We start from the raw sequence: 72,089 nt of genomic DNA, 5'->3' as shown, positions 1-72,089 counted from the left end.
TTTGACTATGGGTAGGCTTCCCACTGTGGTTTTTCCCTTTACCTGGTTTTCCACCTATAAATCTTGGTGTCATGTGGATGGTATTTATTCTCTAATTATTGTTTATGCTTAATTGGTTTAATTTCTATTTTGGTTTTAATATTTTGGGTTCCGATATTAAAGTTTTAATTGCTAAATGTTTTGGTAATCTCTGACAACTGATTCACCCCCCTCTCAATTATCTTCCGGTTATTTAAACTGTCTAATAATTGGCATCCGAGCTCTGGTCCTCTCCGCAAAAAGCTTAACCACTTGAGGAATATCCTATGGTGACTAAGAGTTCTAGTTCATCCAGTTCATCTGGAGCTATCTTTCGAAGAGATATTCTTAGGCTTGATGGAACAAATTACATAGTATGGAAGATTCAAATGGAAACTTATCCAAGATATCTTGGCAAGGAGATTTGGGAGATCACACAGAATGGTGTTACACCTCATAATCTGGCATATGTTAATCCTCTTCTAGCAAACTTGGATAAGGAGCTTGAGAATGATTGTAGAGAAAGAGAAGCCCTCTTGTGTGCACTTTATTTTCAGCAAATAATGGGATTAACTGACAAATCATCTAGAAAGGCTATATGGGATAATTTGGAGACTCTTAATGAAGATGACCCTATTGTGAAGATTGATAAACTTGATGATTACCAGGTGAGATATGAAAATCTGAAGATGGAAGAAGACGAAAGGATTATTGCATTCATGGAAAGGGTAAATGAGATTGTTATGGGATTTCAATATTGTGGTGGAATTCTCTATGAAGATGAAATTGTTTCTAAAGTTATAAGAGCCCTACCATCAGATTACAAGATGAAGGCTAATAATATTAATGAGTTGATAATAATGGAAAATACTTCTATCAGCAAAGATACCTTGGTTGGTAAATTATCTGCTTTTGACCTTGAAGAATTTGGACCTTCTGGAGCTGTGAAGTCTGGACTGGCTTTTTGTGCATCTGCATCATCTACTGGTAAGCAAGATTGGAAAGCTTTATATACAAAGGAATTGGACGATATGATGAGAGAAGATGATGATTTTGAGCAACTTGAAGCACTATTTTCTAGAAGAGTACCTAAATGACCGGTAGGAAGTAACTATGAATGAAAACACCTTTTAAATGTTTTGCATGTAATAAGATTGGTCATTTTGCATCTAGATGTCCTGAAAGGAATTCAAGATTTAAAGAAAGAGTTAGAAGATCTTTCAAGCCTAACCCTGGATATTAGAACAAGTACAAGTACAGGAAAAATAGAGACAAATCATGCTACATAGCGGATGAGGAAGGTATTACTGACTCTGATGATGAACCGGTTGAATACTAGTAGTTCTGCTAATGGAAAGGAATGGGTGTTTGGTGAACACATAATACCACTAAGAGGAGGGTGAATCAGTGGTTACCAACTTTTTGTCTTTACCGATCTGATTTCAGACAATCAACTATTTCCTTAACCACTAAACAGTCATACTAGTAAAGCAAGAGAGAAAAACAAAAGGCTCATTCACACACAAGAGATTCACAACACCAGATTTACAAGGAAAACCCAATATGGGAAAAACCTTGATGAGAAGAGTTGTTGGAGACTACTGCTCCAATCCAGCCTCACAAGTAAAACACCAACTTATAAAGATTTAGGGCACCAACCCAAGGAGCACCAACCCCTGTACCAACCTTCAACTTGGTGATGTATATTGAAATACTATTAAAATACAATTAAGGCTTCTTGTTGCAAATAATTTTTGCAACTCTTGAATCAAATAACCCTTTATTATCTATCTCTCCCTTTCACACATAGTCTCTCTCAACACACTGTATCACACTAGGATGCTACCTACACTTCCACACCTTGCTGGTTAGCTTCAACTTCCTGACTATGATACTGCTGGTAGAAACCTCTCACCGGTTTACCTACTCTCTCACTCTGCAACTTGCTCAGATCACCTTCTAAAGTTTTCTCCTTGCTCCCTCTCTCTTCTCTTCACCCCACAATCTTCACAACATCAACCCCTTATTTTGTTCAGAGTTCTCATTACTTATCCATGTTTTCCCACCAGAATGCCATTCAAAAACTGAGAGATTAGGGTTTTCTTTTTATGACACAATATTTTGAGATCCAATCCCACCTTTCTTGGATCAGTCATATGTCCTTGAAGACTACATATTCACATGTTTTTCATTATCCAATGCATGTTTTTCTTGGAGTGGCAATCACGTATCAGATCTTTTGTCATGAAGTCAGACGATACGTAACATGCCCCAGAAGTTTCCTTTATGAGAACATCCTGAATTAGATTTCCTTTTCCTTGATTCAAGCACTAACTACTCCCTAATCTTCCTCTGTCATTTCTTCTTCCTCGAGCTACAATCAGTCAGATGCAATCCCTTGATTTGTGGTTCCTTCATTAATGGTGAATATCTATTTCATCAACCCTGTCAATGAATCTTTACCAACCACAACACACTTGCCACCTCAGCTCCACATGACATCACACCAATCAAGACATGGCCTATCAACATGCAGTCAGTTTGGCAAACACATATTAGTAAGACCCTTGGATAGTAGAATTTTCTCCTTCTGTTAAAAGTTATAGCATCTGGTACTGGTTGCACATCTTCACTTTCGGTGGTGTGAGATAGCTTTTAACATTATGCCTCTTCATCAAAAACAAGCAACCATCCTTCATGCTCAATCTCCACCGGTTGACATCAATGGTAGCTTAGTGCCAAAATTCCAACAATCTCCCCCTTTGGAATTGATGTCAACTTCTCACAGTCCACTCCATACCAGTACATTTCTCCCCCTTTAACATAATGACAAAGGGTACTTACGCACTCCCCCTTTGACCCTTACCAAATTCCCCCTGAGTCAGATAAAATCTTCCTCAGCAAAAGACATAACTCCCAACTTGTGTCAGAGGTATTCAAATGTGCTTACCGATAGTGGTTTGGTGAAAATGTCTTCTACTTGTTCACCAGTAGGAACATAGTCCATCCTTACCTCCTTCCATTCAACCTTCTCTCGGAGAAAGTGATATTTGATAGCAATATGTTTTGTTCTTGAATGCATGATCGGATTATTTGCTATGTTGATTGCACTCGAATTGTCATATCGGATGAGAATAGGTTCAGTGATGTCCACCTGTATGTCTTTGAGAGTCTGCTTCATCCAAAGCACCTAAGAGCAGCATGTAGAAATAGCAATGTACTCAGCTTCAGTAGTAGATAAGGAGACTGAGTCTTGCTTCTTGCCATGCCAAGAGACCAACTGGTCACCTAGAAAGAATGCACCACCACTTGTGCTCTTTCTATCATCAATACATCCTACCCAATCAGCATCACTGTATGCTTCCAAGATAAAATCTCCCTGTTTAGGATACCACAAACCATAACTGAGCATTCCTTGTAGGTACCTAAAAATTCTGCTAACAACATTCATGTGTGACTGCTTTGGTGCAGCTTGGAATCTGGCTACCATGCATACTGCTTGAACTATATGTGGTCTTGAAGTAGTTAGATACAGTAGACTACCTATCATGGATCTGTACAGAATCTGATCCACTACCAGTGATTCATCATTCTTACTCAATTTGCTATTGATCACCATGGGAGTACTTACCGGTTTGCAATCTTCCAGTTGGAATTTCTTCAGCATCTCCTTTGCATACTTGACTTGTGAGATAAAGATTCCTTTATCTTTCTGTAGTATCTGCAAGCCAAGTAAGTTAATTCACCAAGCATTGACATCTCAAATTCTGACTGCATCTGATAAGCAAACTCTTTGCAAAGAGTATTTGTTGCCGCCAAAGATGATGTCATCTACATACACAACCATAATAATCATGTGATTCCCATCCTTATGTACAAATTTCTATCAGCACTTCCCTTTTTGAATCCTTGCTCCTTCAGATACTGATCTAATCTTGAGTACCATGCTCTAGGAGCTTGCTTCAAACCATACAGAGCCTTCTTTAACCGACACACAAATGTCTCATCTTCATGTAGCGGAAATCCTTCTGGTTGCTCCACATATACTTCTTCTTCTAAATTTCCATTTAGAAAAGAAGATTTTAAATCTATTTGGTATACTTTATAGCCCTTGTAGGCAGAGTAAGCTAGAAACATCCTAATTGCTTCTAATATAGCCACTAGTGCAAATGTTTCTTCAAAGTCAATCCCCTCTACTTGAGAGTATCCTTTGCACACTAGTCTATATTTATGCCTTACAATCTTACCTTCTTCATTCATTTTCTTCCAGTAGACCCACTTTGTACCAATGATATTCTTGTCTTCTGGTCTAGGGACTAGCTCCCAAGTCTTGTTCTTCTCAATCTGGTGCAGTTCTTCTTCCATGGCATCCATCCATTCTTGTCTCTTGCTAGACTCAATGAAATTTTTGGGTTCAAATTCAGTCATGAGACATAGGTTGACTTGTTCATCATTTCGGGCAAGTCTTCTTCTAGTTTGCACACCATCACTTTTATTCCCCAGAATTTTCTCTTCCGAGTGATTCAACCGTACATACTGGTTGGGAACCTTTTGCGATACTACCTCTGGTTCAGTTTCTGTCTGAGCTTCATAATATTCATCAATGGATTCATCATACCAGTTAACATGTGGTTGAGATCCTCTGTGCATATCTTCATCAACTCTTACATGCACACTTTCAACAACTCTTCTTAGTCTTTTATTGAAGTATTTGTAGGCTTTGTTGTTAGATGAGTAACCAAGGAAGATCGCTTCATCACTCTTAGAGTCAAAAATTCCCAAACCATCCATATCTTTCTTAATAAAGCACTTGCTTCCAAATACTTTGAAATATTTGACTGATGGCTTCCAGTCATACCATAGCTCATAAGGTGTCATCTTGTTGTCTGTTCTTAATTGAACCCGGTTCAAAGTGTATGCAGCAGTATGCACAACTTCTTTCCAATAAGTATCAGGTAGACTGGCCTCATTCAACATGGTTTTGGCCATCTCCTTGACTATCTTGTTCTTCCTTTCTACCACTCCATTTTGTTGTGGTGTTCTGGGAGCAGAGCATTGCCTTCTAATTCCATGTTTTTCACAATAATCTTCAAATACATTTGATGTGAACTCTCCACCCCTGTCTGATCTTAGGCATTTTAATTTGTACCCACTTTCATTTTCTACCATCTTCTAAAAGATATTGAATCTTTCAAATGCTTGTGATTTATCTTGCAGAAAGGTGACCCATTTCTTCCTTGAGTAGTCATCAATGAAGAGCATGAAGTATCTTTCACCAACAAGTTCTCTTGTTCTAGTTGGACCACATAGATCTGTATGACAATTTCAAGTGGCTTGGAGGTGTTGTGCTCCTTTGTCCTGAAAATCACTTTAGTTTTCTTACCTTTTACACATTCAGCAAAAAATGCGTTTACCGGTTTGATGATGAGTGGAATATTCCTCACACGCTCCTTTTTGCTTACTGCAACTAAGTTATCAAAATTTATGTGGCCTAAACTTCTGTGGCACAACAAACTTTCATCTACTTGATCTAACATACATTGGGACTCATAGAATTCCTTCAAATTATAAACATTTCCATCAGTTCTCTTTCATTCTGCCACAACTTTATTGGTATTGTCTTTCTTTATCTGGCAACCGGTTGAATCAAAGGTGAATTTGTAACCTTTGTCACACATCTAACTCACACTCAGTAGATTATGTTTAAGGCCTTCCATATAGTATACATCATGTGCCTTCAGTTTTCCATCAATGCTTAGTGTTCCTTTCCCCTTTATTTTGATGGAGGAATTGTCTACAAACCTTACTGATCCACCATTCTAATCTTCAAGTTTAATGAATTTCCTTTTGTCACCAATCATATGGTTTGAGAAACCACTATCTACCACCCATAGATTTTTCCTTTCAGCATGCCAAACAGTTTGCACTATGAGACTCGATTATGCCTTTTCCTTTTCTTTCTCAACCCAAACTAGTTTGATTTCCTTCTTCTTGTCAGCTGCTATATTCAGCTCAGGTTCAATTTCTAGTTCATGACATGGATTTTCCTTCATTTTCTTGATCTTCTTTTTTTTGCATAACTTTTCTATGTGTCCAAATTCTTGACAGTTATAGAATTTTATATTTTCATTAAAGGGAACATCCTTAAAATTATTGTAGGGTACCGATTTGTTTTTCCTACAATCAAAACTCTTATGTCCATATCCATTACACTGATAGCAAACAACATTCATATCTTGGAGTGCATTAAATGAATTTCTACTTTCATAATTCATAGAAGGCTTATTGTTTAACCTACAGTTGGCTATTTTGTGCCCAAATTTATTCCACTGGTAACAATAACCATGAAAGTCTAATACATACCGGTTGGGTTGTCTTGGTCCTGAATGGAACTGCCTCATTGGGCATCTTCCATTCATATTATTGAATCTGGTAAATCCTTCTCGGTCAATTCTGGCATTCCTCCTTGGGTGTGCATATCTATGCATGAAATGTGGCCTCCAGTTCATTTCTGCATACCGGTTTGGATGTTGATTTCCAATAGCATTTGCATATGTCTCTTTGCTGGTATCCTTGCCTACAGTGAATGTCTTCTTTTCTTCACCTTCAATTGAAGAGGTGAACATTATCTCTTTGTCGGATTTACCTTTGTGGGTTGAACCTTGACCAACTTCAAAGCCTAAACCTCCGGTGTCTTTGGATTGCTTTTGTTTGTTCAACATCTTATCCAAAGCCCTAGTGCCTTCATACTTACTTCTTATTTTTATTTCTTCCTTGCTTTCTTCAAGCTCCTTTCTGAGCTTTATTATTTCTGCTTCCAACTCTCGATGCTCCTTTTCTTTCTTTGTCATATCAAGGGTTGTAGCTTCACCGATCCTCTTAGTTTCTTCTAGCTGTAGTTTTAAGTTAGATATGATATGATCGAACTCTTCCATAGACTGCTTCAAGATATCTTGTTCATCTACTGCAACAAGTTTAACCCTCTTGAGTTCTCTTCTTGTTTTACTCAATTATTCAAGTGCACTGATAAGTTCACTTTCCAAATCCACTTCAGCCTCAATATCCTCTTCTTCCTCATCTTCATCAGTAGGTTTGTCGAGTGTCATGAAAAGATTTACTTTTCTATCATTCTCATGGTCATCATCCTCTTATGGATCTTCATCATTTGTTATGTCATCCTCAATGGTATATAAGTTGTTTTGGTTCTGGTAGCCACTTCTTCCTTGCCAATAGTCATTCCTATCTCTATCTTTGTCGGCAGATCTTTTGAACTCTCTTGACTCATCTCCATCGGCTTCTTTGTGAGGACAACTTACAGCAAAGTGTCCTACTTTCCTACAGTTGAAGCATTTAAGTGGTAGCTTTCCCTTGTATCGGCCAGATCCTCTTTTGAGCTTCCTGGCAAAGTTTTCTATTTTAGCATCAAAGTCTTCACTGGATTCTTTATGAGTAATAGCTTCTTTTCCCTTTTTGGTGATGTTGAATGTTGCTTCTTTCCTTGTGGAAGTCTCACCAGTTGTTCTCATCTCATAGGTTGATAGGGAGCCAAATAGTTCATCCATTGTAAAAAATTTCAAATCCTTGGCTTCTTCTATGGCTAGCACCTTAGTATCATATTTGGGAGTGAGAGATCTATGTATCTTTTTGACAAGAATCTCATTTGTGATCTCTTCTCCAAGTCCTCTAATATTATTCATGGTTTCATCAAATATGTGAAGATAGTCTGCAATCTTTTCATCATCTTTCATCTTGATGCTTTCAGGTTGGCTCCTCGGTGTTTGCATCTTGGCTTCCTTGACCTTTGCATTTCCCTCAAACAACCTCTGCAATTTGTCCCATGTCTCCTTTTCTCAAACACAGTGTGTTGTTCACCAAAAGTGATAAACCAAGAACACCTGCAAATCTATCTATGAGATAGCCAATCTCAATCAATGAAACACTTCAGGGCTTGGACAACATAACAAGGACCTAAATCCTTCTACTCTTCAAGCTTTGCAAAACCTAGGTGGGTGTACCTATGATGCATTTAATTAGACCTATTACACACAAGACTGCATCAATCAAAAGCAGATAGATGGTTGATTTCAAGATCAACACAGTGCATGACTTTGACAAATTCATTATCAAATAGTCAACTCAAGATGACATGTTTTGCCTTTGCATTATTCTCATACTCCCTTTTTGCATCCGAATCAGTGGGAGGAGTACTGGGAATGACATACCCATTCCTGACCCCGACATCCACACATGAAAACCAAGAGATTAAATATAGGTCTCCATTCTTTTGCTCCAGAACGCATAGTTGGATCCATCAAACATGGGGGCTTTTGAGGAAGAAGACACAATTCTTGCCATTCTGCTCAAAGTCCAGAATCTACCCAAGGTTTAAAGATAACTGGGAACTTTTCTCTATTACCAATTGTTGAACACAGAATACCACTTAGAGGGGGGTGAATCAGTGGTTACCAACTTTTTGTCTTTACCGATCTAATTTCAGACAATCAACTATTTCTTTAACCACTAAACAATCATACTGGTAAAGCAAGATTGAAAAAAAAAAGGATCATTCACACACAAAAGACTCACAACACCAAATTTATGAGGAAAACCCAATATGGGAAAAACCTCGGTGAGAAGAGTTGCTAGAGACTACTGCTCCAATTCAGCCTCATAGGTAAAACACCAACTTACAAAGATTTTGGGCACCAACCCCTGCACTTTTTAGGGCACCAACCCAAGGAGCACCAACCCCTACACCAAGCTTCAACTCGGCGATGTATATTGAAATACTATTTGAATACAATTAAGGCTTCTTGTTGCAAATGAATTCTGCAACTCTTGAATCAAATACCTCTTTGTTATCTTTCTCTCCCTTTCACACACAGTCTCTCTCAACACACTGCATCACACTAGGATGCTACCTGCTCTTCCACACCTTGTCAGTTAGGTTCAACTGCCTGACTATGATATTGCCGGTAGAAACCTCTCACTAGTTTACTTGCTCTCTCACTCTGCAACTTGCTCAGATCACCTTCTAAAGTTTTCTCCTTGCTCCCTCTCTCTTCTCTTCACCCATAAATCTTCATAGCATCAACCCCTTATTCTATTCAGAGTTCTCATTACTTATCCCTGTTTTCCCGCCAAAATGCCATTCAAAAACTAAACGGTTTGGGTTTTCTTTTTGTGACACAATCTTTTGAGATCCAATCCTACCTTTCTTGGATCAATCATCTATCCTTGAAGACTGCATCTGCACACGGTTTTTGTTATCCAATGCATGTTTTTGTTGGAGTGGAAATCATGTATCAGATTTTTTGTCATGAAGTCAGACAATACGTAAAGTGTTCTAGAAGTTTCCTTTATGAGAACATCCCGAATCAAATTTCCTTTGCCTTGATTCAGGCGCTAACTACTCCCTGATCTTCCTCGAGCTACAACCAGTCAGATGCAATCTCTTGATTTGTGGTTCCTTCATTAATGGAAAATATCTGTTTCATCAAACTTATTGATGAAGCTTTATCAACCACAACACACTTTCCACCTCAGCTCCACATGACATCACACTAATCAAGACATGGCCTATCAACACGCAGTCAGTCCGGCAAACACATATCGGTAAGACCCTTGGCCAGTAGATTTTTCTCCTTCTGTTAACCGGCAAAGCATTCGGTATCGGTTGCACATCTTCACTTCCGGTGGTGTGAGACAACTTTAAACATTCTGCCTCTTCATCATAAACAAGCAACCATCCTTCATGCTCAATCTCCATTGGTTGACATCAATGACAACTTAGTGCCAAAATGCCAACAGTGTTCCTGGCTATCAAGGAAGATGTTCTTACATTGGAAGAGAATATACCTGAAGAGAAGGCACTTGCTACTAAATTTGAAGACAAAGATGAATGATTAATTGATAGTGGATGTTCCACATAATATGATTGGAGATAAAAGAAAGTTTCTATCTTTGCACGAATTTGATGGTGGTCTAGTTAGATTTGGAGATAATAAAGCATGTATGATAAAAGGAAAAGGAACTATATCACTGGATGGTAAGAACAATACTGATAATGTTTATTTTGTTGAAGGTTTGAAGCATAATCTTTTGAGTGTATGACAATTGGTGGATAAGGGATTTCAATTACAGTTCAAGGATGGAAAATGCACAATCATTAACAAATCTAGTTTGGAGATTGCAACTAGTATACAGACAAAAGGTAATATATTTCATTTGAATTCCGGTGAGAAGACATGTTTCATTGTACAAATTGATGAGAGTTGGTTATGGCATAAGAGGTTGTGTCATGTGAATTTTGATTGCATTGTGAATATCAGTTCAACTAAGGTAGTTAGAGATATACCTAAGATTGTGAAGCCCTATAATCCAGTATGTAAAGAATTCCAAATGGGTAAATAGGTTAGAACCTCTTTTAGGAGTATACAAGATAAATCTAGTGATTTTCTTGATCTTATTCATACTGATTTGTGTGGCCCTTCTAGAGTTAAAAATTTTCAAGGTTATAGATATTTCATGCTAATCATTGATGATTATTCTAGAATGATGTCGGTTACTTTTCTAAGGGATAAATATAAGCCTTTTGAAAAGTTTAAAATATTTAAGGCTAAAGTGGAAAATGAGATAGTATAGAAGATTAAACATTTGAGGTCAAATCATGGTGGAGAATTCACATCTGGTGAGTTTAATAACTTTTGTGAGAAGCATGGTATAAGGAGACAATTTTCTGCTCCCCGAACACCTCAACGGAATGGAGTTGTGGAAAGGAAGAACATAACTATCTTGGATGTTGCTATAACAATGATGATGGAAGCTAGTCTACCTCATATCTATAGGAGAGAAGTAGTGAGAACAACGGTTTATACATTCAACAGGGTACATATCGAAGGAGAAACTGACAAGACACCTTATGAATTATGGTTTTGCAATACACCTATAGGTAAGTATTTCAGAATCTTTGGTAGTAAATGTTATATCAAGAGAGATGATATCATTGGAAAATTTCATCCTAGATGTGATGAAGGCATATTTCTTCATTATTCTAATGAAAGAAAAGCATATAGATGTTATAACAAGAGATTGCAGAAGCCATCAACATTTTGACTTCTCAAGGAACATGGACAGGAGCGGAGAGGAGAAGGGGAATGGTCGAGCCCAAAACTCAAATTGTTTGGGTGGGAGAACTGGTTCAATAGTAGGACAGCATGTAGTAGGAGATTCAAGGAGCCCTTTAGAGGGGGAGAGTTTAGATGGTGAGGAACCTGATGCCCATTTGTATTCGGGGACCCAGGTGGGGGTCCCAGATCACACATGGAGCAAATTGTAGCAGACAAAGTGAATGGTCAGGTTCAAAATTCAAACTTGGGGGGTGGAAAACCTGAAGCAGTATTAGGATAGCAGGCAACAAGCGGTTCAAGGGGCCCTGTGAAGGGAATATAATCTAATGGGAAGGATCTCGAGACCCCTTTGAATTTGGGGGACCTAGATGGGGGCCCCAGATCGAATGGACTCATTGGTAAATGGTCCTCACTATTTGGTATCAAACCCAAAGGTAAGTCATCCTTGCCTCCGGTTAAAAATACATCGAATATTTCTTAGGGAAAGTTTTCCATTTCCATTCCAGATCAAATTATAGATCAAAATATTGCTCGGATGGAAAATACCCTGATAGGAAAATTCTTTGGGGCGAGACCTAACGTTGAGGTTTTTCATGGATTTTTCAAGAGAAAATGGAATTTGAAAGGACAGGTTGATGTGGTCACTATGAATAAAGGATGTCTTTCCTTTTCTTTTTCATGTGAGAAGGATCGTAGACAAATCCTTTGCAATGGTACCTGGTTGATAGGTAAATATTTAATGTATATCTAGAAACGGTACCTTAATGTGGGTATGGATGATAAGTTTGTGGTCCAAGTTCTGGTCTGGATAAAGCTACCTGGGCTTCCTATGGAATATTGGGAGGAAGATGTGTTTGTTGGGATAGCCAATGCTTTTGGGGAGCTTCTCACCATTGACCCGGTCACGGTTTCCAGAAGAAGACTTATTTATGCTAGAATCTATGTAGGGGTTGGGCCTGAGATGGATATGCTAGAGGAAATAGAGATAAAATCAAAACTAGGCAAATGGATGCAGAATATTATTTATCAATCAATCCCTTTTTCTTGTTTTCACTATAAGAGACTAGAGCACTGGGCTAAAAAATTCCCAAACAATGTGGCCAAACCTCAAACCCAAACTCAAGTTTGGAAAAAGGTGGATAATTCTTTGAAAGTCTCTCCTTCTGATGGTTCAGATCAGGAGAAATAGTCCCAGGTAGGAAGGACTGAGGAGGTGTTAGTCAAGGAATAAGGAAATGAAACTAAGAAAGGAGAGCATGATAAGATCTCCCAGCATGAAAAGGAGTAGGAGAATTGTGGAAAGGATTCTAACGATAGAGAAATAAAGTCACAAGTCAGTGGTCAAAACAATCAAAAGGATATGATAGAACAAAATTTATCTTAGAGTGAGAAATGGGATAGTAGTCAGATGGATAAGGGAGATAGTCAATCCAAAGATAACAAGGAAGAGGGAGACAATTTTAACTCAGTGTGAAAATTTTTCAAGTCATAAAATGGAGCAAGATGGATCCAAGATGCTCAACCTGACAATATCTTTGAGCAAGGGCTCTCAGAGATATCATTAGCCTCCCTGGCCCAGGTTAAATTGACTTTCCCAGAGGAAAATGAACGAAGATGAGGAGATGAAGAAGATATAAAAAAGGCTCTGGGAAAGAGTGGGACAAAGAAGGAGGAAGAAGAAGTAATGGAAGATAAAAGAAAGAACAAGAACCAAAAAAAGAATAATAATAAAAATAACAATAATACAACCATCAGAAATACCAAAAGCAGACTAGGGCATGTGGGAGCTCAGCATACATCACCTGGAAGATATTCAAATGCAAAGAAGAGGACCATGGAAACAAGCAAGAATATAGCAGATGGGACTCAAAGAACCATCTTTGAGGCAGGTATTTCTAAAAAGTCATGAAGATTATCTCTTGGAATATTCAAGGATTGAATAATCCTCACAAACGAGATTTAATAAAAAGTATGACTAGAGACAAAAATTGGGATATTTTTTTGATTGAGGAAACCAAAATGCCTAAGGTTAAGGTTGAATGTTTGAAAATGGAGGAGTTAGTGGTGGTAGTTCAGAAGGGGCATCAAGAGGTATTGCTACTTTCTAGAATAAAAATAATGTAAAAGGAGAAGTGTTGATTCAAGACAATAATTTGGCCTGCATTAGATTTAAGCATTTGAAAGAGGGTACTTCATGGGTCTTGACTAATGTGTATGCCCCAAACACCAACACTGGTAGAAGTTAATTCTGGAAATGTTTATCCTCGTTTAGAAGTAAGTTTGCAGAAGATAGCTGGATTATTATGGGGGATTTCAATACCCCTTTGAGGGAAAATGAGAAAAAGAGAGGGAAACAAACCAATTTGGACAACAGATTGGATTTGATGGAGTTCATCAATAATCATGCTCTCCATGATCTGGATTTGCAAGGGTTTAAATATACCTGGACCAATAGAAGGAGTGGTGAAGACTTAATTTAGGTCAGGCTCGACAGAGCTTTAATTTCTCTAGATTGGTTTAATTCTCATTTTTGTTCTTTATCAGCTCATATCAGAGCCGGGTTGGATCATTATCTTATATCCTTTACGGCTGATGCCAAGAAGGGAAGAAGACACTTCCCTTATAGATTTGAGAGAATATTGACAAAACACCTGGATATCAAAAGCAAAATCAAGGAATGGTGGTGGGTTAGAATTAAAGGAAATGCTATGTATAAGGTGGTCAAAAAGTTGAAGTTTGTGAAAGATAATATTAAAGATGGAATAAGGAGTCCTTTGGGAACATCTTTTCTTCCAAAGCTACCATTCTCTTAGATCTGAAAGATATCAAGGATGAGATTTAGAATAATGGCTATACCAAGGTCTCTAGAGAGGTTGAAGATGAGATTCTTATGAAATATCATGACATAATAGCAAAAGAAGAAACTTTCTAGAAATAGAGGTCAAGAAATATTTGGTTGAAGGAAGGGGATAGAAATAACAAATACTTTCATATGTCCACTTTGAAACACAAGGCTAACAACAAGATATCTCAGCTTAAATTCAATGGTAGAATTGTTGAAGATGAAGAGTCTATGAGGAAGATAGCCCTGGAGTTCTTCTCTAACGTCTTGACTAAGGATCAAAACTTAGACTTGTACGCTCAAAAGGACCATACGGACTGTATCCCCTATATCTTGGATGTGGATCAGAATTCATATCTCACTACTATTCCATCCAATGATGAGATTCTGAAAGTTGTCAATTCCTTTGAAAGTAACAAGGCCCTCGGCCTGGATGGTTTCCCTATGTTCTTTTTTCAAATGTATTGGCATATTGTTGGAGGTGATGTTTCCAATGCTGTGAAAGAATTATTTGGTGTGAGAAGAATTTTGAAAGAACTAAATGGCACTTTCATTGGCCTTATTCCCAAAAAGATGGGTGTTGATTCCATGGATCTTTTTAGACCTATCAACCTATGCAACTCTTTGTACAAGATCATCTCTAAGGTTTTGACCTCTAGAATCTTGACTCTGCTCCCCTCTATCATTTCTCCCTAGCAAAGTGGCTTTGTCCCTGGGAGACAAATTTTGGATTCAATAATAACGGTCCATGAAAATATTCACTCTCTTTCTAGTGCTAAAAAAGAAGGCTTTATTTTGAAGCTTGAGTTATCTAAAGCCTATGATAGAGTTGACTGGTGATTTATGATGGATGTTCTCTCTGCTTTCGATTTTTGCTCTAGAAGTATTTATCTTATTTTGCAATTGGTATCCTCTGCTTCTTCTATTTTTTTAATCAATGGGTCTCCTTCCCCCTTTTTCAAATCCTCAAGGAGTCTCAGACAGGGGGATCCTCTATCCTCAGTTCTTTTCATTATCATGGCAGAATGTTTGGGAAGATTTATTGGTAATCTTATTGAGAAGGGAGAGTTTTGTGGGCTGAAACCTTCTTCGGCGGACCAAGTTTGCTCCCATCAGCAATTTGTGGATGACTCTATTATTATGGGGAATGCTTCAGTGAAAGATTATAGGAGCTTAAAGAAACATTTGGACAGTTATGGGATAGCTACCAGTCAATTGATAAATTGGTCTAAAAGTTTTTTCTATTTCATCAACCCTCTGGAAAGAAGACAGATAAAAATTAGTAACATTTTGGGATGTCAATTGGGGAATCTTCCTACTTCCTATCTTGGGCTCCCTTTATGTCAAGTCCCACCTAATACTTTCTGGGGTGCTCTTGAGGATAAATTTCATAGGAAGTTAGCTAGATGGAAAGGCTCTCTGCTCAGCTAAGCTGGTAAGGTCCAGCTTTTGAAATCTACTCTTTAGAGTATTCCACTTTATGCCATTAGCCTTTTTAGAATTCCAACCAAGTTTGGGGAGGCTATTGAAAAAATTCAAAGAACTTTTCTATGGACAAGGGTTGAGGAAAAGAAGATAATGAATCTGATTGCATGGGATAAGGTTTGTAAACCTATAAGAAAGGGAGGTCTCCGCCTTAGAATAATTAGAGACATTAATGAGTTTCTCATGGCTAAGTAGATATGGAGAGGTTATAACACTCAGGGAGAATGAAAATTGATATGGGACAACAAGTATAAAATACAATTCCCTACCCTTCAAAGTTTCCTCAATACTGAAGATATCCCGATTGTCTCTAATATCTAGAAAAATGTTACAAGAACTAGAGATCTAATTGCCAAAGGTGTGAAATAGAAGGTGGGGAAAGGTAATTCATTAAATTCTGGGAAGACTCTTGGTTGCTTGACTCCCCATTGAGTGATAGCCCTTATTAGGGCAAATTTTAGGATCAGTGTAAGGAAAAATATGGCACTATGGTGGGTGACTACTAGAATGATGGACAGTGGAAGGAATTATACCTATTTGATCCCTCCCTTGGTAATCTAAACAAAATTATGAATTCCATGGTGGTGGTGGATGATGATGACCAACTAATCTAGAAAATTATAGAAAATGGTAAATTTTATGTTGCCTCTCTCTATAATCAGAAGTTTTCTAATTTGGAGAGTCCTTGCTGGGCTAAGGCTTGCGTGAAAGGTCTAATTCCCAAAATTAATATTTTTTTCTAAACTGTCCTTCAAAATAAAATTTTGACTATTGATAACCTCAAAATTAGAGGATTTTGTATGCCTAGTGTTTGTCTTCTTTGTATGCAGAATGAGGAAACCATTAACCACTTGTTCTTCCACTGTCCCTTCTCTACTGACATCTGGGCTAGATGTCTGGATTACTTCAATATCAATTGGGTCTTTCTGAAATCTGTCCAAGAGGTTTTTAATTCATGGCATCACCCCTCAAGGAATAAGTCTATAATTTTGTTATGGAGATTGGCTTTACTTCATATTTGCTAGGGAATATGAAAAGAGAGAAATGAAAGAGTGTTCAGAGAAAAGGCATCTAAGGCTAAAATAATTTTTGAGAAAATCAAGCAAAATATAGTGGAGAATATCAACCCCAAAGATCAGGATGATCATATTATTTTCAAGAATTGGAGATTAAAGGGAAGTGACATCTTTCAAGATAATCCTAGAGAAGGTGTGAAATGGAAAACCTTCCTCATGGATGGATGAAAATCAACTTTGTTGGTGCTTCAAAGGGTAACCCTGGCAATGCGGGGTGTGGTGTAGTTTTAAGGGATTAATGGGGAAAATGCAGAACCATTAAATGTATCCCTATTGGTATTCAAACTAATTATGTTGCTGAGGCAATGGCTACTTATCATGGGATGGTTCTAGCAAAGGAAGCCAATTGTACTAGAGTATGGTGTGAAGGTGACTCTTTGAATATCATAAACTGTTTGAATAAAGTGCTCTCGCCCTTTTGGTCTATAAACAATTCTATTAAAGTTGTGAAACAAATAAGTGAAACCTTCGATATGTGTGTTTTCACACATGTTTATAGGGAAGCTAACTCGTGTGCTGACTGGGTAGCCAACCTGGCCTGCCGATCTAAGAAAATTATTACCATTAATGGGGAGAGTAAACTTGCATGTGAGGTGAAATCCTTGTTCGAACTAGACCGTATCAAGATGAGGCAATGTGTATCATTAATAAAAATTCCCAATATTTTTTCCCCTTTTTTTGATGAAGGTTTATAGCAGCGGTGATGAGTATTTATTTAATAGTCTTATCATATTAATAGGGCATGGATTCTGGGTTGTTTTTCAGAGAAATAATAGAAACTAGAGAGGAAATATTAGAGTAGAGATTAGTAATTCCAATGAATTTGAGGGAAAAATGGGAGGGAACAAAAAGAGGTTTGAACCAACTTCATGTTTGGATTGAAAGAAGAACAAAGAGGTTTGGGAGATTCTACAAGAGGGGGGCTTAAGTGTTTTCATGGAGAGGCTCTGTGGTAAAGACCCAATAGTTACCAAGCATTTTATAAAGAATTGGAAGAATGGAAAAGTTTTGGTGGGCACCTAGATGATGATGGTGGATGAAGATATCATTGCGGAAGCTATGGGGATGGTAAAAGATGGTATTAAGTTCTATAGAGATCGAAGTGTCTCTGATAAGGTAGCGGATAGATTTCCTATCATAGATGGCGAAAAGAAGAAAATGGTGAAGGTGGATAACTCCTACTACTCCCCCAAGTGTATATGTAGGACATGGAGGTTCTTGTTATTTGCTACCATAACCTACATTACTCTAGTTGGAAGACTCACGAGGGATTACGAGCACCATTTCGTGTTGCTCAACCATTTCTGCCATGGTGAAAAGGGAAGCCTGCCCTTTCATTTAGCTTATTCCATGGATCACACAATTAAAGAAATGCAGAAAGACCCTTAGGGGGACCATGCTCTTCATCGGGGTCTTATGGTTTTAGTTTACAAATTGTTGAAAGGGAAATCCATAGAGAAACCAATTAGAGGTAAAAATACGAGGGATGATGACATAGAAAGTGAGTATAGTGGTTTCAACTTTGACTCGGAAACTGAAGGTGAGTCAGAGGATCTTAGCAAAAAGGGGAGGAACAAGGGGAAAAGAAAGAGGATTGTTGTTGATTATAATCTCTCAAACTCTAAGGATGAGTCCTTTGAGGAGAAATTCATCAAAAGTAAGAAAGGAAAGGGAATGGGAAAACAAGCCCAGAGGAACAAGAATACCAGTAGTAGAGCTAACAAGGTAAAAAAATAGATTTTGATAGCTTTTGATGAGGATGCAGAGGAGGAAAAAAATGACAATATGAAGGGTAAGGAGGAGGATGAGATTCTGGATGTGGGTCGTGGTGAGGACATGAGTACTCAAGGATTGTAGAATGTGGGCCAAGAGAATAAAAGGGGAAATCCTAGTGACTGTCATGGGGATAATGATAGTATTAAGGGATTTTGTGATACTATCAGCAAAATTGTGGAAGATATCAGCAACCTGAACAATGATATTAATGTTATAAAAAAATTTATGATAGGCGAGAAGCCTCTTTCTGAAAATGTTAAGGAATTAGTGGTTGTGATCAACAATGTTGAAGCTATTAAGGCCATGGTCGGTAAAATTATTGAAATAGAAAAGAAGGTTAAGGAAATGGAAGGGAATAGAGAGGTGAACGGGCTGGAAACTACCATGAACAACCTGGTCAATAGAGTCGATAAGATGAAATTAACTGTGAAGAGGATTGTTGAACAAAATTTCTAGATTCTTAAGGCCTATGTGGATAATATGAATATTTTGATTAACAAATTTGATAACATTAAAGACAAAGAGGGTGACAAGGACCAAATGGAGAAAAAAGGTCATGAGAAGAGAACTAGGCCCAACAATAGGAATCAAGGTGATATCAAGGGACGAGAGTTGGATGAATTGAAGACCTATGTGGACAACATGAAGCAGATGGCAGTCCATGCAGAAGATATTATGAAAAATATTTAGTTGTATCGGTATTTGTCTTTGTCTTTGTGTTGTCCTTTTGCTATCCTTTTGTTGTCTTTGAGCGGCTCTATGTGTTTTGAGTTCCCCTTTTGGTTTGGATGGGAACTATTTTTTGTTTCGATGATCAGGCATGGTTTTTTCTTCTTTAATTCTTTATCTATTTCCCTTATATGTAAAAAGGTTCGGGTTCCTTTCAAAAACTTGTTTTTACTTAATCAAAACAAGAGATTGCAGAGAATTGTGGAGAGTACTAATGTCAAGGTAGATGAGCTGAATAGAGGTCAAATGAGAGTTTATGAGAAGGAACCAGTGGTAAAAATGATTATATCTGAACCAATAGCACGTTTACCAGAACAAAGTGTTAAACTAGTTACTCCAGTAGTATCAGAAAATTCAACAATAACTAAAGAACCAAGAAGAGGAACAGAGAGTCAGAGGACTTCTATATATGTGAGATTGAATCATTCGAAAGATCAAATCATTGGGGATAAGAACAATGGAGTGATGACAAGAAGAAGACTAGCAACTAATGAGGTCTGTTTAATTTCTCAAGTTCAACCAGTATCAATAATTGAAGCATGTAAAGATGAATGTTGGTTGAAAGCAATGGAAGAAGAATTAGATTAGATTGAGAAGAATAACACATGGAATTTAGTTCCCCTACCTAAAATAAAGAATGTTATTGAAACTAAATGGGTTTTTAGGAATAAATTGAATGAAGCTAGTCAAATTGTAAGGAACAAGGCTAGATTGGTTTGTAAAGGATATTCACAAAAGGAAGGAATTGATTATGGAGAGACTTTTTGACTTGTAGCTAGGATTGAAGCTGTAAGATTATTTCTTGCCTATGTTGCCCATAAAAACTACAAGGTTTATCGGATGGATGTTAAGTGTGCATTTTTTAATGGGGATCTTGATGAGGAAGTTTATATTGAGCAACCTGATGGTTTTTCACTTTCAAATGATAAAAACATAGCTTGCAGGTTAAGGAAAACTTTATATGGATTGAAACAGGCACCTAGAGCTTGGTATACAAGGTTGAATAAATATCTTTTGAAGCTTGGTTTTACTATGGGTAATACTGACAGTAATTTATATTATTAAATCACTCATGATGATATACTGATTATTGAAGTATTTGTTGATGAAATTATTTTTGGAGGTGAAGGTAAGTTGTGCATGGAATTTTGTAAGAATATGGTGAAAGAATTTGAAATGCCTATGATTTGGGGAAATGAATTTTTTCTTAGGTTTGCAAATTACTCAGACTGACAGAGGCATTTTCATCTGTCAAACTAAGTATGCTAGGGAATTGTTGAAGAAATTTGGTATGGCAGATTCTAAATCGGTAAGTACTCCTATGGTTGCAAGTGAGAAATTGACAAGGAAAGATGGTTTTACACTAGTAAATCCTACAAGATACAAATATATGATTAGAGGTCTACTTTATTTGACTTGGACTAGGCCTGACATAATGAACATTGTTTGTATTGCATCTAGATTTCAAAGTGATCCTAGAGAAAATCTTGAGAGTGCGGTGAAAAATATTTTTAGATACTTGCAAAGTACATCAGAATATGGTTTGTGGTACCCTAAGGATGATGACTTTACTTTATGTGCATATATAGATGTTGATTGGTCTAGAGATGTTGATGACCAAAAAACTACTTCTAGTGGAGCTTTCTTTCTTGGAAAGAAGTTGGTTTCATGGATCAGCTAGAAATAGTCATGTACTTATTTATCTACTATTGAAGCTGAGTATGTTGTTGTTCCTACTAACTGTACACAGATTCTATGGATGAAGCAAATGTTGAAGGATATCAAAGTGCATTGCACTGGATTGGTAGCTATTAATTGTGATAACTCTCCTGCTATTGACATATCAAAGAATCTGGTATTTCATTCTAAGACAGAGCACATATCTATCAAGTATAACTTTTTGAAGGAGAAGGTGGAAGAAAATGAAGTCAGACTGGTTAGGGGTTTTTTCACTAACCTTTTCCTAAAGAACCATATGAGTACCTGAGAGATAGGTTAGGGGTTTTTTCCCCTCTGGAAGAGAACTGATTGATGCTTTTTGGTAAGGATTCGGCATGTATTATTGTTAGACAGTTCAAATAACCGGAAGACGACTGAGAGGGGGGGTGTGAATCAGTTGACACAGATTACCGAAACCATTAGCAATTTAACTTTAATACCAAAACCTAAATCATTAATACCATAATAAAAAATAAACCAATTAAGCATAGACAATAATCATATAATAAACACCATCTACACGACACCAAGATTTGTACATGGAAAACCTAGTAAAGGGAATTTCCATGGTGTGAAGCCTGCCCACAGTCAGATAATACTTATGCAATAAGTATGTGAATTACAATTGAGGGGCCTGCACTTGCAAGAATTCCAACAACCTAGAGCACACTACTCATCACAAAAGGAGCCTCACTGTCTACATATAAATCCAAAATACAATTTGAAGAAGTGTTGAACTGTAAAAGATAGCATCTCCTATGCCTGAGTACAATTTCAGTTAAGCTCAGTACCATAGACTAAATCCTCTTACATATATCCAATTCGATCTCCAATGATCAACCAGCTCCTCTGCTTGAATGATATTACATTATTCACACATTACATTCCCTGACCATGACCTCTAACAATAACCATGATGATCTACAATGAGATCTTACATCTATATATACAAACCCTCGACCACAAACAATTAGGTCGGCCACCAAACAACAAACCAATTACATAATTACAAACCATGTCAGCCTTAGACCAAACAAATAATATCTAACACATAAGACATCCTAGAAATACATCGATAGGTCCAATCCACACATTACATTAAAGTCGGTCCATAACCTAGATCAATTGGGACCCAGTATAGGTCTACACACTTCAGTAATGATCTCCAATCACCAAGTCTTAAACATGATCACCAACAACATCCTAAAACTCCACCAAAAGATGCACCAACACCACTTATGCAATTCATGAAAGATCATCAAAAGCTCTGCAAGTGAAACCCTCATCAAAACCAAAAACCAAGTTCTAAGAAAGCAAAATAGAATCCTATCACCAAACCAAAACCAACTGACCAAATATGAGCATGAGTATCATGAACAAGCCTATTCCATCACCAAACTATACCAAAGCCTACTGGATCATGTCGGATCCAAACCAACCAAAAATTACTCAACCTACCAGGACCAGAAGGGTATTGGTAAAGCATCCAAATAGCTAGTATTGGCATCAATGACAAAACATAAATTTAACACATAATCAATTACACCAAATGGCCAACAATCTCCCTCTTTGGCATTGATGGAAACACTAGATGTGAAAAATATCTAAGTACCAAGAAATGCCAAACAAGTCTTCCCCAATGGAAGACAGCCAACAATCTCTCACATACATCTTTGAAATAAAGACCAAAACTCCCTTGTAAATAATATCTCTATAAAGCTCTGAATTTATCCCCCTTTCTTTTTCTATATCACTTTCTTTGTCTTTTTCACATCAATATCACTCTTCCTTTGACATCAATGCCAAAAATATGACAAAAATATCAAAGCAAAAACATAAACCATTGAATCACAAAGTTGACTACTCCCCCTGAGCATTAGCATCCCACATCAGTGTCAAACTAAATAGTATCTTTGATAATGCATGTTGGACTGATGCCAAACTATGTCAATCAAGTCTCTATCGGAGTGGTAGAAACTCCCAATCTATTGCTCAGGGTCTCAAATGATTCCTTGGGCAAAGGTTTAGTGAAAATATATGCAATCTTCTCTTTAGTGTTCACATAAACTAGTCTAACTTCATTTGCTTCAACCTTCTCCTTCAAAAAGTCACACTTGATAGATATGTGCTTTGTTTTGGAATGAAATACCATATTTTTTCATATATCAGTAGCAGTAGAGTTATCACAATGAATAACTACCAGTGCATCACAATCCACCTTTATATCCTTCAACATTTGCTTCATCCATAAAACTTGGGTACAGTTAGTAGCAGCAGCAACATACTCAGCTTCAACAGTAGATAAAGAAGTACATGATTATTTCTTGCTAATCCATGAAACCAACTTCTTTCCAAGAAAGAAAGCTCCACCAGAATTACTTTTTCGGTCATCAACATCTCTAGCCCAATCAACATCTGTATATGCACATAAAGTAAAGTTATCATCCTTACGGTACCACAAGCCATATTCTGATGTACCTTGCAAGTATCTAAAAATCTTTTTTACCGTCATCTCATGATTTTCTCTAGGATAGCTCTGAAATCTTGAAATAATACAGACAACATTCATAATATCAGGCTTATTCCAAGTCAAATAAAGCAGACCACCAATCATAGATTTGTATCTTGTAGGATTTACCAATGCAAAAAGATATTTTCTTGTCAATTTCTCACTTTTAACCATAGGAGTACTTCCCAATCTAGAATCTTCCATACCAAATTTCTTCAACAATTCCTTAGAATATTTAGTTTAATATATGAAAATACCTTTGTCAGTCTGACTAATCTACAAACCTAAGGAAAATTTCATCTCACCAATCATAGACATCTCAAATTATTTCTCCATATTCTTAGAAAATTCTATGCATAACTTATCTTCACCTGCAAAAACAATGTCACAAACCAAAACTTCAATAATCAATATATCATCATCAGTGATCTTATACTATAAATTAATGTCAGCACTACCCTTAGTAAAACCAAGCTTTAAAATATATTTATCCAACCTTCCATACCAAGATCTAGGTGCTTGTTTCAATCCATATAAATCTTTCCTTAACCTACAAACCATATTTGTATCATCTGATAGTAAAAAACCATCAGTTTGTTCAATATAAATGTCCTCATCAAGATCCCCATTCAAAAATGCACATTTAACATACATCTGATAAAACTTGTAGCTTTTATAGGTAGCATAGGCAAGAAATAATCTTACAAATTCAATCCTAGATACAGGTGCAAAAGTCTCTCCATAATCAATTCCTTCCTTATGATAAATATCCTTTACAAACCAATCTAGCCTTATTCCTTATAACTTGACCATCCTCATTCAATTTATTCCTAAAAACCCATTTAGTTCCAATAAGATTTTTATTTTTTAGGCCAGGGAACCAAGGTCCATGTGTTATTTTCTCAATCTGATCTAATTCTTCTTCTATAGCTTTGAACCAATATTCATCTTTACATGCCTCAATTATTGATACTAGTTCAACTTGTGAAATTAAACATACCTCATTAGTTGCCAGTCTTCTTCTTGTCATCACTCCATTGATCTTATCCCCAATGATCTGCTCTTTTGAATGATTCAATCTCACATACCTAGGAGTCTTCTGATCTTTTGTTCCTGTTCCTTGTTCTTTAATTATTGTATAATTCTCTGATATAGCTAGAGTAACTGGTTCAACAGTCTGTTTTGGTAAAGGTGCTACCAGTTTAGATATAATCATTTCCACTGTCAATTCCTTCTCTTTAACTCTGATTTGAATCTACTTTGACATTAGCACTTATACAATTCTTTCCAATCTCTTGTTATAATATTTATATGCTTTGCTTTCATTAGAATAACCAAGAAATATGCCCTCATCACATCTAGGATCAAATTTCCCAATAATATCATCTCTCTTGATATAACATTTACTACCAAAAATTTTGAAATACTTAACTATAGGTCTTTTTCCAAACCATAATTCATAAGGTGTCTTATTGGTTTCTCCTTTGATATGTACTCTATTGAATATATAAACCGTTGAGCTCACTGCTTCTCTCCACTAGATATGAGGTATACGAGCTTCCATCATCATTGTTCTAGCAACATCCAAGATAGTTTTGTTCTTCCTTTCCACAAATCCATTCTGTTGAGGTTCTCGGAGAGAAGAAAATCGTCTTCTTATACCATGTTTCTCACAAAAGTTAGTAAAGTTTCCGGATGTGAATTCTCCACCATGATCTGACCTCAAACATTTAATCTTCAATCCTATCTCAGTTTCCACTTTAGCCTTAAATATTTTAAACTTTTCAAATGCTTCAGATTTTTCCTTAAGAAAAGTAACCCACATAATCATCAATTATTAGCATGAAATATCTACCACCTTGAAAACTTTTACTCTAGTAGGGCCACACAAATCAGTATGAATAAGATCAAGAACATCATTTGATTTATCTTGTATACTCCTAAAAGAGGTTCTAACTTGTTTACCCATTTGACATTCTTTACATACCAAATTATAGGGCTTCATAATCTTAGGTATATCCCTAACTGCTTTAGTTGAACTAATCTTCACAATGCAATCAAATTTCACATGACACGGCCTTTTATGCCATAGCCAGCTCTCATGAATTTGTGTGATCAATCATGTTTTCTCACTAGAGTTCAAATGAAATATATTACCTTTTGTCTATGTACTGGTTACAATCTCCAAACCAGATCTAGTAAAGATTTTGCATTTTACATTCTTAAACTGTAATTGAAATCCCTTATCTACCAATTGTCCTATACTCAAAAGATTATGCCTTAAACCTTCAACATAATAAACATTGTCAGTATTGTTATTACCATCCAATGATATAGTTCCTTTTCCTTTGATCATACATGATTTGTCATCTCCAAATCTAACTAGACCGCCATCAAATTGTTGCAAAGATAGAAACTTTCTTTTATCTCCAGTCATATGATGTGGAACATCCATAGTCAATTACCCATTCATCTTTATCTTCAATTTTAGTAGAAAGTGCCTTCTCTTCAACTACATTCTCTTCCAGTGTCAAATCATCTTCCTTGATAGCCAAGAACCCCCCTTCCTTCCCATTGTCGGAACCACTAGCAGAGTCTTCTATCGGTTCATCATCAAAATTAGTAATGTCTTCCTCATCCGCTATGTAGCATGATTTGTCTTTGTTTTTCTTATATTTATACTTGTTTTGATATCTAGGGTTAGGCTTAAATGATCTTCTAACTCTTTCTTCAATTCTTGAATTCCTTTTAGGACATCTAGATGCAAAATGACCAATCTTATTACATGCAAAACATTTAAAAGGTGCTTTTCCTTCATACTTACTTCCTATTGTTCCTTTAGGTACTCTTCTAGAAAATTGTACTTCAAGTTCCTCAAACTCATCATCTTCTCTCTTCATATCTTCTAATTCATTTTCATACAAAGATTTGCAGTCTTGCTTACCGGTTGGAGATGTAGATGCATGAAAAGCAGGTTCAGTCTTCATAGCTCCAGAAGGTCCAAATTCTTGAAGCTCGAAAGCGAATAGTTTCCCAACCAAAGTATCTATGATGACAGATGTAGTAGCCATTGTTTTCAACTCATTAATAACAATATCCTTCATTTTGTAATCCAGTGGTAGGGCTCTCAGGACTTTAGAAACAATTTCATCTTCACTCAGATTTCCACCACAACATTGAATTCCCATAACAATCTCATTTACCCTTTCCATGAATACAGTAATCCGTTCATCTTCTTCCATCTTCTGATTTTAATATCTCACGTGGTAACCATCAAGGTTGTCAATCTTCACTATAGGGTCACCTTCATTAAGAGTCTCCAACTTATCCCATATATCCTTTCCAGATGATGTGTTGGTTAATCTTATTATTTGTTGATCAGAAAGTGCACACAAGAGGGCTTCTCTTTCTCTAAAATCATTCTCAATCTCCTTGTCCAGGTTTTTCAGAGGAGGATTGCTAGATCCCGGATTATAGGGTGTGACACCATTCTGTGTGATCACCCAAATCTCCTTGCTAAGACACCTCAGATGATTTTCCATCTGAATCTTTCATACTGTGTAATTCATTCCATCAAGCCTTAGAATATCCCTCTGAAAGATAGCTCCAAAAGAACTAGATGAACTTGAATTGTTCGACACCATAGGATCTTCTTCAAGTGGTTAAGCTTTATGCAAAGAGGACCAAAGCTCTGATACCAATTATTAGACAGTTTAAATAACCATAAGATAACTGAGAAGGGAGGTTGAATCAGTTGTCATAGATTATCAGAACCATTAGCAATTTAAACTTTAATACGGGAACCCAAAACATTAAATCGGAATACAAATAAACCAATTAAACATAAGTAATAATCACAGAATAAACACCATCCACATGACACCAAGATTTGTATGTGGAAAACCCGGTAAAGGGAAAAACCATAGTGGGAAGCCTACCCACAGTAAGATAATACTTCTGCAGTAAGTATGTGAATTACAATTGAGGGGCCTAAACTTTTAGGAAGGCCAACAACCTAGAGCACACTCCTCATCACAAAAGGAGCCCCGCTGACTACATATAAATCTAGACTACAATCTGGAGAAGTGTTGAACTGCAAAAGATAGCATATCTTATGCTTGAGTACAGTTCTGGTTAAGCTCAATACCAGAGGACTAAATCCCCTTATATAAACCCAATTCAATCTCCAATGATCGACCAACTCCTCTTCCTATATGCTATTACATTATTTGCACATTACATTCCCTGACCATGACCTCTAACAATAACCATGATGATCTACAATGAGATCTTACATCTATATATACAAACCCTTGACCATAAACAATTAGGTCGGCCACAAGACAATAAACCAATTACATAATTACAAACCATGTCATCCTTAGACCAAACAAATAATATCTAACATATAAGACATCCTGAAAATACATCGATAGGTGCAATCCACACGTTACATTAAAGTTGGTCCATAACCTAGATCAAACGGGACCTAGTATAGGTCTACACACTTTAGTAATGATCTCCAATCTCCAAGTCTCAAACATGATCACCAACAGCATCCATAAACACCACCAGAAACTGCACCAACACCACTTATGCAATTCATCAAAGATCTTCATCAAAATCTCTACCGGTGAAACCCTCATTAGAACCAGAAACCAAGCTTCTAAGAAGGTGGCATAGCATCCAATCACCAGATCAAAATCAACTGATCAAATATGAGAATGAGTATCATGAACAAGCCAATTCTATCACCAAACTATACTTGAGCTTACCGGATCATGTCGGATCTAGATCAACCAGAAACCACCCAACCTACTGGGACAAAAGGGTGATGGTAAAGCATCCAAACAGCTATTGTTGGCATCAATGACAAAATATCAATGCAACACATATTCAATTCCACCAAATGGCCAAAAATTATCATAGATATAATTCATTCTGGTATAGCTTTGTGTTTCAGTGGTTTATATTTTTTCTTTGATATTTATGTCAGATTTCAGGTATTAATTGATGCTATGATGAAAGATCAAGGATCCGGTCAACTACTGAGAGGGGGGTGAATCAGTAGATAGAAAAACTGATAAACTTCACCAATCTCAAAATCAATCTCTCAAAGTAAACTTAGAACTATCAATGCAATATCACTCTTAAGATAAAACTATCAAGTTAAATTGGTTGACTGTTACAATAGAGTAACAGTAAACAACTTGAAACTCACAAACATCCAAATACTTTTATTGAAATAAGTAAAACTTTATTTCATATTGTTGTCGGTAATCATGACTTATCAAAGTGGATTAAGTAGTTAATAAAATCAACCATAAAAAAATATATACAACCACAAAAACATTCACAATTTGACATAATATTTTTGACGAGGACACCCAAATGGGAAAAACCATGGTGAGATGAGACTCACAAGATAACTATCTGAACTCTTCTAATGTTTGCCTTGTTAGGAGCCAAGCCTGTTAAAGCTTTACAGAAAGTCTTGTTAAGAACAAATCTTGTAAGGGACCACCTGGTTAAGGGATTGACTATAATACCTTGTTAGAAGCAATACCCTGTGAGGAGTAACCTAGATAGAGGATTTGAAATCCAAGCTAATGGACCACCTGGTTATAGGATTTGAATAGCACCAAGCTTGTTAGAGCTTACTGGATTAGGGGATTTCAATCTGCTATAATTGTTAGAAAACAACATGAGTTTGTTGATCTGTTTGAATAACACTACACTTGCTTGTTCAAATCTTTTTCATGCTCCTATCTGCCTTTACTCAAAATATAGATACATTATCTGGTTTAGCAAACACACACTCAACTAAAACTTTTCCAAATCTGAAACTAAACAACTCATCGACCTTATACAAAAATCAACTAGGTCGGTAACACAACACAAACCTAATTCACATAGAGATTACAAACAAGTCAGTTCAAGTATGATCGTTGGATTACATAACAATCTCTACAAATCATTCAAGAAAGCCTCGACCGCTCCTTGATCATCGCTTCATCGAACTTAGTAAATCATCAAGCACTTTGCATTACATGCAATATACTTACTCATTCCCAATGTAAGGACCCACTTGTCCTAACCCTAGTTAAACCAAACTTAAACTCACTGTTTTAATTAATTATTAAATTAACCATTATTGCACATGCAAAAGCAATAATTATTAACATGCAAGTAATAGATAAGTAACTGAACAACCATGCAACTCATAAAGAACATGTAGGAATTAAATGTGCATGTGAACAATAACAATCTAAAATTACGCATGAGGTCCAATAGAGTGCAAACCATAATTAGTTATGATGTCGAGTTACGTGTGCGCATGAGTAGCGTAAATCATATGCATGAAATTATTACGAATTAAATTAACATGCAAAAACTCATAATTAAATAATTTAAAAGATAATTAAATATGAACATGCATGCATGCGTAAATGAAAACTAATCTAAGAAAGTAAATCATGCATGTTAGTGGGTTAGTATGTTAGTAGTCCTTTTTTTCTTCTTTTTTTCTTTGTTAGTTACACTGCATGGTGACTTCTTGTCACTTTACATCATGTGACCTTTATAGGTCCTTTTTCATAACCTCTACATGTGACCATTCTGGTCTTTACAATGAAATAAAATATACATCTTTAATTATTACATAAAATTTTATGTGGAATCTCTGACTTTCTTTGTCTCCAGATGTATCACCTCCGTTTGACCTGGATAACCTCCTCTCGCAAACTGGATGACGGACATATGACCCAGGCGTTTTATCCACCCAACCAAATGAAGCATAAGCTTCTCGGTGCTCTTGATAAGCTCCCGTCCCTCACGACGGAGTATCCTAGCAAGCCAGTACCAACTGGTAGTAAAGAAATCTTGTGCAATCATGTAGAACTAACAACCCATCCTGGTTGAACTAACTAAATGTGTTCTGGCAGGGAGAAAAATAAATAAATATGATGGCCATCATTACCCTATTGGGGAGGTGAAGAAAATCACCCTTCCCTGGTTAGCCCATCAACAAGCACTCTCGTTCCATAATCATCCCTCATAGACAGAAAAATAATTAACCCTCCACGGATTAATGTCAGAATAATATTATTATATGTTTTCTTTATACATTTTTATAAATTTTCCCTTTATAATATAATTTCCTCAAATCAAAATTAAATTTTAATATTTTCAATAATTCTAAATTAAGAATCTCTATTTAAGTTAAAATTTACCACTATCAAGACTTTCCAAATATAGTCGTAATGTTTTATTCTTTTCTTAAAAACCCAAATCCCAATTTCTCTGAAATTGTCACAGTAACTAAAAATATTGGAAATGCAGAAACCCAGTAAATTTCCTAAAAACCCAGTTTCTACGATAAATCGAGAAGAAGGTGTTGACAACACAACTGACACATCAAACAAACTAGCATTAAATCCACAATACCCAATTTTAAAAGAAAAAGATCAAATAAAGACTCAATAAAATATGTAAAATAAATGAACCTGGCTGCAAGAAAGAAGAATCGCAGGCGTTTCCCAAATTTTAAACAATCTCTTCAATCTACCTTGTCGACTTCACAGCAATCACACGAATCAAGAAGCTCAAAAAGAATTGTAATGATCAAATAATAGGTTTATTCCTATATTTATAAACATTGAATTCTCTAAAAATAAAATTTAATTGTTTGCATGATTAAATTCTTAAAATAAAACTAATTATTAAAATTAGAACTCACAAAATAGTTAATTGATTTTATTAAATTACAATTTGTTAAAGATTTAGTTTTTGAGAAAATAATTAATTATTAGGCTCTCACATATCGTCTATATTTTTAGTACATAATTTTACTCCAACATTGTATTTTTGCATGCCTTGATCATTTATTTAAATTTATTAATTAATATTTTAATTAATTTCTTGAATTAATCTCATTATTTATTTTAATTAGTCCTCTAATTTTAGTATTTATAAGATATTATATCTTTAATATCTTTTATATTTAATAATTTAATTATCAAATAATTTTATTTTTAATTACTCAACTAATTAATTTATTTACTCTCTTTTAAATAATTATTTTATAATTATTTCTAGCTTGATTGTAATATTAAATACTTGTATATTTAATAATTTATCCTTATTATTATTTTTATTTTATTTTATCAATATATTTTAGACTCCCTAATTTAATTTACTAATTGCTTATCTAATTGGGTACTTTGCACTGGGTTCCAATACTTAGGTTGCTACTAGCGAGCTAGAAAAACCCCTCCTCGATCATATGTCCGCCTTCGATGGTTACCCTGCAACTTATACTCGACAAAAATTCGTCAGATCCCATTACATAAAAATCTAGCAAAATATTAACATCATAACATTATTATTTATCATCATTAAATAACGACATCATATCAATAAAACATCATTATTAAGTATTATTAATCATAACAGTAAAGTAGCATTAAAACATTATCATCATAAAATAACTAACCATCATCATTGTCACTAAACCACACAATATCATCTATCATTATTAAAAGTTAATCAAAAGGCATCTGACATAATAAATAAATCTAACTAAGGTCTAATTCAAGTCGTGACATCCTTCCCCACTAGGAAGAGACATCGACCTGATGTCTTATTACAAAACAAACATGCATGAAAATAATAACTGAGTCTATCAAAATGAATGTGGGAAAGAACGTTCAATATCCTCAATGTTTTCCCATGTAGCACTATCCTCTGAATATTGATCCCACTGGACCTTATATTGCAAAATCTCTCTATTGCGCAACTTAATAGTGTGCCTATCAATGATTCGAGTAGGCTCCACTAGCGCCACCCTTGGGTCCTGTAACTGTAGTGAATGCCAATCAAGGATATGATTTATATTGGGATGGTAGGGCTTAAGCAATGAAACATTGAAAACATTGTGGATTCGAGCAAGAGCTGGTGGTAGGGCAAGTCGATAAGCAACTGGATTAACCACTTCCAAGATGTCAAAAGGTCCAACATATCTAGGTGCCAATTTGGAAGATTTCCCAAGGGAAATAGAGCTCTTTTGAGGTCTCACTCTCAGAAACACCTTATCTCCTGCTGAAAATTGTCGAAAGGTCCTATTCTTATCTGCATAGCTCTTCTGTCTATCAGCTACTTCCTTAAGTCTAGCTTTTATTGTTACCATTTGTTCTTCCATCTCCTTGAGTAATTTGGGTCCAACTAAAACTCTATCTTCTACTTGGTCCCAGCTAATAGGTGTCCTACACTTACATCCATAAAGAGCCTCAAATGGTGCCATGCCTATAGAGGAGTGATAGGAGTTATTATATGCAAACTCCACTAAGGCAAGAAAATCCTCCCATTTGTCTTGTTGGTCCATACAGTACATCCTTAATAGGTCTTCTACTACCTGATTTACCCTCTCAGTCTGTCCATCTGTCTGAGGATGATAGGCTGTGCTAAAGTTCAACCTTGTCCCCAGAGCTGCATTTAGGGTGGTCCAAAACCATGAAGTCATTCTTACATCCCTGTCTGAAATGATTGTCTCAGGTACCCCATTTAACCAAAATATCTCTTTAACAAACTTATGTGCTAAGGTTACTAATCCATCCTTAAGATTTCCGGGTATGAGGTGAGTTACTTTGGTCAATTTGTCTACCACAACTAGTATCATGTCATGCTTATATCTGGACATAGGTAATCCCTAGATAAAATCCATACTAATGACTTGCCACTTGTAGTTCAGTACACAGTATGAAAATAACAAGCTTGTCGGATGCATATGCTCAGCCTTGACTCGTTGACATTCAAAACATTGCCTTACATAGGATACCACATATTTCTTAAGTCCAGGCCAAAAGTATAACGGTTTCATATCTGCAACCATCTTATTCACACCAGGGTGTCCAGCATATGGTACGTTATGAATCTCCTCTAAGATCAAATCCCTTAATCCCCCTTTATTGGGAATATACATCCTCCTTATGTATCTAAGAAGTCCATCTGGTTCCAACATGTACCCATCAAAATGGTGGTCAAAAGGATTAGTCTCTAAGGCATTTTTGACTAAGTCATAGTGCTCATCCTCTTGAAGATTATCCAACACTTGTTGTCTCAAGGTAGTCCGGGTGGTGGCTATCACTGCTAGGTGTCTTCTTCTGCTTAAAGCATCAGCCACTCGATTTTCTTTCCCCTTGATGTAATCTATCCCAAAATCGTACTCACTTAAGAACTCTAACCACCTTCTCTGCCTTGCATTCAAATTTGGTTGGGTAAAGATGTATCGTAACCCATGATGATTAGTCTTTAGCTCAAAGGGCTTACCCAAAAGGTAGTGTCTCCACATTTGGAGGGCATGAACAATAGCAGCCAATTCTAAATCATGTGGTGCATAGTTGACTTCATGTATCTTCAACTTCCTGGACTCATAAGCTACCACCTATTTGTTTTGCATTAATACTCCTCCTATTCCTTCTCCTGATGCATCGGTGATAACTGTGAATGGTCCATTTGGGTTGGGTCTAGTAAGTATAGGTGTTGATGTCAACTTCTATTTTAATAAGTTGAAGGCTTGCTCACATTCTTCCGTCCAATCAAATTTTCTTCCCTTCCTTTGGAGTGTAGTAATAGGAGCTGCAATCTTAGAGAACCCTTCTACAAACTTCCTATAGTATCTAGCTAACCCCATGAAACTGCAAACCTTAGGAACACTTCGAGGGGTTGGCCATTCTGTGATTGCCTTGATCTTCTCAGGATCGATGGAGACTCCATCCTTGGAAATGATGTGTCCTAGGTAGTGTATTTTCTTTTGAAAGAAGGCACATTTAGACAATTTACCATAGAGTTTATGTTCCCTTAGTCTTTGCAAGACAATTTTCAAATGCTTCTCATGCTCCTCTTTAGATTTGGAGTAGATGAGGATATCATCTATGAAAATTAGGACAAAGTCATCTAGACAATCTCTAAAAACACTGTTCATAAGGTTCATAAAGGCTGCAGGAGCATTTGTCAATCCAAAGGGTAACACCACGAACTCATAATGTCCATAACAAGTTCTAAAAGTTGTCTTTTGTATATCTGTATCCCTTATTCTAAGTTGATGGTACCCAGACATGAGATCAATCTTGGAGAAAACTTTTGCACCTTTCATTTGATCAAACAACTCATCAATCCTAGGGAGTGGGTACCTATTCTTGATGGTGACTTTGTTCAACATTCTATAATCAATGCATAAGCAGAGTGTACCATCCTTCTTCTTGATGAAGATTACAAGTGCTCCCCATGGTGACACACTTGGTCTAATTAGACCCTTATCCATTAACTCTTGCAACTGCACCTTTAGCTCATATAACTCTGTGGTTGCCATCCTGTAAGGTGCCTTAGATTGGGGTTCAGTCCCTGGGTGCAAGTCAATAGTAAAATCAAACTCCCTCTTAGGTGACAATCCTGGTAATTCCTCTGGGAAGACATCTTGGAACTCTCGAAGGATAGGGTGTGTATCAAGTCCCGTGTTATCCCCACTTAGATCCTTAATGTGCACTGAGTAAATTTCACAACCTTTCCTTTGGGCCTTCTTAAGTTGCATTGCAGAAATTTGTCTAAGTTGCAAAGGCTTCTTATCTCCTTGTATCTTTACTTGATTGCCTAAGTCATCAAAACACTCCACAAGTTTATCCTCACAATTTACTATAGCCTTATGCTCGGTCAACCAATTGATTCCTAAGATGACATCATAACATCCTAATGGAGCTACATAAAGATTTACTTCAGTGAGGAAGTTGGGAAGTAATAATTCACTGCATGCCAAACATTGGTCTACCCTCCGCTCTGCCCGGTTCCCATATTGAACATTCCAAGGTTTAGACATATAACCAGGCTTAACATTTAACTTAGATATAACTCTAGGATCCACAAAACATTCAGTAGCACCTATATCTATAAGAATGGAAACTGCATGACCAAAAAGTTTACCATCAAGCTGGATAGGTGAGGCTTGGAAGTCTACTTGGCGATTGTCAACTGCGGCATGAATCTGGTCATGTGGCTATCTTTCTCTTCCTTTCTCCACTGTGTGTTGATCACACTGATTAGCATAATGATTTCCTCCATAGATGAAACATCCACCTCTAGGTCCCATCTTATACTCTGGCTTATCCTTCCCATTATTGTTTCTATCATTGTACCTGTTATTGCCATAATTATTGTTTCCTCTATTGTTGAAGTTCTTATTGAAGTTTTGACCCTTATTGTCCCCAGTATTGTTCCCCTTTAGATTCCTGATATGTTGAGTTCCATCCTTCTGATTATTGTTATGAAACTTTCTCTTCTTGAACTTTGAGTTTCTGTTATTTCTAGCTTCATATATCTGTATTAACTTTTGTTCTTGCATAGTTGCCTTCTCAAATGTTGTTGCCATGGTCTCTGTACTATGAATTTCCACTTCTGCTCCTATTTGTCATCGCAATCCTAAGATGAACTTGCGGATTCTAAAGTTCTCATTTGTCTGGTATTGTGGCACATACTTTAGCAAGTGTGAGAACTTTTCCCAATATTGAGTCACTGTAATGTTTCCTTGAGTTAGTTTCTGAAACTCCTTTATCTTACTATTGAAGAAGTGTTGTGGGAGCCACCTGCTTTGAAAAAGTTGAAGGAAAAGGTTCCAAGTAAGTTCTTCGAGTTGAAAGTTATGTTGTGCTCTCTCATTGTCCCACCAAGTAGCAGCTTCTCCTGAGAGTTGGTAGGCAACCCATATAGCTTTAGTCTCATCAGATAAATCTTTAAGCAGAAAGTACTTCTCCATCTCTATGATCCATGCCTCTGCACTATCACCTATGGTTTTCCCGTCAAACTTTGGTGGGGTCACTTTCTTAAGGTCTTTGCCTAGTTCTTCTGATATTTTGCCTCAAGGAGGTTCCACTTCCAACCTGGGTAGTCTCACTTCCTCTACTCTGGGTATTTCATCTAACTCAATCCTAGGATTCCCATTAAGAACCCTTCGTATATCTTGTTCCATACTATCCATTTGGGCTCCCTGACAGTTGAGTAGTTCACATATCTATTCCAACCTCTCATTATTGTTGGGTCCACTATTGCTAGGTCCAGCTTTGTTCCTTGTTTGCACCATGTTGGCCTATTAGGTATCCTAAAAGTCAACAAACTAAGTCTTAGCATAGAAGGCTCAAGGTCCTAGTTTTTAAACCTGGCTCTGATACCAAAATGTAAGGACCCACTTGTCCTAACCCTAGTTAAACCAAACTTAAACTCATTGTTTTAATTAATTATTAAATTAACCATTATTGCACATGCAAAAGCAATAATTATTAACATGCAAGTAATAGATAAGTGACTGAACAACCATGCAACTCATAAAGAACATGTAGGAATTAAATGTGCATGCGAACAATAACAATCTAAAATTACGCATGAGGTCCAATAGAATGCAAACCATAATTAGTTACGATGTCGAGTTACGTGTGTGCATGAGTAGCATAAATCATATGCATGAAATTATTACGAATTAAATTAACATGCAAAAATTCATAATTAAATAATCTACGAGATAATTAAATATGACCATGCATGCATGCATAAATGAAAACTAATCTAAGAAAGTAAATCATGCATGCTAGTGGGTTAGTATGTTAGTAGTCCTTTTTTTCTTCTTTTTTTCTTTGTCAGTTACATTGCATGGCGACTTCTTGTCGCTTTACATGATGTGACCTTTATAGGTCCTTTTTCATAACCTCTACATGCAACCATTCTGGTCTTTACAATGAAATAAAATATACATCTTTAATTATTACATAAAATTCTATCTGGAATCTCTGACTTTCTTTGTCTCCGGATGTGTTGCCTCCGTTTGACCTGGATAATCTCCTCTCGCAAACTAGATGACGGACATATGACCCAGGCATTTTATCCACCCAACCAAATGAAGCATAAGCTTCCCGGTGCTCTTGATAAGCTCTCATCCCTCACGACGGAGTATCCTAGCAAGCCGGTACCAACTGGTAGCAAAGGAATCCTGTGCAATCATGTAGAACTAACAACCCATCCTGGTTGAACTAACTGCATGTGTTATGGCAAGGAGAAAAATAAATAAATATGATGGCCATCATTACCCTATTGGGGAGGTGAAGAAAATCACCCTTCCCTGGTTAGCCCATAAACAAGCACTCTCGTTCCATAATCATCCCTCATAGACAGAAAAATAATTAACCCTCCGCAGATTAATGTCAGAATAATATTATTATATGTTTTCTTTATAGATTTTTATAAATTTTTCCTTTATAATATACTTTCCTCAAATCAAAATTAAATTTTAATATTTTCAATAATTCTAAATTAAGAATCTCTATTTAAGTTAGAATTTACCACTATCAAGACTTTCCAAATATAGTCATAATGTTTTAGTCTTTTCTTAAAAACCCAGATTCTCGTTTCTTTGAAATTTTCACACTAACTAAAAATGTTGGAAACGCAAAAACCCAGTAAATTTCCTAAAAACCCAGTTTCTACGTTTTATGATAAATTGAGAAGAAGGTGTTGACAACACAACTAACACATCAAACAAACTAGCATTAAATCCACAATACCCAATTTTAAAAGAAAAAGATCAAATAAAGACTCAATAAAATATGTAAAATAAATGAACCTGGCTGTAAGAAAGAAGAATCACAAGCGTTTCCCAAATTTTAAACAATCTCTTCAATCTACCTTGTCGACTTCAGAGCAATCACACGAATCAAGAAGCTCAAAAAGAATTGGAATGATCAAATAACAGGTTTATTCCTATATTTATAAGCATTGAATTCTCTAAAAATAAAATTTAATTGTTTGCATGATTAAATTCTTAAAATAAAACTAATTATTAAAATTAGAACTCACAAAATAGTTAATTGATTTTATTAAATTACAATTTGTTAAAGATTTAGTTTTTGAGAAAATAATTAATTATTAGGCTCTCACATATCGTCTATATTTTTAGTACATAAGTTTACTCCAACATTGTATTTTTGCATGCCTTGATCATTTATTTAAATTTATTAATTAATATTTTAATTAATTTCTTGAATTAATCTCATTATTTATTTTAATTAGTCCTCTAATTTTAGTATTTATAATATATCTTAAATATCTTTTATATTTTATAATTTAACTATCAAATAATTTTATTTTTAATTACTCAACTAATTAATTTATTTACTCTCTTTTAAATAATTATTTTATAATTATTTCTAACTTGATTGTAATATTAAATACTTGTATATTTAATAATTTATCCTTATTATTATTTTTATTTTATTTTGTCAATATATTTTAGACTCCCTAATTTAATTTACTAATTGCTTATCTAATTGGGTACTTTGCACAGGGTTCCAATACTTAGGTTGCTACTGGCGAGCTAGAAAAACCCCTCCTCGATCATATGTCCACCTTCGACGGTTACCCTGCAACTTATACTTGAAAAAAATTCATCAGATCCCATTACATAAAAATCTAGCAAAATATTAACATGATAACATTATTATTTATTATCATTAAATAACGACATCGTATCAATAAAACATCATTATTAAGTATTATTAATCATAATAGTAAAGTAGCATTAAAACATTATCATCATAAAATAACTAACCATCATCATTGTCACTAAACCACACAATATCATCTATCATTATTAAAAGTTAATCAAAAGGTATCTGACATAATAAATAAATCTAACTAAGGTCTAATTCGAGTCGTGACACCCAAGCCAAAACCCGTTACCTCAACGTGCCAAAAATACTTTGAAACTCTCTTCATACAATATGCATACATGTCATAATCATTACAGCTCACCATTAGATCATAAACCAGTATAACCAATTCACCAAACTTAATCAGTTGGGGTTTACTAGTTAAACTCTCCAATACTTAGCTATACCGGTTCACTCCACAAACTTACCTATCGGTTATAGTTTCCTCTCACTAGCTCTTCCTACTTGTTACAAAACAACATTACAACAATATCATTACTGGTTACTTGACATCAATGACAACATAACATTTCATTAATGCAATCTTCATGCAAATGTCAACAATCTCCCCCTTTGGCATTGATGGCAATAAAAATATCAATTGATGTGATTGTGAATACGAATCCTGGTTTATATTTTACCATGTACTCTCCTTGTCTTTAGCTTGTCACAGGTTCTCCTCCCATAATCACATAGTTCTTCTCCCCCTTTGACAACAATGCCAAATTGAAAGTAAAACATGCAATGTAAAACTTCACTGTTCAGCATCAACAACCTACAACTTGATGCTCCCCCTATAGAATAACTCCACTTCTACATCAATCCTGCTATAAAATTCTACAATTAGCTCTGGGACTGATGTACTCTACATCATGCTCAATTCACCTCATGAATGGGTACAACCCGAGTTGACTTCTAAGATACTCAAAAGTAGTCTTAGGCAGAGGTTTAGTAAAGATATCCGCAAGTTTCTCCTTGGTAGAAACATGCTCCAAGATCACATCTTTACTCTGCACTTTTTCCCTCAAGAAATGATACTTTAATTCAATATGCTTCGTTCATGCATGCAAGATAGGGTTCTTTGGAATATTTATAGAATTGGTATTGTCACACAAGATCTTTACAAGTTCTATAAACTTCATCTTGGAACCTTCTAAAATGTGCCTCATCTAGATAGTCTAGGTACAATTCATATAAGCTGCAACATACTCAGCTTCAGCATTTGACTGTGATATACAACTTTGCTTCTTGATACTCCATGAAACAAGTCTTCCTCCAAGAAAGAATTCTCCACTGGTTGTGCTTTTCCTATCATCAATATTACCTGCCCAGTTTGCATTTGTATACACCTTCAAGTCAAAGTTTCCTTCATATGGATACCATAATCCATAGTCAACAGTACCTTTCAAATATCTAAATATCTTCTTGGTTGCTATCAAATGTGTTTCCTTTGGATTCTTCTAAAATCTAGAACTAGACCAACTGCATGAGCTATATCCAGTTTGTTGTGAACAACATAGTGCAATTTTCCAATCATTGACCTATACTCCTTCGCATCAATAGATGTGGCCTCATCTTCCTTAGACAACTTACAACTTGTAACCATTGGTTTCCAAACTAGTTTACAATCACTCATACCAAATGTCTTTAATACCTCCTTCACATACTTAGACTGTGTAATGAAAATGCCACTATTCATTTGCTGTATTTGCAAACCTATGAAAAATTTTATCTCTTTAACAAGAGACATTTCAAACTCACTTTTCATTTCATTTGCAAATTCATTGCTCATGTCATCATTACCTCCAAATATGATATCATCTACAAACACTTCACTAACCAGTATCTTATCTCTTTTAGATTTGAGATATATGTTGCTATCTTCACTGGTTCTCTAAAAACCTATCTTCATCAGGTGTGAATGAAGTCTTTCATACCATGCTCTCAGTGCTTGCTTTAATCCATATAATTCTTTGTGCACCTTACATACCATGTCTTTCTCATTAGTCAGAGCATAACCATCTAGTTGCTTAATGTATACTTCTTCTTTCAGTATTCCATTCAAAAATGTTGACTTTATATCCATCTAATATACTTTGAATCCCTTGTGTGTTGCAAATACAAGTAAAGTTCTGACACCTTCCAGTCTAGCCACTGGTGCAAAAGTCCCACCAGAATATTCTCCTTCTTCTTGTGCATAACCTTTTCAAACCAATCTAGCTTTGTTGTGAACTACAACACCATCTTCATTCAGCTTGTTCCTGAAAACCCGCTTAGTACCTATCACATTTTTATTTATCATTTGGTGTACTAGGGTCCATGTGTTATTCTTCTCAATTTGTTCAAGCTTCTCCTCCGTAGATTTAACCCAATGATCATCTCCAAATCCTTCCTTAGCAGTTCTAGGCTCAATAGTGGAGATCATGCAAGAATTCTCTCTAATTCTTCTTCTAGTTAATACTCTAGCATCCTTATCTCCAATAATTTGTTCAGGACTATGATTGAGTCTCACATACCTCAAAATAACATGATCAATATCTTCAAGTTCTTCTTTATTATTAACATCATCTTCTTCTGAATCTACCTGTTCCGGTTGAACTGGTACAACAACATTCTCTTTACCAGTTTTAGGTTTCACAGGTTCTGGTTCCAAAAACAAAATACAAGGATCTTCATCCTTTTTCTCCATATTGGTTTCCCCTAAGACTTCAGGATACTCATCCACTCATAAATAAACACTCTCAATGATTCTCTGTGTCTGGTTGTTATAACATTTGTAGGCCTTACTCTTGGTGGAATAACCAAAAAAATACCTTCATCACTTTTAGCCTCAAACTTGCTAACATAGTCACCTCTCTTAATAAAACATGTGCTACCAAATATCTTGAAATAACTAACATTAGGTGATCTACCATACCAGTATTCATAAGGAGTCTTGTACTTACCTCTTTTTACCAAAATCCAGTTCATAATGTAGACAATTGTGTTGATAGCTTCTCTCCAAAAAGTTTTTGCTACACCTCCTTGTACCAACATCGTCCTATCTACTTCAACAACCAATCGGTTTTTTCTCTTTGCAATACCATTCTATTGTGGTGTCCTCGGTGCAGAAAGTTGTCATTTGATACCATTTTCTTCACAATATCTACTAAATTCCTCAGAAGTAAATTCACCACCTTGATTAGTCCTTAGACACTTTATCTTCTTACCACTCTCCTTTTCAGCTAAGGCCCTGAATGCCTTGAATTTACTAAATGCTTTTGGTTTATCTTTCAAGAATGTGACCCATATCATTCTTGAGCAATCATCAGTGAAGATCATGAATATATGTCACCTTGAATACTTTTAGTCCTTATTGGTCCATAGAGGTCTATATGAACCAAATCTAACAGAAGTTCCATTAAAAAAGATTTTCTCTTGAAAGTTGAGGATGTCATCTTTCCCAACTGACATTCCTTACATAAAGCATTAACTGGTTTGTCTAACTGACACAAACCTCTCAGTGTCTTTGACTTACTCACTTTAATAATGTTATCAAAATTTATATGACAAAATCTCCTATGCCAAAGCCAACTATCGTCTACTTTAGCAATTAAATAGTTGCTAACTTTAGGATTTAGGTGAAAAAATGTTACCTTTAGTCTGCTTGCTGGTTGCAATCAGTTCACCTTTGCTCACATAGGTTTTGCACATACCGTTCTTAAACTCCAATGGATATCCTTTGTCATTGAGTTGAGAAACACTCAAAAGATTGTGCTTTAGACCTTCAACCAAGTAGACTTCATCTGCATTACTCTTTCCATTAAGAGAAATATTTCCCTTACCTTTAACCATGTAGGGTGAGTCATTACCAAATCTTACAACTTTGTCATCAAATTTCTTCAAGGAAATAAATTTTCTCCAGTCACAGGTCATGTGATGTGAACAACTACTATCAATGATCCAATCATTAGAATTATCCATTCATGAAACTAAAGCCTTCTGATCATATGTTTCTTCTTTAATGGCTACAAACACAATGTCTTCATTAGCATCACCATCAAATTCCTCATCAATGATACCACCATCAACTACAATAAGACAATCTCTTTTCCCTTTTCCCTTATACTTCTTGAATTTCTCTCACTTGTGCTCATTATCACCATTAGGATAGTTAGCAGCTATGTGTCCAATCTTGTTGCATGCAAAACAATTCAAAGGTAATTTACCTCTATATTTACCGGTACCTCTGGGCAACCGCTTGGCCAACAATGCTTCAAGCTCAACCAAACTGTCTTCATCAACAACTTCTCTGCTAGATCTAGATTAATAATTGTGACTGACATATCTACTTTTCCTCATAGATGGGTTAGAAACAGAAGTTGTAAATGTTGATTCATATTTCTGAATACTACCATCATAACCATTTAATTCAAAAGTAGTAAGCTTAGCAATGATGGAGTCAAGGGTTACCTTAGTTTTGTCAATAGATTTCATATCCTGAATGGATGCAACTCAGATAGCATAGACCGGTGGTAGGGTTCTCAATACCTTACTAACCACTGTCATATCTTCCACTTCACCACCTGCACTCTTGATCTCACCAACTATCTCCTTTATCCTTTGACCATACTATTGGATATTCTCACCTTCAGCCATCCGCATGTCATCAAACTTTCCTCATAGACTCTCTTCCTTGGAAATCTTCACATGTTCATCACCACTATAAATGTCTTCAAGTTTCTTCCATACCTCATATGCAATCTCCAGACCATGGACATCTACATACTCTGCATTAGACAAAGAACTAATAATATCCTCTAATGCTTGATTGTTTTCTTGTTTCTCTTTCTTCTAATCATCAGTCATAATCCCACTAGGTGCAACATATTGAGTACCAACACGTTACCAATATTGATTTCCAAGACTCTTGATATAAATTTTCATTTTATCACTCCATATCCTATAGTTCTCTCTATTAACCTTCAGACCTTCCTTCTTCAGCATGTTCTACAAGATCTTTACCTCAAGTTGTTAGGCTTAGACCTTAGAGGACCTGAGACGCTCTGATACCAATTGATGGTATAATGAAAGAACAAGGATTTGGTCAACTACTGAGAGGGGGGGTGAATCAGTAGATAGAAAAACTGATAAACTTCGCCAATCTCAAAATCAATCTCTCAAAGTAAACTTAGAACTATCAATACAATATCACTGTCAAGATAAAACTGTCAAGTTAAATCAGTTGATTGTTACAATAGATTAATAGTAAACAACTTGAAACTAACAAACATCCAAATACTTTTACTAACATAAGTAAAACTTCATTTCATATTGCTTCCTGTTATCATGACTTATCAAACTGGACTAAGTATTTAAGTAAATCAACCATTAAAAAAAAACATTCACCACTTGACACAATATTTTGCACATGGAAACCCAAATGGGAAAAACCACAGTGAGATGAGACTCACAAGATAACTATATAAAAACTTTTTTTAAGTTCACCTTGTTAGGATCCAAGCCTATTAAAGCTTTACAAAAGTCTTGTTAAGAACAGTTCTTGTTAGGGATGACCCAGGTAAGGGATTGACTATAATGCCTTGTTAGAAGGAATACCCTGTGAGGAGTAACCTCGATAGAGGATTTGAAATCCAATCTAATGGACCACCTGGCTAGAGGATTTGAATAGCACCAAGCTTGTTAGAGCTTACCCGGTTAGGGGATTTCAATCTACTATAATTGTTAGAAAACAATAGGAGTTTTCTAATCTATTTGAATAGCACTACACTTGCTTGTTCAGATCCTTTTCATGCTCCTATTTGCCTTTACTCAAACTGTAGATACACCATCTGGTTTGGCAACCACACACTCAACTAAAACTTTTCCAACTCTAAAACTTAACAAATAATCGACCTTATAAACAAATCAACTAGGTTGGTAACACAACAAAAACCTAATTCACATAGAGATTACAAACAAGTTAGTTCAATTATGACTATTGGATTACACAACAATCTTTACACATCATTCAAGAAAGCCTTGACTGCTCCTTCATCATCGCTTCGTCAAACTTCGTAATTCATCAAGTGCTTTGCATTACATGCAATATACTTTCTCATTCCCAAGACAAAAACCCTTACCTCAACACGCCAAAAAAACTTTGAAACTCTCATCATACAATATGCATACATGTCATAATCATTGTCGCTCACCATCAGATCATAAACCAATATAACCAATTCACCAAACTTAATCGATTAGTGTTTATCAAATCAACAAGTAGGGTTTACTAGTTCAACTCTCTAATACTTAGAAATACTGGTTCACTCCACAAACTTACCTACCGGTTACATTTTCCTTTCACTAGATCTTCCTACTGGTTAATTGACATCAATGACAACACAACATTTGATTAATGCAATATTCATGCAAATGCCAACATTGATATCAAATGGGGAGAGATATTGATGTGAAAAAGAAAAAGGGAATTATATACATTAGGGGGAGAGATATATGTGTAACTCAGAGCTTTGCAGAGATATCATTCACAGGGGGAGTTTGGTCTTTGTTTCAGAATTGCATTGCATTATCTTTATGTGGGAGATTGTTGGTTGAATTCCATTGGGGGAGACTTATTTGGCATTTATTGGTACTTAGATGTTTTTCACATATAGCATTGTCATTAATTCCAAAGGGGGAGATTGTTGGTCATTTGGAGGAATTCATTATGTGTTGCATTGATGTTTTGTCATTGATGTCAACACTAGCTATTTTGGATGCTTTACCGGCACCCTTCTGGTCCCGGTAGGTTGTGTGGTTTTTGGTTGGATTGGATCTGACATGATCTAGTATGCTCTGGTATGATTTAGTTATGGAATTGTCTTATTCATGATACTCATGTTCATATTCAGTAATTTGGTTTTGGTCTGGTGATTGGATGCTATCCTATTTGCTTGGAAGCTTGGTTTGTGGTCTCGGCGAGGGTTTCACCGGCAAAGTTTTAATGAAGATCTTTGATGATATGCATAAGTGGTGTTGGTGTAGCTTATGGTATGGATCCAGGATTCTATTGGTGATCATGTTTGAGACTTGGCAGATGGATATCATTACTCTAGCATGTGGACCTATATTGGGTCTTGGTTGATCTAGGTTTGGACCGACTTAATGTAACATGTGGATTAGACCTCTCGATGTGTTTTCGTGATGTCTTATGTGTTGGATATTGTTTGTTTGGTCTAAGGTTGACATGTTTTGTAATTATGTAATTGGTTTACTGTCTGGTGGCTGACCTGATTTTTGTATATATATGATGTAAGATCTCATTATATATCATGGTCATGGTATGCGATATGGATATGTAATGTGCGAATAATGTAATATCATTAAGGCGGAGGATTTGGTCGATCATTAAAGATTGAGATGGGTTTATGTAAGACGATTTAGTCCTCTGGTACTCAGATTAACTGGAACTATACTCGGGCATAGGAGATGCTATCTTTGTAGTTCAGTCATTCTTCTAGATTGTAGTCTGGATTTCTATGTAGTCAGTGAGACTCCTTTTGTAATGAGCAGTGCACTCTAGTTTGTTGGTCTTTCTGCAAGTGCAGACCCCTCAATTGTAATTTACATACTTACTGCAGAAGTATTATCTAAGTTTGGGTAGGCTTCCCACCATGGTTTTTTCCTTTACTGTGTTTTCCACGTATAAATCTTGGTGTCATGTGGATGGTATTTATTCTCTGATTATTGTTAATGCTTAATTGGTTTAATTGCTATTCCGGTATTTGGTTTAAGCATTATGGTATTAATTTTTTGGGTTCTAGTATTAAATGTTTAATTTCTAAATGTTTTGGTAATCTATGATTCACCCTCCCTCTCAGTTGTCTTCCGGTTATTTGAATTGTCTAACAGGGAATACCCAACTGACTTCATGATTTTGAGATAAAAAATTAAGCTAGGGAGATATCCCCTTATCTTGGGGTGACCTTGGTTATCTATTGTAGATGCATTCATCAATTGTAGGTTAGGTAATATGGTGATTTCTGATGGGGAACAAAATAAGCAATTAAAACTACATCCTCCTGAACAACCTTTGTTGGAAATGGATGATCCAGTATGGATTGATAGTGATTCTGAGGAATCATTACCAATCCTCACTATTGGCCAAATATTTGATATGGGGGAATATTTTGAAGAGGATATACTTGTTAATTTTCTCCAAAATGGATATGGTTCTAATCAAATTTTAGAAAGGATGGTGCTTTCATTTGGGATGGGTGATAATTTCCCTTTTGATAATTTTCCAATGGTGGGTAGTTCACAATCTGTTCAACTCTTTATTACATTGCATCAATTACTACCTCATGATTTCTTGTATAGTTCATTCTTGTCCTTTGGAAATTCTATTGATACATCACAATTCCTAGCCCTTAATTCACCTACACAATCTAAGGCTATGGAAATTTACCAGGTTGCGCACTTAATCTTAATCCATATTTAAGCACTGAACAAATTCAAGATCTAATTGCTATGCTTAAAATTCGTAAAGAAGCATTTGCTTGGGAATATCAAGACATGCGTGGAACTCACCCTAATACTTGCACACACCACATCTATATTGAAGAGGGTAGTTGTCTAGCTAGGTAACCATAGAGAAGTCTTAACCCTATCTTGCTTAAAATAGTTAAAGAGGAGTTATAAAATTTATTAAATGTAGGGTTCATATACCCAATTTTTGATAGTCAATGGGTCTCTCCTCTTGTTGTGGTTCCAAAGAAAAATGGTAAGTGGAGAATTTGTGTCGATTATAGAGCACTTAATAAAGCTACTAAAAAGGATCATTTCCCACTGCCATTTATTGATCAAGTGTTGGACACTCTTGCAGGTAAAAAAGTTATTTTCTTTTCTAGATGGTTTCAGTGGCTACAATTAGATCCGCATAGCACCAGAAGATCAAGACAAGACCACTTTCACCTGTCCTTGGGGTAATTTTTCTTATAATGTGTTGCATTATGAGTTATATAATGCCCCTGCCACTTTCCAAAGGGTAGTTTTGAGTATTTTTGTTGATCATGTGCATGAATGTGTGGAATTATATATGGATGATTTTATGGTGTATGGTAATACTTATGAGAAAGCTAAATAAAACTTAGAAAAAGTTCTTAACAGGTGTATTGAAACTAATTTGTCTCTAAGCCATGAAAAGTGTCATATTCTCATGAGGAAGGAATTGTACTTGGTCATTATATTTCCTCTAAAGGTATTGTGGTAGACCCCAAAAATATACAAATCATTAAAGACCTGCCTCTACCTGCTAGTCAAAAAGATATTCAAAGCTTTGTGGGTCATACAGGGTATTACCATAGGTTCATCCAAAACTTCAGTAAAGTTTCCTCACTTCTCTTTGTCTTGCTAGCAAAAGATTTTGTTTTCTTTTGGACACTGGAATGTCAAGAAGCCTTTGAATCCCTTAAGACCAAACTTGTAACTACACCTATACTTAGAGGTCCAAATTGGGAATTTCCTTTTCATATTAATATCGATGCTTCAAATAGTTCTATGGGAGTTGTGCTTGGACAAAAAGAAGATAATATTTTCTACTTCATTTACTATATCAGCAAAAATTTCATTGGAGTTGACGTCAATTACACGATAACTGAAAAGGAATTTCTAGTTGTTGTTTATGTATTAAATAAGTTTCGTCATTATATTACTGGGTATAAGGTGTCTATCCATACTGATAATTCTGCCATTAGATTTCTAATGAATAAACCTATTGTAACTGGTAGAGTAATTAGATGGCTACTTTTTCTTCAAATATTTGGCATTACTATACTTGATAAGCGTATTCATGAGAATGTGCTTGGAGATTTCCTATCTCATTTATAACAACAAGATGATCCGATCCCCGTTGATGACACTTTTCCTGATGAGCATATTTTTGCCATTTTAGTAAAAAGCTTGTGGTTTGTTAACATAGAAAATTAACTGGTCACCTGTCGGTTTCCTCCATACTTCTTTCCACGAGAACGTAGGAAGCTGGTTGGAGTCAGTGGTCAGTCAATGGAATGCTCTTTTGCATAGGGATAGATAATGTCATGCGTCGATGTGTGACTGAAGATGATGTCTTTGACATACTTCATGTCATGCCATACTGAACCTCGTAGAGGACACTTTGTTGCCTAGAGAAGAGCTACAAATATTCTTATTGTTGGATACTACTAGCCTACAATTCACAAGGATCATAAGCGCTATGCTCATCACTGTGATAAATGTCAATGTATGGGTCATCCCACATACTCTGATGAGATGCCCTTGAACCCTCAGCTATCCGTTGAGCCCTTTGAAAAATTGGGGCTTGATTTTGTTGGGCCTATCAACCTGCCATCACAAAACAAGGAGTATATTCTTGTTTGTATAGATTATGTCACTAAGTGGGTTGAACTTGCTACTTTGAAACATGCTAGGGACACCAAAGTCGCTAACTTTTTGTATTCCGAGATTTTTACCAGATTTGGTGCTCCCCAGGAAATCATCACAAACCAAGAACCTCAATTCATGTCAAAACTCATTTATGCTTTGGTTAGAGAATACAAAATTCGATATTGCAAGTCTTCACCTTATCACCCATAAGCCAATGGGAAGGTTGAGGTCACCAATAGGGAACTTGAAAAAATCCTTACCCACACAATTGCTCTTCACAAGCGTGATTGTGTCACGTGGCTCCCTGAAGTTGTGTGGGCCTATCGCACAATATGGAAGACAATCATAGGTTTGACCCCTTATGATCTTGTAGATGGCAAGAAGGTTGTCCTCCCTATTGAATTTGAGGTGAAGACTCTTTGCAATCCACTTTAGTTAGGCATGAGTATTTTTTATGCAAAATAAGAGTGTATCACTCAATTCCATTCTTTGCATGAGTTTCATCAGGAGGCTCTCTTTCATGAAGAGGTAGTTCAGAAATAGCATTTTCTTTGGCATAATCACTTCATTTGCCAGCGGTCATTATAGCTAGGTGATTGGGCACTCTTGTATGACTCCCATTTTCAAGATTTCAAAGGTAAGTTTCACGCTCGGTGGCTCGGGCCTTATGAGATCGAGAGAATATTTGATAATGGTTTTTTCCATCTGTGTACTATGGATTCTAAATGAAAGGATCTCCTTGTCAACAGACATCACCTGAAACTCTAAAAATGACCTCTTTCTAAAGAAACTTTCTTTTGTGATATAGCAAAGGAACTCACTATTGTTCCTTATGGCCTTCTTAAGAATTAAATTCCAAAACAAAACAAAAAATGCAATAAAATATCCAACAATGAAAACCGGTTTTCTGGCGTTGTTGGCCATCAACCATTTTAAAACCAGATTTCTAGTAGGTGGCAATTGTGTAATGACCCTGGAGGTGAAAACTAGGTTCCCAGCACTTCCAAGTGGCATTGGGTTGAAAACTGAGTAATTGGCGGCCTATTGTTGTAATAAAATAAAATATAGAATAAAAAAAGGTGGAGGCCAAGCACTCACCAGAGTATTTATTTCAGTGCGATATGAACTTTATTTTGTTCCTATCACTACCACTGCTAACTCCTTTCACCGTGTTACCTAACCTCTCTCATTCATGTCATTGGTCTCTCACATCTTTCTATATATTTCCCTTGGTGGTTGTTGTGGGGGCCATATCTCACGCCTCTACATGCCTTTCATCTTGTTAGTTCCTTCATGTGGATGTCATCGTTGCATTCCTTTCTTCCACCTCAACTTTATTGGAGCTTTTTCTCTGCCTACGTACTGCTTCATTATTTCAGCTCGGGATCAATTTATTATTGCAGATCTCATCTTTCTTGTGTTGATGTCACCTCCAGCTCATGTTGCACGTTGTCGTTCCTCCAACCAGCACATCGCCAGTCATTCACTTCATGATTTTTGGTTCTATGGAAGTATTATTTCTCTCTTTAGACATGTTATATGTTTTTTATTCTTCCTTATGATTATTTAGTGAAATCGGGATGTTTTCACCATTAAGCTAGGGAGAGGGGTACGGGTCACTTAAAACAATCATATTCTAAGCTGGCCAATCCTAACCTAGCCATTATCTCCTATCACTTGCCATGTCAGCTTGACCATTATTACCTATTTTTATCATTAACAACTTATTTATGTTGGAAACCAATAACACTGAGAGGGGGGGTGAATCGGTGTTATGTGAGGCCCTACCCCAACTTATTTTTATGTTGAGACCATTATGGATGCTTTATTTTTATGCATTATGGATTTAGAACTTATATGATTCCATGATTTGGATAACATTGCTATATGTTGATGCTTCATTTATATGCTTTATGATATAGAACTCTACATGATTCTAGAATAGGATAAATTTGAGATGATATATGTCATTATTGGAATTGTAGGACTTTACTATGATGATAGAAATAGGATGCATGTTTAATGTGTGGATCAAAATTATGAGAATTATGATATTTGCTTATGTGGATTTGTTTGGATGTAAGATGTATTGATTTGTTTAAATGTATATTGTATGCAGAGTGTTTATAATTATATATGTTTAAATAAACATATGACAGATATTTGGTTGATAAACATAAGGATATTTTAAAAAAATATATGTTTAAATTTAAAGTACTTTTGAAATCTAATATTTTAGAAAACTTTATAATAAATTGGGTAAGATTATTTTGACTATGGGGAGATATTTAAACATATAGGAAAATATTCATTTATGAAATTAATTGGCCCTTTATTCGATTTAATTTAAGCACATTGTAATTATTGATTGGAATGAATTTTAGACATTATATACTTATTGGAGATTAATTTTATCTACGTCAATTAATTGACTAAATTAATTTATTAAAATAACCGAGATGATAAATATATCGTTTAAGTGTTCTGCATTTGATCTAAATTAAATTCACTTACTTGAGTTAGTGATTTAAGTAACTCAAACGTAGTTAAAATGAAAACTTTCTAGAGCATTTCATATTTGCAAAATTTAAATGTTTTAAGTTGCGAATTTAAAAAAAAAAATTATCCCGTTCTTGCCCTAAAGTTTGGGCATGACATTTTGGTATCAGAGCAAGGTTTCCAACACTAGGAACCTTTCTCCATTACGTTTCGCTTTTATTTAATTAATTTTATTATATTAATTTTCTACGGTATTTAAATTTAATTAATTAAATATTTTTCCAAAGAAGTAGATTATTTAATTTATTTTAATTTATTTTATTTTCTCATAAGGATGCCTCTGACTATGCGACAAGCTCGCAAGCATGGAAGGGGTCCTGGGCATGTACGCATGGCATGCGAAGAGGTAGATAGGGAGGAATCGGTTCTGGAAGTGAACCCAGAGGCTCCTCCCGAATAGCCAGTTGACCCAAACTGAAACATATTAGAAGCACTCTAGAACCTGATTGGTATAGTCCAGGATAGGTTTCCAACCGGGGATCATCATGTTGAAAATCAGAACTCAGGGAGTCATAGATCGACAGATAGGGAACGGAGCAGGAATCCACCTCCTATTCCCATAGAGAGTCAGGGTGGGAATAAGCCAGAGTCAGTGCATCTACCAGGACCACCTCCAGTGGTAGAGCCAGTGTATTATGAGAGAGCTTGTCGAGAGCTAGGGGATCTTATTAGGGAGGTTATGCACCTCCAGCCACTATCTTTTGGGGGATCTACCGATGGGGTAGAAGCTGAGGCATGGCTTTTGAGCCTTAAGATGTGCTTTGAATTGTGCTCTTACGAGAGCAATCTAAAGGCACGTGTAGCAGTACACTTATTGAGAGGAACGGCCTCCACATGGTGGAGAGAGGAGGAATACAAGTGTGGTTTAGTTCCTGATACTCTTACATGGGAGATTTTTACAGAGAGGTTCAGGGAGAGGTACTTGTCAGAGCATTACAGACATAATAGGATAGATGAGTTCCATGACCTCCAGCAGAAGGGTCTCTCAGTGACCCAGTACGAGAGCAAATTATTCGAGCTCTTGCCCTATGTGGACTACCTAAAGGATGAGAAACTTCTTCTCAACCGTTTCATCAGAGGGCTGAATGTCGGCATAGCAGGACCAGTGAGGATGTCCACTCCAGGGAGCCTTTGGGTTGCCATAAAGAAGGCACTGATAGCAGAGGAGATTCAAGTCAGACCATAGGATACTAGGGATCAATTCCAGAACCAAAACCCTACACCCCAAAGATATGAATTTTAGAAACCCCATTGGAAGGGAAATAATAGAAACACACAGGGGTTCTCCAAACCCCCTCCTCTACAACAGTCACAACAGAACCAGAGGCAGAGGCCTCTACAGAATCAACAGGGTGCAAAGCCCAAGCAGTGGCAATCTTAGGGTCAGAGGTGAGATCAGTGATCTCAGGCTCCTTACACACCTCCGGAGAGGACTCGGCAGTCCTCCAGGGGTGGTTACAGTGGTTCTAGCAGGACATGAGGACAGGCTTTCTCTAGGCCTCAAGGCATCCAGTTTCAGGCACGGGGTGCTTGTTTCACATGTGGAGCCATGGGGCACATGGCAAGAGAATGTCCTCAGGGTTAGATGGTAGGAAATCAGAGGATGGCCACATCAAAGCCTACAGTTGGAGATATGGGCAGGTTCCATAGATTCTTCGCAGCGGTTGACAACCACCAGGCTAAGCACCAGGCCATGGTCATTGAGGCTGCAGGTATGATCAAAGGTAACAATGTATCTATATTATTTGATTCAGGAGCTACTAACTCCTTTATATCTCCATTGGTTATGGAGCATTGTGGGCTAGTGGCAACTAGACAGTGTGTCAGTTGGGAAGTGGAGTTAGCTTCAGGGGCTAGAGTGTCAGTGGAATCAGAGGTTAGGGCATGTCAGCAGCAGATTGGCAATACCACCACTTTAGTAGACCTTAGAGTTACACCACTTGGATCTTATGGTATCGTACCTGGCATGGATTGGCTTTATTCCCATTGAGCCAAGATGGATTTCCGCAGGAAGGAAATCGAGTGTGAGGATGATCATGGTTCGCCCATAGTAATCACCAGGATTCAGAGACCCCTGTCTCTTTGTATGATCTCCGCAATGCAGCTTAAGTGGAGCATGCGAAAGGGATGTCAGCTTTTTGCCATCACCATCAGTGATAGGGAGGAAGAGGATGAAAAGGAAACATCAATTGATGACCATCCTATCCTTAAGGGATATTCAGACGTGTTTCCCTCAGAGCTACCTGGAATGCCACCCCGTAGAGAGATTGACTTTCATATAGACCTTGTACTAGGAGCTAAGCCAGTTTCCAGAGCACCTTATAGGATGACTACAAATGAGCTTAATGAGCTCAAGATGCAGCTTGAGGAAATACTAGAGAAGGGTCACATTCATCTAGCGTATCCCCTTGGGGTGCAGCAGTCATCTTTGTGAAGAAGAAGGATGAATCTCTCCGATTATGCATGGATTATTGTCAGTTAAACAAAGTAACCATCAAGAACCGATATCCTTCCAGAATTGATGATTTATTCGACCAACTTCGGGGTGCCAAAGTATTTTCTAAAATTGATCTGAAGTCACGATACCATCAGTTGAGGATAGTGGAAAGCGATATCCACAAGACCGCATTTTGCACTAGATATGGCCACTATGAGTTTGTCGTGGTTCCATTCGGTCTTACGAATGCTCTAGCTATTTTCATGAGCCCGATGAATGGGGTATTCCGCACGTTTTTGGACCACTTTATGATTGTGTTCCTCGATGATATATTGATATATTCTCAGAATGAGAAGGAGCATGAGGAGCACCTGAGACAAGTATTATAGTGTTTGTGAGACAATCAGTTGTTTGGCAGTTTGTCAAAGTGTGCTTTCTTTCAATCAGAGCTCAAGTACCTTGGGCACGTTATTTCTAGAGATGGGATCTCAATAGACCCATCCAAGATCAGAGCTATTATGGATTGGCTAGCGCCAACTAGTGTGACAGAGGTCAGGAGCTTCATGGGCTTAGCAGGTTATTACTGATGCTTTGTAGAGGGATTCACTAGAGTCGTACATCCTATCACTTCTCTTCAGTGTAAAGGGAAGAAATTCGAGTGGACAAAGAAGTGCGAGAGGGCCTTTCAGGAACTCAAAAAGGCACTTACTAGTGCACCTATCCTTGTAGTACCAGATCCCTCAGCTGACTTCATGGTTTGCATAGATGCTTCCCTAGAGGGTTTAGGATCAGTCCTTATGCAGGATGGTAGGGCTATAGCTTTTGAGTCTAGGAAACTTAAGACTCATGAGCTTAACTACCCTACTCATGACCTTGAGCTTGCCGTAGTAGTGCATGCACTTGTGAGGTGGAGACACTTCCTTTTGGGTCATCATTTTGAGCTTCATTTAGACCATCAGAGTCTTCAGTACATATTCACTCAACCGAACCTTAATGCACGACAGAGGAGATGGATGGAGTTCTTGTGCAAGTATGATTTTGACTTTCACTACATCAAAGGGAAAGAAAATGTAGTTACTGATGCTTTGAGTGGGAGACATCATGAGGTATACACCATATCTATAGGCATGGATTTGAGAGACCGTATACTACAGCAGTTTCCAGAGGATGGATGGTATTTAGAGGTTTGTCAGGTGATACGATCTTGGGAAATTTTAGAAGGAAAATATGTGGATTATTCCTTAGAGTCCGATGGACTATTACACCATAGAGGGCACATCTATGTACCTTCTTCTAAGGGATTGCGAGAGTTCATTGTCACGGAGGCTCATAGAGCTCCTTATGCAGCACATCCCGGAGTTAAGAAGATGCATGCTAACTTGAGACAGTTATATCATTGGCCAGGAATGCGGCAGCTCATTGCTAAGTTAGTAGCCTGATGCCTCAAGTGTCAAAGAGTCAAGGCGGAGCACCGCCATCCAGGTGGGTTGCTCCAGTCTCATGCTATACTAGAGTGGAAGTGGGATACTATATCCATGGATTTCATCATTGGTCTTCCTATGTCATCTTGTCGCCATGATGTCATCTTGGTGATAGTTGACAAGTTGACCAAAGTGGCCCACTTTTCACTAGTTCGAACTACCTTCACAGCACCAGCAGTGGCACAGGTGTTCTTACAAGACATTGTCAGACTTCATGGCATTCCACGCAAGATTATTTCTGATAGGGATTCCCTCTTCACTTCTTCCTTTTGGAAGGCATTACAGGAAGCTATGGGCACTAAGCTCAACTTCAGTACAACATATCATCCAGAAATGAATGGTCAGACAGAGAGGGTTAACCAGGTGTTAGAGGATATGCTTCGCATGTACATCATGGATCATTAGACTAGATGGGAAGAGTACCTTCCCTTAGTGGAGTTTGCCTATAATAATGGGCATCCCACTTTGTTGGAGATGCCACCCTATCAGGCATTATACGGCAAGCCTTGCAGGACACCGTTGAGTTGGGACCACATAGAGGACAGAGTTGCTATTGGTCCTGGGATAGTTTGGGATATGGAACAGTAGGTGGATTTGATTAGGCAGCATCTTAGAGAGGCACAGGATAGACAGAAGAAATATGCAGATGCGAAGAGGATAGATCGTAGCTACTTGGTTGGAGACAAAGTTTTCTTGAGAGTGTGACCGCATAAGATTCCAATATATTATGGAAAGGGTTTTAAGCTCGCACCTCGCTTTGTAGGACCATTTGAGATCCTTGAGAGGATAGGATCAGTTGCCTACTATTTAGCATTGCCACCTAGCCTATCACGCATCCATGATGTGTTTCATGTATCAGTTTTGAGGAAGTATATCTATGATGAGTCTCATATTTTAGATTGGGATTCCTTGTAGGTGGAGTCAAATGGGCAGCTAGCTTTGGAGTCCATTTGCATTTTGGCACGCCGGACGCTGGCCCTTCGAGGTCGAGAGCTGGACCAAGTTAGGATCCAGTGGGATTGCTATGATGAGGTTACGACTTCATGGGAGGATGCAACACGTATGAGATCTGAGTACCCCCATCTTTTTTATGAACTCTAGGAGGAAGTTCATGCCTAGAGGGGGAGGGTGTGAGGCCCTACCCCACCTCAGTCTAGCATTTCAGTGATTTTTATGTTGAGACTATTATGGATGCTTTATTTTTATGCATTATGGATTTAGAACTTATATGATTCCATGATTTGGATAACATTGCTATATGTTGATGCTTCATTTATATGCTTTATGATATAGAACTCTACATGATTCTAGAATAGGATAAATTTAAGATGATATATGTCATTATTGGAATTGTAGGACTTTACTATGATGATAGAAATAGGATGCATGTTTTATGTGTGGATCAAAATTATGAGAATTATGATATTTGCTTATGTGGAGTTGTTTGGATGTAAGATGTATTGATTTATTTAAATGTATATTGTATGCAGAGTGTTTATAATTATATATGTTTAAATAAACATATGATGGATATTCGGTTGATAAACATAAGGATATTTTAAAAAAATATATGTTTAAATTTAAAGTACTTTTGAAATCTAATCTTTTAGAAAACTTTAAAATAAATTGGGTAAGATTATTTTGGCTATGGGGAGATATTTAAACGTATAGGAAAATATTCATTTATGAAATTAATTGGCCCTTTAGTCGATTTAATTTAAGCACATTGTAATTATTGATTGGAATGAATTTTAGACATTATATACTTATTGGAGATTAATTTTATCTATGTCAATTAATTGACTAAATTAATTTATTAAAATCAACGAGATGATAAATATATCATTTAAGTGTTCCGCATTTGATCTAAATTAAATTCACTTACTTGAGTTAGTGATTTAAGTAACTCAAATGTAGTTAAAACGAAAACTTTCTAGAGTATTTTATATTTGCAAAATTTAAATGTTTTAAGTTGCGAATTTTTTTTTTAAAAAATTATCTCGTTCTTGCCCTAAAGTTTCGGCATGACATGTTATACTGGAATAGTAGATTTTATCCTTAACAAAACATTCATAACCAACCGATATACTGGTATAAATAGAATTGAAAGAAGTAACGCAACCAATAAGCCAAACACATAAATGAGAACCATAACACACATATTTATACATGGAAAACCTCAAAGAGGAAAAACAACGGTGGGATTTGTGACCCACAATATCAATTCACTCACCATATGAAGAGATGTTTCAATATATGATGGGCCTGCACTTGCAAGAAGGCTTACCGCCTAGAGCACACTACTCATCACAATAGGAACCTCACTGACTACATAACAATGCAGACAATAATTTGGAGAACTGTGAACTACTTAATATAGCATCTCATATGCCAGAATACAGTTTCGGTTTAAGCTCTGTCTGTTCCAATTAAAACCTTAAACCTCTGTATCAGAATAACCCTAACAATGAATTCCTCACATACATAGTCTCTTTAATATATTTTGCATTACATCACATCCATATATCCATTCCACATGTCTATCTTTTTTTTAAATATCTAATCAATCTCCCCTATATACCCTATACAAATGTATGCCTTATGTTGGCTTACAAAGATATATACAATATCATATTTACATGTCGGCCATATAACATAAATGAATAAGCATTAAAACAAGTTGCCAATGTCAGATCCAAGATGTGTCGGCCTCCAATATTGATGAACTTTGCTATACCAAGTCGGCATGCATTGTTGGTGACCAAATAAATCTTCTATCCTATCAGTGTCGGTGTCAGTGTAGAGTTTGTGAAGTTCCTACCGGTACACCATATGAAGCCAGAACCCAAAATCATGTTTCCATCAATGACAACATAATGAAACCAGCCAATAGAGTGTCAATTGCCAACAATTTACCATTTACAACTCGAACCTATTGCTATCATTAACTGCTTATTTGCCATTTATAGCTTGAGTCTAAATTATTTTCATCTGGTAAACTACTATAGCCATTTTTGAAGCTTCTATCATAACTCAACCCCATGGGAGGCAACCATAATAGATATGAACCAATTTCCATGGCACAGATGGTGGCTAGCACATAAGCATATAATATTTTTGACCAAGCCAATTGGATAAAATATTTTGAACAACTCTATGGTTTTGATGAAATGCTAGCTATGGAATTCGACATAGAGTTTCGCAAAGAGAGTCTCTATAAGGGGTTTGAAGTTTCCAGTGATAGTTCACATAGTTGCAATGGTGACCGGTCTTCCTCATACAAGGGATTTGTTCTTTCCTAGTGCCTCTTCAAGGGTTACAGATCTGAAGTACACCCATAAACAATTTCTATAGCAGAATGAGTCTATTCAAGTAGTATAAGGCTAGGGTACATGATGGGAATCACTTCCACACCCATGGCCGATGGTAGATAAATTTATGATTTAGTACAATACTTGTGAAGGTAGATATAATTATATTTATTTCCATCAGTTTTTTCTTATGTTACATCTGTGAAACACTTAGCTTGTTAACCTTCCTTACTACCTGCATTGCTCCCTTAAGTGCTCATGTAGCCAGTTTCACAAAGGACATAAAAATTTCCTTTCCCACCATGGTCTAATTAAGCTCCTTGTCATGCATGGCCTCCATACTAAAAAACCCCATCTTGAATGGGATATCTTTGTGAATTACAAAACAAAAAATGAAGAAACTAAAACCCTAGCAAGAGATTCTTCCAAGAAGAAGAAAATAAAAGTAAATCTTGTTGATAAACCTTCTAAATGGGAAGCCCTAGTAAGAGAATCTTCTAGGAAGAATAAATTAAAAGCAACCCCTGCTGATAAACCCCATAAAAAATAGAAACTTATCCCTGCTTCTTCTCCTAATCCACAACCAGAGAATACTATATCTTCCCTCATGAAAAATCCAAGAAGGTCTTCTAGCCAGTTAGATAAGCTCGCCAACGCAGCTTACTCTACTATAGAAGAAGTAAAGGTGATAGCTAGTAAATCACCTGATAAAAGAAAAGGGAAAATTAACAAGGAACTTAGGGCCCAAAGATGGAATCAAAAGAAGCAACATGCACCACAAAAATAAAATGGCAACAGTCGTCATGAAAACACAGAAACCTTTGAGCAATCAAATGTGGGTGCTAAAGAAGAGGTCTCTGACCAACAAGTATAGAATGAAGAAGGCAATATTGAAATGGGGAAGGCCTTAGGGTCTGAAGAAATATGGCAAGATGAAACCCTAGTGACTAATATGGAAAGGGCTTATGAATAAGGAGGAAACCCTCTTCCTGATGGAGAAAAGAACAAACCTGCAAAGGAAATTCCCAGTGTTAATGAAGCCCCTTCCAATCCTATTGAACACACTTTGATAGAGGAAGCATGTAGTGACAAAATGAGAAACCCATGTCGCCAGAAAGAAGTTCTAGATATTGTTGCCATTTCCACTTCACCCTACATGGAAGTGGATGGCCCTCCTGATGAAAATGTTTCAAAATCCCTTGTTGTTTCTTAGGATGATACCTCAATGAGCAATTATAATCAATCAATTTTTTCTGTCACCAGTTTGCTCCAGGTTATTGCACAGCTACAATAAAAAAATCAGTCATGGCACAATTATAGGGTCCACCACTGGGGGAAGGAATGGATAATGGAGTAGAGATTCATCAAATAACTGAGACTACCAATAGAGAAACTACAATGCATCTTGAACACAACCAACCTCTCACTTGGTTTGTATGCATTGTTTGCATGACATGCAAAGTTGTAAAGCTAGGGGTAAAATGTTGGGTGTAAAGTGTGCTCCATTTTATGTTATGTTTTCTTCTATCTTACCTCGATTTCTTTGTTCCTCGGTCCCTCTTTTGTCATTTAATTATTAGGAAAGTGAAAGATATTTGACATGTTTCTAAAGATGAAAGTCTATAATTCCTAAATGCCAAAATCATTGAGGAAATAATGAATTTTGACTAGTTTTGCTATAGGTACTCCACATGAGGAAAAGACTTACCATGTGGACAAGATCTCGACCACACATGTAGATTGAACATTGTTGGATTGCTAGTTTTTTTTGTTTCTCTGTTCTATTTTAAGATAGTTGTTTCAAAATCACATGAGTTATGGCCTATGGCCAAACCATAAACTATTATTATCTTGTTTGTTTTAAGACTGTTAAGGGTTATGGCTTGCAGCCAAACCATAGCTTGTTATTATAGATTATTATTAGATTAGAAACTGTAGTTATTTGGTTCATTTTTTTGTATTTGGTAGACAAGAAATCTATATATGTGTGTGTATACTATGATCTGAAATATATAGAATTTATGAAATTTCTAATCAAATATTCTTATCAAGTGAATGGACGCATTGATTGTGGTGTAAGCTAGCTTAGTCGACTCTGTTTGCTCACCCTATGGACAAGAGGAAGGGCCCCATCTTAGGAAGCTTGGTGAGATGGTTTTATGTTATCATTAGCTTAAAATTGGTTTGTTGTAATTCCCTTCATGTTGCCAGTAAGTTGTGTTTCAACTGGTTATTCACAATATCATGATTTTTATTAGTTTACATATGTTGTAATTTTTGCGAGTTATGAATCAGTATAGTTTGTGTGAAAATTTTAAGAATAAATTATAATTGTGTTTACAAGATCAATCTAGTATTAATCACGTTAATGCACATAGCTAGTTTTCTAAGGAGTGCAATCACAATTTGAATAGCTATCTTTATAGATTAAACTTTAAATTTTGATTCTACACTTTGTTATGTTCTACAATTCCCTATCCAACTTCCTATCTCACATCCAGATTCCTATTACCTATCTCCATCATCTTGTTGCCTCTTATTTGTACCTCGTACCATTTCAAGACATCTACAACAATTAAATTCCTTATGTTTTAATGTTAATATCTGCATATCCTGAGGAATTGAATGTGTATTAATCAATTTCATTAAATAATTAAGGTAGATAGATTATAAATATAGAGTGAGATTGTATTTACTTGTGATTTAAAGTGTGTTTCAATTGCTTTAGAAAGTGTGTTCTGAATTTAAAGAGGTGTGTTTTTAGAAATGTGTTCTTTGAATTTTAGATTAGAGAGGTGAGATCGAATTAAGTTTTTACATGCATTTCATCCCCACCTAACTCATTATCTTCATCCCTTAGGCAAACATCCACAATACCTTTCATTGGTCAATGACCCCGGATTGACAGAGAATAATTGAGGGCATCTATACAAGCCCAATTTGAGTCAAAAGAAGAACTAATTTGGTCATGGATTTACCTAATCAAAAATCATGAACCATCTAATCAAAGTACACACATGAACATCCCAAATCTGAAACTCAAGATATAATCATTCCAGAGCAATATTGATAAAATACCAACCATAGTTGTGGTATTTCTGGAACATAGAATACTGAAAAACTAGCCATCATACCAGATCACATAACTTGACCAAATCACCTCATAGAATCATGAGATTCATACTAAAACAACTAGAGATAGGTATCTCAAAACCCATTAAACCACAACAACACATCTGAAATACACCAATTCTCTGCAACACAAGAGTATGTTGACATCAATGACAACAACATATCCCAAAAACTCTAATATCCAACACAATGGTAACCCATGACTCTTGTGATACACTCGGCCATTGTTTCCAATATCTTACAAACTTTGTTGCTTCTTCCTCAAGGATTTTGGTTTCTTGAATAAGTATGATATCAAATGATAACTTTTGGAGATGACACTTCATTAAGCATCTTTTTTCAAGGGTGTTTAGGCCCCTAACATTCCATTGGATGATCTTCATTATTTCCCAAGGGAGTCTTCTACTCCATTCATACTTGTCATAAATTTCTTAATACTTACATACCCCTTTTTTGTCACTACATCCCCTCTTTTTTGCCTTTCAGATCTTCTACCTCTGCCTTTACCTATTTTTTATTGTCCCAATAATATTGTGGTTGATTGTGATATGTACCTTTGTTCAATGACATGAAGATCATCATGATCAGTATTATCCAATTCATCAAGTATCCCTCTCATCATCAAATTGGTTTTTGTCTACTCTAGTGATGCATTTTTTCATACTATCTTTCTCACAATTATCTCATCTTATTGCCTCTTTAGGCTGAGATGTTGTATCGATTTTTTCTATTGCATCATTGTCATGTTTTGATCGAGAGACATTAGGAACTATCTTTGATCTTTTTTTTTTTTAATGCCCTCCTTTGTAGCCACTCTTAGTGAGGGTTGAATGTATCTTGATGCATTATTCTAAGTTTGTCTAATTTGCAAATTTGGATCCAAATTAGGATTATATTTTTCAGTTTCCAAACCATTTTTGAACCATTAATATTCATCTTTATTTTAAATTCATCTACTCAATGGTTCTTGCTTTTGTATTTTAGGCCAATATGTTTTTCTTCATCAATCTCCACCAATTGTATCAAATGAATTGCCTTCCACACATAGGGAGATTTTGTCTGCAATTACCCTTGTTGCTGCAATTTCAAGCCTTGCATATAGGTATGAATCCCTAACTATTATTTTCATATCTATATCTAACTGTACCAAGGGATCACTCAATCTTCTCTAGACATTCTCCAACCCATTATTCCATTAGAAGACTATACATTTGAATCCATATTGGTTTCTCTTGCACGATTAGCTTTATTGGACCAAAATTAGGATGCCAATTCTGAATATAAGGGGGTCTTATCCACAACCCTTCCTATAAAATGCAGTCTTTATCCTCTTCAAATGTGAATATAACAATTAAGAATCCTTTAGTGAGGAATTTGATTATCACCTTTTTTTTCCATTTTTTTGTAACCCAAACCCTAATGGATTTTTTGTCGGATCTTGGTCCAATAAAATGGCAGATGATGGCTAGTTCCTACATCAAGCATATATCTTCATCCACTTCATCTGTTGAATTGATGGCTAGAAAATTCTAATGAATTTTATCCATTCACTTCTTTTGATTTTCTCAAACTTGTTCTTTTATTTCAGATTGTCCTTTGTTATTTTCATGAGTGTTTTCACATTTTTTCTTGTGTATTACTCTTGCTCTATTTTTCTTCTTATTGATTTTATATTGTTGTTGTTTATGTCTTTGTTTTAATATTTAAAATATACATACAAACAATGTTAGTGTAAACCTTCAAACAACATGTTAGGATATTTAACATTTCAATAGAGCATGTGCGAGGAGTAGGGGTGGCTACAGTTGTGGGTGATGCTGTAGGGGAGGAGGATGATGGCGACCCGGATAGGGAGTGGGATTTCAAGGGCTTCTTTAAATTCCTATTGTCGTCTCTTTTCCTCTCTCTCTGCTTTATTCCTTGGTGGTTTTAGTTTGAAGCTCATGTTGGGAGAGTTTGGGGGCAAAGGTTTTTGTCTGCCATGCTTTGCCTGTTCTCGGCCAGAGACCGCTTCCCTTTCCTAGTTCCTTTGGTCATTTGGTGGAGTATGGCAGTGATGGCTCCTCGCGACAGTATTGTCTCAGGGGTGGATCTTTGGCCCTTTTCTTTCCTTTGGTTGTGGTCATTGATGATGCCCTCTTCGGTTTTGGTTACAGCTTCAGGGGTTCCTTGTTGTGTTGTGTATCGGATTGGTCTCGATGCAGGGGAGGCCTCTTTCTATTCTTGTTCTCTCTTCTTTTATGAGGTTATGGCTTCTATTGTTAGGGTCTTTAGGGGCTTTTTCCCATTGCTCCTATTTTCTCTATCAAGGAGGAGATGTTATTTCTATTTTCTAGGCCCTCAATTTTTGTTGAAGATCTATTGATGGGTTGTCCTCTTCAGTCCTTTAATGCCTTTGTTTGCATAATCTATTGGTATGCCCTCTCCATGCAGCTTGGGTTTTCTCTAGGTTGCCTTATTGAGGTGGCCCTTCCTTCTTCGAAGGTGGCTAAGGATGGTGTTGGAAACAACTTCTCTCCTATAGAGGTGGAGTTAATTTTTTCTATGGAGGTTGGGTGGTGTTGGCAGGTCGCTGGTGTTGTCCTTCTTCTGGACTACTGGAGTTCTAGAGGAGATCTTTCTCCTGGCTCTTCAGGTTATGGGATTCTGACAAAACCCATTTTTGAGATCCTCATATTTATGATGGCTAGGTATGTGCTATGTTTTTCTCTTCCTCCTCTGATCCCTATTGAGGTGGTGATTGTGAAGAGCTTTCGGTTTACAACCATATTCTTGTTCCTTCTAGTTGAGGGAACCAGTAAAAACCCTTCTCTGTTTGCTATTTTTGCTAACTGGGTGTTAGTTGCTAGTTTTAAAGGGAACATCTTGTTTTCTTATTGTAATTGTTTTTGGTTAAGGGGTGCTAGGCTTGGGAACCTTTTTGCAAGTTATGGGATCCTAGTTAAAACCCTTTTGTATGGTTGTGGGTGCTAGTCAAAACTCTCAGTGTCTTTTAGGTTGTGGGAGCCTTATTAAAACCCTCTTCTATGGTTATGGGTGCCATTCAAAACCCTTAGAGTCTTGTTTCTTTGTTGAGGTCCAGCCTGATATGTAATTTTTTCTATTGTCTTGTGGCTTGTGTTTCACTAGAGGTTGGCTCTATATATTCATTGTATATCTTTTGATCAGTTGTTTCTTGTTGAGGTCTGGATGCTAGATCATCTAGGGGGTTTTGGGTCCCCTTAAAACCTGTTGTTCGGGGTTTCATGTCCCATCAAAACCTTCTTATCCACTAATCAAAAACATGTTAGGATATAAAATATGCCTACAAATAATAGTTAGGAAAAAAACCCAAAAACTATAGAAGTATATAAATCCTATAAAATATAATGGTTGCCATAATCTAAACAAAATCCCTATTGTAGAAATCCTAAGTAATGAAATCAAAATCTAGAGTAAATGGACAAAGGATTCTCCAATTAAATTGAGGATGCTTTGTTCTTGTTCAAAAGTGTTGTAAATTTTGTTTGCTGGTGTTTTGTATGATAGTGTGAATTTGTTCAAAGACAAATCTCATTTTTTTTATTTTATGAATCTCATTCGATAATATACATATTTTATTTAGCATTAATTAATCAAATATGCTTTAAACAATTAAAGAGTTAGTACTAAGGTTAAAATAATAAAATTAATTAATCTTTAGAAGAATATAATGTATAAAATTAATCAAATAAAAAATAATTAATTATAGAAGAAATGAGAAGTAATTATTAAATATTTAATTTAATTAATTATGGTAAATTTTTTATGTCCATATTTTGCCCCTCTTTGATACAATGTGTTTAAATGGAATGTGGAAATTGGTAATTTAAGGTACTATTTTGGGAGATAAATGGCTCTTATATCTTCCTTTTATTTCCTTGAATTATCTTCAACACTTACATGATTTTCTCAAAGGAGTTCTAGGAATCAAGGTGAAGAATTATTTAACTAGGGGTGTAGTTAAATTAAGGAAAAATTTAATTTTTTTGTAGTCCCACTCTTGAGATTCTAAATAAGTTAGTAGATCATATGAAATTCCAAAACATTGTCATATAAGTTAATTTTACAAAGATGACGATATTATTTCAGCAAGCTATATTTTAGGTTGGCATGCATTAGTCAATTAGATGCTCATATATATTAGAGAGATTTCATTGAAACTGGATATCTCTTGTACTTAGAGACATGTCATTACTCATTATGGATTTTTAATAGAAAATAAATATCCCACACCTAGATATGGAGGTGATTCCATTATGGATGTAATGATAATGTTTCCCTTCAATGTAAGATTGTATTACTTGTTGTATACATAGGAAAATCTTGTATCCCACTCTTGGTCTATTCAAGGTGAATGATTTGAGAGATGTTGAACCCACTTGGTTATCAAATGTATTATTTATTTTCATATTTAATTCTCATCTACATTAGTCTTATCATTTGTTTCTTATGTGGGCTTGTTGAGAAGTAGGTGCATGGTTTTACAGATTACCATTGTTATCCTTGTACCTTGGCCTAGAGCTCTAAGGACTTGTTTGGAGAGGCATGGGAAATAGTAGTAGCTTTGGGAATATTCCCTTTGCTGTGAGAATGATTACTTTGTTTGATCTATCTTTAATTTAAGAGATTTCTATTTATTGTTGCCATGTTTTCACTTTGATTTGAATGGTTAGATGTTGATATCCTTTCAATTTAGGAATGTTGGAGGATATCTTACTTTATATAGCTAGGATCATTTTATTGTTGTTACAAGGACATGTTTCATTTTTAATTTCTCTCCTCCTTGGAATATGGTCTTCTTCTTTAAGGTTCTTATGCCTATGGAATTGATTTTTATAAGGAGTTAAGTGTTGTTCTTTTGTACTTCATTTTTTTGGCAATAGTTTAGAAGCTCATTGATTTCTTTCTTCATTGGTGTGGAGGTATTGGGAGAATTTTTTTAGATATTGTCAATGAGTGATGTTCTATAGTGATGTGTTTTTCATATCATTCTATATATGTTTCTTTATTTGTTTGGAATACTTGCACAAAAGTTACTATTTTTAATTAATTTTAAAATTTCTAATTGTTGGTAGGAAATAGGGTTGTAAGGCACCACAAATGTAATTTGGGTCATTTCTAGGGTCATATATCCATTATATACCCCTTAAATAGCTTTAAAATACCTGCAATATACCTAATTAAGCTATAAAAGAGCAAATAATTATAGAATAAAAGACAAATTCATGAGAATAAGATAACTAAGAGTTACTATGGAAGGATGTGATGGAAAGACATTAAGAGGCTATATAGAGAGGGAAAAGTGGGAGATAAGAGTGTGAAAATGTGTGTGTGTGTGTGTGTGGGGGGGGGGGGGGGGGGGGGGTGTGGGGTGGTATGAGATGAATATATTATAATACAGGTGTAAGACATTACTATATATGAATATATGATGGCATTGATGTATATATATGAATGAATGTTATTTTTTATAAATTAGTTTATATTTATTACATTTATAAGTTCTCCCTTTTTATTGCATCACACCAAGGTTGACTACATATGATAGAATATTAAATCTTACAATCAGGTCAAGGTTTATTTATCAATACTAATTACTAAACAAAAGCCTTTAAAAACAAAGAAATAACTTTCAATAACAAGAATCTTCAAAGAGAATTTTGGTGTTGGCAGTGGTGGCTTGTTTCCTCAAAGTGCCTAGATTTTTTTAGACTACCCTCCATAACATTTAGAACCTCATCTTGATGAAAATGGTGAAGGGGAACCCCTAGATATATAATTTAAAAATTACTAGGAAGATATAGGAATCTTGTAATATTCAATGCATAAGAGAAATGGTTTGCAGAGTCCTATGTTGATCATGAGAATTCAGTGGGTGGATGTTGCAATGCAAAAGGCTACTTTCTCTATGGCACATCACTATCCTTATGTTTGAATTTAAAGGTAATATGGAATGAAGAAATTATATCAATATTATTGTAAAAATCCAAGAGAAATAGCCTCTCCTAAATGTCAAAGGCAAGGGGTGTATTTATAGGTTTTGAAGATTATCAATCATGGGAAAGTGATTGGGAGAATATTGGAGAGTTGATGGATAGATGAATAAAGAGTTGGTTGAGATTCAATGAGAGACTATAATTAAATAGGGGGGAGATGACTTATTCATGATTGGAATTATCTCTTAATCATGAGAAAAATGGTGGAAAATCAACTATAATTGAAGTAATAATGCACCTACCAAACACAACAAGGTCACCACTTTTGCCAAGGTAGGTCTCTTAAGTGACCCTACAACTTAAAGAAAAGGAAACCATATACTTTGAGAAACCCTTTAGTTTGTTAGTGTATTATTTTTTATACTTTAGATATATTTATTTTACATATGATATTGTACATACTATTTTAGTTTACTAAGGTAGTTTATTCTAAACTTAGGTAGGATAGGATAATGAATTGGACATTTGTGGGATTCTATTTTTTTCCTAATCCTCATACATTTGAAAATTTAGATAATAAATCCCTTGATTTTTAGTTTTATTCCTTATCCCCATCCTTTTCAAAATTTGAAACTATAAGGATAAATATTTGTAGCTCTCTTTCCTTTCGATTTGATAACAAAGAAAGCATTGTGAGCTCTTACATTTTAATTTTGAAACTAACTTCTCTTGGTAATTTGATGTTAAATGATTTCAATTTATAGTATTGAATAATTCTATTTATTGCACTAGATTGTGTTATAATTTTTCTTATATATTCTAACATAGTTCAGGGTCTACAAAAGGTTTTTGGTGTTGCACAAGTACCTAAGAATCAATTTGGAGGCTAAATGAGATGGATACGAGGTCAAGAGGGGTAAAAATAATATCATCAAGCTACAAAGTAGCATGAGGATGTATAATTCACACATGGATAATGATATAGATTGCAAATCATCATCAAACTAGCACATTGACAAGTACAAAATTTAGGCACTTACAAGAAGGACATAGTTAAAGGAGATCAAATTTATGTTCTAATACAACACTTGGGGAATGTAGTATGAATGAAGAAAAATGCTTTGAAAGAGACCCCATAAAGTATATTCAAATACAATATGATAATGTCTAATCACATAGCTAGGTTTCTATATGCTAAAAATTCTTAAAAATAATTTTGAGTGCATAAGTCTTGTTGATCCCTAATAAGGCTCTTGCCTTAATAAGAGCAATTGGGAGGCTTCACAGGTATGGGAAATAATGCAACCTATGAAACAACATCAAGGATTTTAGAAGCTGACTCTTAAAATTTAGAGGCGATGGAAAGGGGGGAGGATAAAAAAACATTTGAACCGATAGACTTTGGGAAAATGAAAGAAAAATTCAATGTATGTGTATAAGGTAAAATTTGGAGATTAAACTATTGTAAAACCAAACAAATATCCAACCACATAAAACCGTAGTTCTACAATTATATCCACCATACACCAATGAAAAACCTAAAACATGCAAAATAACAAAACATGAAAGATTATACCATTCACATGCTTAGTAGGGTTTGATCTCCATAGTTTCCTATCTTAATTGGTCTTGTTTGATATGGTTTCTCTCAGATTTTGTATTGTGCACAAGAGATAAAAAAAAATGAATTATGGTTGTGTAGTTGCTTGATTTCTTGATTGTTGTGAAATATCGCATGAGCATTGATTAGCTCGTTAGGGATATGATCGTATTAGGTAATGAAAAGGATGAAAGGATCCTCTTATATAGAGAAAACTTTAGAAATGGAGGGATAAGATTAAGAGGTGGAGGGATAAATGATCGGCTAGGATTAAGGGGTAGGTATAGAAAATAGGAAAATTATTAGAGAGGTGGTTAAAGGCAAATTAAGAGATTAATGACAAGTGTCATGGAGGGAAAAAGATAATGAATTAGTTAAATAAATAAAGATATATTTAATTAATAGAAGAAGTGGGACCAATCAAATAAATAGAATATTTTTTAACTAAGCTAGGACAATTTTAAAGGTCTATAGTATGCAAACCTTGTCTAGCATTCAGATGCTCTTTGGAAGCATGCTACAGGGCTTACCTATTTTGTAGATTAGACATAGTATGTTATAAACTCCTTGCTCATTGAGAAGAGAACAAAATGCACAAAGTCACTCAAACATAGGACATAATTTTCAAATCTTCCCATGCAAGGTATCCATAAAGGCCAAACAAAATTGATAACCTAGCTATTTGAAATGGCTCCTTTCCACATATCTTATGTGAATAGCATAATCCAAAACCTGTTATCTATAGAAATGGAAGAGTAGATATACATGATCCATACTTCATAAATAGAGGAATTAGAGAAGCGCTTATTAAGAGAGATAATCAAACATTCATTAAAAAACATAGAGTATTATTTATAATAACACGAAAGGTGACAAAGGCATAGTCTATCATTCACAAATAACACTAAGGCTCAAATGTTGATCATTATTAATGAAGGAAAATGAAAAGGAAAATTATTTATCTTTATTACATTCATGGAAGCTTCAAATTCATTCCTTGGAAGTCTAGAAAAGAGGATCTCATAATAACTTCCCAAATGCTCATAGATCAAAAGATATTTTTTACAAATCTTTCTCTAGATTTTATTACCATTTCCCAGAAAGACGTCATTGCTTGGTGAAAAGACCTTGCATAGACAAGGCCAAAGTGGCACTACTAACTATCTCTATGCTGGAGAGATTTGAATTGTGGATCCTTCCTTGATTTAAAACATGGATAAATCTATTCTTTTGGTCATGATTGAGAAGATAACCGCTTGCCAAAAGTTTCTTGATTCATGCATGCACGCCTTTCCTTTGATTCATTTCCATCATTTGTCTTGCATGGTTGTCATATCCTAACGCCCGAGAATCATTGTCCGCCTATGGTGGAAATTTTATTGGCACACATGTTCAATAGTTGGAGACCTTGGTGATCCTTTTGGGTCCCTTAGTGAAGCTTCTTTGTGGTGGAGACACATGGAGAGTCTGTGGAGATTCTTTAAAAGAGATGCATGGGATGATTTTAATCCCCCACAATTGTGACATGTGGTAGATGGAAAGGGTTTTCCTGAAAGAAGTGCAAACAATCTTTGTGTAGGAGTAGGACCCACCATGCATAATAGTCAATAAAAGAAAATTGCCACTATCTTCATATTTTAAAAGTTTGAAACTAACTACTATAGAAAAGTCTACATTTCTAGAAATACATAATGGACCTTCGCTTGTGGTGGTTGAACTCAAAATCTCTAGCTTCATAGACTAGATACTTTCCTCTACTGGGCTTATCGGTAGCCCATATCGAATATCTCTAAACAAATTTCAGCAAGGGACTTCAACAAGGAAAACTCATGGGGAGTTCGGTCTACTTGCTTATTTTGACCTCTTGCCAATAATCCAACTTCTTGTGGCCAACAAAGGTTCAAACATAAGAAAATCATTTACTATCAAAAATTGAGGGGAAAAGTGAACCTATCATCAAATGACCCTGAGTGGTAGCTCAAAACATTCTTAGAGAACAAAGAACAAGTTCATGGTAAACAAGAGGTAGGGAAACCGTTTGCAAATAAGAAGATTCTTGAAGTAAATGTTGCACTCTGCTAAAAGAGAAAAGATAAAATAAAACTTGTGCCTTAGGATAAAATAAAATGTCAAGCACAAAATATTATATTTACCAAATAAGATTGAAAATCTTTGTAATTTCCTTAATTTGATAATTAAATATCTACACATTTAGAGTTTAACATGCTAGGGTGGGAGGCTCTGCCACTCAAGTGTGTGCATGTGATTAATTCCTTCCTCCCCAAATAAGGATAGGCATGAAAATATACAAATATATTAAGCTACATAGATGGACCCAACATCCCATAGTCAACTAGATAGAGCCTTGCTGCCAGACAAGCGTTTATATCCCCAACAAGGATAT

This window comes from Cryptomeria japonica, chromosome 9 (genome assembly GCF_030272615.1).
Source record: "Cryptomeria japonica chromosome 9, Sugi_1.0, whole genome shotgun sequence".
In the NCBI taxonomy this organism is placed as follows: Eukaryota; Viridiplantae; Streptophyta; class Pinopsida; order Cupressales; family Cupressaceae; genus Cryptomeria; species Cryptomeria japonica.
The sequence above is the reverse complement of the archived record's forward strand: the minus strand, read 5'-3'. Positions refer to the sequence as shown.